This window comes from Struthio camelus, chromosome 1 (genome assembly GCF_040807025.1).
Source record: "Struthio camelus isolate bStrCam1 chromosome 1, bStrCam1.hap1, whole genome shotgun sequence".
In the NCBI taxonomy this organism is placed as follows: Eukaryota; Metazoa; Chordata; class Aves; order Struthioniformes; family Struthionidae; genus Struthio; species Struthio camelus.
The window spans coordinates 29,919,832-29,991,920 of record NC_090942.1 but is presented as its reverse complement, the minus strand read 5'-3'; the positions used below and the strand labels follow the sequence as shown (position 1 = coordinate 29,991,920).

The window sequence follows — 72,089 nt, the reverse complement described above, 5'->3', positions numbered from 1 at the left end:
CAAACCTAGGTTAATAGCTATCATGTCTCATGAAAAGGCAGCTATGGTACACCTACTGAGTTATAAACATTGTAGCCATGTGTGTGTGCAACTGGACGCACATGAATATTTATTTACAGTGCCTACTTTCTTCACTGCTTCCTCATCTTTTACTTACCTTGAAAACAATCAACTGAACTAAGAAAAGAGAGAGAGGAATTCTTACAAAACTCGTTGCATCCTACACCAGTTGTTAAAAACTAACCCCCAAATATAAATTACTGAATACTTTAACAGCATAGCATTGTTCACTGGCTTTTCACTTTGAACAGATAGTGTGATAAAGATGTGGCCTTTTTACATTTACATAGGGTTGGTGTTATTAGGAATATCCACATGAGAAAAGGTTACAGAAATGTTCCCTGTAAGAAGTTGAACCAGATAACATATATTGTCATATAGTGCACTTCCTGCTGTAGGTATCTGAGACATGTTTAGAAATGCTGATACTTTGATGAGGAGCTCAACTGCACAATATTCTCCCCACATTCTCCTCAGGAGTCTCAGTTCAAACTAACGTTCACTAACATAAGGATGCAATGTATATGTCAAGAGAAATAAACAGATATTAAACCAGAGATTCTTTTTCCTCAAGCTAAACATTGAAAACATATGCAACAAAAATGCTGGGAAAAGGTAGCAGTACCAACTTTATAGCAACAGTCACATTTCAGAGAAAGAAAAGCTTTTATCCACAGACCCCAGCATAAAATATTAATAGTTCCAGCTATATCACTTTATAGCTGAAAAAGAAATGTTGTTCATAAAAGAGTAATACCTTTGATTTAAAAAATTGTGCTGTTCAACAAGTAAATAACATTGCAATTAAAAATGTTTATCTGTTGACTAATAGAATATTAGAATAAGAATATTGGTGATATATGTTTAATGATTTCATAGAGGTGTGCGATCAGAGATTAACATAAGGCAGCCTAATATAAAATCGCAAAGGATTATTGTTGAGCTTACACATTGAGGCATTAAGTGACCTTATTTTTAATAACTTGATCAACCAAAAATGATCTTCCTGTTTTTCATGTGAGGAAAACTCTGGTTAAATATTGTGTTCATTTGTCCTCTTTTCCTAAAATAGCCTGGGAGGAACTGAGCAGTATTGTACATTCCCTCTATATATGTTGAAGGTCAGGCATTTTTGTTTCACACAGGGCATCTCTGCTTTACATTTCCTCACTCCTGTACAGCGTCCAGAAGAGGCAGTAGGCTGCTTTTGACAACATAAACCTCACTGTTAAGTATGAAAAGTGAGCTGGTTGTGGTCAAATGTGGGCAGCAAGCTGTCATTTAGAAAATAGTTCCCAGCTAATGGATAAAGTATTTTTAAGCATGCTGGAATGGTTCCACAGGCGAGCTGTTGCAAATGAATAGATCTTTTGTTGTGAGCCTTGATCTCCTCCCTCCTTCCTTCCTTCCTCCCCCCCTTTGTCAGGATGAGTCAATATCTTTCTAATTGGGTGTCCTTTCTGGACTTTTTTCCAGGTTTTAGGCATTAAGAAAGTTCAAATCCTTAAACATATAGCCTTGGTGCCCAGAAACCATTTTTTCTTTAACAGGTTTATTGCTTCAAGAGGTATTCATTTCAGAAGGCTCGACGGTATTGTTACGGGGTTTTTTGCTGCACACAGAAAATGTAAAAGGAACTCAGCTGTACTTCAGTGAAGCGGCATTACTATCCCAAGAACGAACAAACTGATTTGTTATGTCCTTAACAAGAAGCCAGTCGACTTCTAAATAGTGTTGTGGGATTGTTCTGAAACTGTGGCCCAGTGTGCTTTCAGAGATAACTATCCTGCTATCTCAGTGGTAGCTCTTATTTTGTCATCACATCCTTTCTAACTCTTTGAGGAGAGTGAAAGTGGGTAATGTGATCTTTGTCAATAATGCCACAGGTTAGATAGGCCAGACTTTAATACTGATAGTCAAACAAAACTGAAAATCTGGTAATGGTGCCTCCTAATGGATCCTTCTGACATCGTCCTGTTGAAAGTGATTGACAGGTATATTGGCTGATTTCCCAAACTCTTGTCTTGAGCTTTTTAACGAGTAATTACTGTTTGGAATTCATCAGTATCTTCCATCCAAGAATCTCAGGTAAAGGACTGTGGATATAACCTTCCTTGGAAGTAAATACTGCCAACCTTTTTTCACAGATAAGAAAAAGAAGGCATGCAAAGATTAAGTGTTTTGCTTGTAGATACAGCAAAAGTTTGTGGGAGATTTTAGAGGAGAACTGAGGCTTCCTGAAATTAAAAAAAGGCAATGGCAGTTGCAGAAGAATCTGTGTGTTTAAAAAAAATGCAGCTGGGGCTCAGAATTTGGATGCTCTGAGACTACAATCAGTGTGAGTCTTGAGCCCTTTTTAGAGGTTAAAAAAAAGGATGGAACCCCTCATCACACTAGGAATAGATTTTATCCATTGCTTTGTGAAGAACAGAATGTCATGATTGACATGTATAGACTATTCATACATAGGGGCAGTCTCTTGAATGGACAAAGTCCAATACCTGAGGTAAAGAAGCACCAGCTCATTACAGATTAGCATGAGATCTCATTGTGTGTAGATGTGGGGGGATTATTCCACACACTTATCACTGACTTCTTGCACTTTTCCATGAAATTTCTGTTGTTGACCACTCTCTGTGACAGAGCCTGCTCTAGGAGAGTTTCGGGAGTGCCTCAACATGGCAATTCTTTGGTTCCACCCTCTCATCACATAGGAATTATAGAGCATCTATAAGCAAAATTAAGTGAAAATCAGTGCCGGCATGCTACGCTGCATTTCTCTATGTTCCCGCCTCTTTCCTCTCTCCCTTCTGACGTTGCATAGGGTATCCCCTCTAGCAAACATAAATAGAAGTACTCATATATTTTACTATGCAGTAGTAGCTTATCTCCATTCTTTGCTAAGATGCTGTTAAAAAAGTATCTTAGATATGATCTAGCATTCTTATTAGATCTTTGATCTTATATTAGATATGTTCAGCCATTCAGATTGTAGGAACTTCCAGTTCCCACTACTTTTCTTCCCTTTTATTTCTGTAAATCATTGCTAGCAGCTATAAAGTGAGAAGGAAGAAAACTGAATCAGAAAATTGTTGGAGCAAATGAAGCCTTCTTTTCTTTTTCTCCATCACGGTCAGTAAGAAGGATAGATCCTTTATATTTTTTTCTTGGCTAACAGTTAAGGAAATTCCAACTTGCCACTGACAGCACTGTTAACTGCTTCCTGTGTCTTCTACGTGAACCAAGCCTGCCTGCCTGCCTGACTTTCAGGTATCTTCATTCCACCTTTCTTTTTCAATTCTACAAAATGAAAAGAGGATTGGATTTTATGTGACTGTAGATTGATGTATATGAGTTCAGAGAATAGGACAAAGGAGAACCAGGATCAGAAATTCCACCTGGAGTGCAAAAATTGGTTGCTACCACTTTGGATTCCACTAGATTATAGTCTAACATTCTTGACTTTACTATTCAGCTGTGGAAGATGTTATCTAATCTTAGCAAGAGTAGCAGTGGCACCTTCTACTTAAAAAAACAAAATAACCAGGTAAACACGGTTATTTTGTGTGTAGAAGACTATTGTATAGGATCTCTGGATGATTTAAGTCTCTTGATATTCACAGTCTAAATAAATATGGAGTAGTATCCCTGCGCTGGCCTTTTACTCTTGACTCACAGCATGACTAAAAAATAAAACAAAAGAAAAAGACCTTCAGATACAGCTTCATCTCCAAGCCGTTAGGCAGGCTTTCCACCAGAACCTCCCCTCTCCTAACCCCATATCGGCTTCTTCCTAAGGCATCACTCCTTACTTCTTTTATATTCTTGAAGATGTAAAAAAGACAGGCCTGTCTGACAGATGATCTTTGTAACCCATTTACAGTAGCAATATGAAAATAAGTCAAATCCTAACCCAAATCATGTATGTCCACACTTCAGTCTCACCTCTCAATTTCTACACAGGTAACGCCCTCATGCAATTATTTGTCTTTAGCCCTGCTCTTAGGCAGATGAATGTATTCCTTCTAAATTCTGTGTATGCTTTATGTGCCCTCACTCCTCATGTGACATGAGAGGGCTCTCAAGCTGCTGTTACGTTGTAGAGCTTTCAAACTTTCACCTATCAAGAAAAGTCTGTCTTCTTAATGTGGCTTGTCAAATGTGCTTCTCTTACTGGCTGATGGGGAAAATGTTCATGGGGCTGGAATATTCTACCAATACGTAGTTCTTGTACTTATCAAATGCCTCAGCTCCACTTCAGCATGTAATCACCCTCAAAGGCCATAAACTGCATCGCATACTCCCTCTGTGAACACTGTCTCTTAATCAAACTGGATTAGTAAGTTTAAGATACATTACCCACCTATATGTGAATTCTGGTGGGTCATGAGAATGATGAGCCAGCTGTACAGGAGAGGTAGAGAGCCATATGAGTTGTAAAGATTAAATTTATACAGGATGCAGAGAGTAAAAATACAGGATATTAGCAGAAAAGGCTATCAACAGGCTCATGCACATTCAAATTTGACTTTATATGCTTATTTACATGAAAGTGCTCACATTATTTCTTGTCTCTAATAGTGTCAAAGAAAAGTCTGGAACTTTTGAAGGGGCATTTTTCAATGCTATATGACACTAGCTACTGCCTATATTTTTACTTCAAGCCTGGAACTTCTCAGAAAGGGTTTTGTATCCCAAACCAGAGTTAAAGGCTTGTAAGAGGAAATCTTTATATATTGTTTTTATAGTTCTGTGAAGGAGCTTGCTAAAAAGATTACATTACTGCCATTTTTGAAGTTTAAAGGTATGTTTCAACTTCCGTATTGTTAAGCTACATTTGAAGAAAATAGCCCAAATAGGTCTTTATCCCAGGGGCTGTAAGCATTCTTGCCAATAGCTGTCCATAAATGTCTACTGTATACACCTTACCATAAACCATAATAGAAATTAAAGTTTTACTGCTTGCATCTCTCAGTGTACTAAAACTCAACTATGTGGGCCATCACAAAGTACAATATAAGCAAATCACCTCTGTGCTTGGCAGAACAGAGTGTGTGTGTTTGTGTTTTGAATCATAAAGTTGAAGGGCCTGTAATGAAAATATTTTATGGTAGGATCCTCTCAGTCCTAGTTCAAGAGCTTCAGACACAGGCAATGCTAGTTTAAATATAATACTGACTTGCTACAGTCTTGTGCTTGTTAACAACTAGAAATAAAAAAGCTGGATTTTGCTAAGTGATTGAAGGTGTAGCCTGTGTTTTGTGGAAGATAAGTAAGACATAATAAACGGAACAAGTTTAACTCTTCTGATTTTGCACAGAGTGACAGTAGTACAACTTTACCAATCTTAATGGAGCCATGTTCTCTTTAATTGTTTCATTCATACTGTCAATCCCCCAAACTGCATGTGGTGCACAGAAAACTGATTCTCTCTTGACAGTGATATTTTATGAGTTTGGCTTTGGATTAATAGATAGCCAAAGTGTTTTAAAACGCAACCAAAAACCAAAGACGAAACAGAAGACTTGAGTAGAAACAACCTAGCCATAAATTAATGAAATTAAATATTGCTTAGACATTAAAAAATAAATGTAGTATTGATTAATGCAGTGAGCAGCCCAGTTCTATCCCATTGCTTCCATGTTATTGCCACTTCAACCTGAGCGTGCAATTTTAACAGGTTACGATAGTTTCAGCATTTATCTTTGGAACTGTCACCTGTCATGCTTAATGAAACTAAGTAGCAACTGTATTTCTTTTAGTACATTAATATAATTAGGGTTTTTAAACCTACTTCAGGGTTAAAATAAATTACAGAGCTTCATTAACTATTGCATAATAAGAACTCCAGCTTTTCTGCTTTTTTCTTAAGTAGTGTAGGTTTGCCTCACTGTTACTTTGCCCCTTTTAGTAAATATTGATTAGGATTAAATGCTTTATGATATATCTTTTGCCATTTATGAGTTCTTGGCATCCACCTTCACAAATGAGGGTAAATGTACAATCCCATGGTCTACTGTAGCATATCCTTTTTGCATGCGCGTTCTGAGCATAGCTAACTATGGGTGTCTCGATAGATACCTAGATAAGCATGTATGTATACGTACAGAATTCTGTTACGCATTTCTCAAAACCTTCACTTTAATTTACCAGATTCCAAAACTGTGTATGTCTTTGCAAACTGCAGAGCAAATTAATACAATATTTTAGAGACTACTCTTTCCATGGGTAAAGAGTCTGATTTCATTTGCATCAGTGTAAAGCCAGTTAATCCACTGTTTTCAAGTTTACTCATTTACGTTGAGAAAATGAGAGCAAGTATGGTCTGCTTTATTTTAAAAAGTATTATACCGTCTCCTTTGTCTTGGGAACTTGTTGATACTATTCACCACTCTGCATACCATATCAAACCTCACAGAGGAGAGGAATTTAAAATGTTACTTTCATGGCAGGATGTTAGAAGCTGTGGATATGATGAGAGAGAGTACTTTTTTGGAATTTATAAAGGAAAAAATAGCACGACTTTCTGTTTTTGCTTACTCTCTTGTTTTGTCTTTCCAAGTACAGATTTATAAAAAGAAAATTTATGGTTGCTAAATTAGATGATTCTAAAGATCTAGTTTTTGTGTACTAATTCTTCGTACATGGCATTCAGCTTTAACAGCATCACTTATATAGGTCAATTTTTGTTTGTTTTCACAAAGTATTTAAGATGCTTTTTAAAGTATTTACAAGTGCTTGTCTATTTAATTCCAATGCGAAGGTTGGCAGAAGATCTTATTTATTGATACAGCACTTGACACATTTCTGGGTCAAAGTATCTTTCCTTGCTGCAAAATTTGACTGCTGTTTCAGTCAATGGCTTAAACTTGGGATTTGGTCAAAGCATTGTGTGTTTATTCTTGACCTAAGACCATGCTTTAGAACTCCAAGCCTCTGAAGACTAGCAGAGCTCTTATTAGTTTGAGTGCTCCATTACAGAAATTTCTAGATATAAACTGTATTTTTTCGTCAAGAAAATGAAACCTTAGTGATGTTACAGGGTTTTGAGAGAACATTTCAATAATACTTTTCTAAATTTTATATGACTCTTTATAGAAATATCCATAAGTGGTAATAAAAGAATGAAAGATACCATTCTGGTGAGAAGCATTTACTGTTTTATGGTGAATACAAGGGGGTGACCATAGAAGAAACAGTCCTGCTCACAACATGAGGACATTCTGATTTTGAGGTGAAGAAAAAATGGAGAAGGCTGGAAAGCCTCATGTCCCCTTTTCCAGTGACAAATAGCTGAGGAAAAATGGTAGTAGCTTTTCTGCAGAAAAATTTCCCTTGATTTACCTCTTAACTATATGTATAGTATAGACTCATCAAAACTACCAAAGCATAATATGTTCTTGTACCCAACACAATCTTCCATGTTTGTAAAATTAAATCAAAGACTACCTAGATACTGGGACAATGCTGTTGGTATATATCTTTAGCTTTGTTACCTGAGACTAACTGCTCATCCTGGAGTTGGTAGCTACCTTCAATTTTTGGGGGGCGGGTAATCCATTTAAAGAACTGCTTCCACAGCTGTAGAATTAGGAGGCAGTGACTATGCCATAAAAACAGTGCGGACCTTCAGTCCAGGTAGGCTTGGGTCAATCTGCAGAATTGCTGTTTGAATTTTAACTACATTTAATATTATACAAGTAAGCTCAGGTTCCTCTCCAGAAGTTAAGAAGATAAGTTTGAAAAGATTGAATTTCCTGAGTGTAGGTTAATCTTTTTACCTTTTACCCTAAAAAATAGGCATCAAATCCTCTTCAAGCCTACAATAAAAATGTGCCTGAAGGTTTTACTAATCTGTAAAGAGTAGTGGATCAAGCTCAGGACTGGTCTAACACTATTATATTTAAAATGCTGGGCTTTTTTCTTTTTTACTAAAATAATACAATTTGTAAAAATTAGGAAACTCATCAGTGATCCAAGACCGGAACATCAGAGATTCTGCAATGAAAGATACCATGATGTGGTTGCTTAAATCCTTCTTGACTGTAGATCCTGTTTATCAGAACCTTACTTTTATTATAATTGTAATAAATTGTATTAAATTCAAATGCAGACAATTTATGGAGAAGACCTAAAGCTCACTCTGAAAAAACAAAGTATTGTAATTTATTTTTGTTGATTATTGATGATGAAGGTAATATGCAAACCATTTGCATTTAAACCATAAAGAAGATCTGAGAAAGAGCAGCTAGTACATTAGAATTACAAAATAATTGCATATATACCGTCTTACTTTTATTTATAGCCATAAAAGAAAAAAAATAGCTCAGACTGCAAAATAACTGCTTGTATAAGTTTACATGAGCCTGTTTATAGCTCTTATAATGTAAAACAATGTTAAATAAAATTATACTTTAACATTATGACTTTTACAGCATTTTCATTAATACTTTACAATGGTTGAAATAAACCACTGAAAAAGAAAAAGAGAAATGGAGGAATTTGTACAATATAATAGCCTTCCTCACTAAAATATAATGTAACCATTTCTTTTAAAGGGAAAACATTAAAGGTCTGGTGATTTTACACACTCTCGCTCGCGCTCTCTCTCTCTCTCTAACTTTCATAAATAACAATATGACAGACATTAATGCGATCATTCAGTGGGCAGTATTACATCCCCTGTGATCCAAAAGTACCAGCTCTGTGGGAGAACTCTTTGAACCTAATTCGGGCGTTCTGACATTTAAATTTTTTTAGGTGAGGTGTTATTATATTCATCTGCATGTGCATAAATATTTTGTTCTTGTATGGTTGGCAGTTTATATTTGCTATTAATTACCCAAATGCCTGTTTGAACATATTGTGGAGCTAATATCTCTGAAGTAATTCTAGAACTATAAAATACTTTTTCAGTACTGCTTATTAAAGCAATACAACTGAACGTATTTTGAAACTAATGGTTAGCAATATGATCACAATGCAAACCTTGAAATGGTGTAGATTATTTCCTTTTGTGTCTTTCTAGTTATTTCAGCTAGCCCATAGACTGGACAAAGAGGAAAAAGCTAGGTCTTCTCTAGCTTTCCTTTTGCTTCCTGGGGAAAATCTTCCTCCAGTGAGCATAGGCACAGAATTATATCAGACTTGGATCCAAGATTTGCCTTACTTTTATCTATCTAAGCAAGAAACTGATGCAGAAGACTATTTTTCTTTAATTCCCTGGTTTAGACAAGTAATAATGCCTTTTTCCATCTTTTTTTACATGGGTTGCCAAGACGCTCATCTGTCAATATAGAAAAATAACTGCTTGTTTATCCAAATGAAGTTTTGAAATTATGTGTTTTTGTAATACAAAAGAATAATTTTGTCCAATCAAGAGAGCTGATTGTAATATCAGAAGAATTGCATGTTCCTTTCAGGAAACAAAACAAAACAAAACAAAACAAAACAAAACAAAGCAGGATAGCAAAAAAAATAATTTTACAACTGACTGAGGTTCATTCTTATATGTTTTCCTTTCTCTTCCTTTGTTTTTAAGAATTGTTCCAATGAAATCTATTTTACATGTGATATCTAAATAAGCATTACTGTTCCACTGCCTTTTTTATCCTATCTGTGAAAAAGGCTTGCTTTAGTATTTTTCATTTTAATATTTTTGGGAAGGATTGACTAGGTTTTCTTTTTATATGGCAATATTTTTATTTGTGTGGAATTCTAGATATGATATTTTTACAATGATCTTAACCTAGGCATTTATATAGGTGCCAAAATGAAAAATCAGGAACAAATATTTAGGTAATTAAAAAAAAAATCCTAATTATAATTATCATTAGACCAAATAGAGGAAAAAATGACCTCATTAAATATTTTACTGTAATAAAACTTCATAGAATAGTTCATAGAATTGTTGCAGTACTGGCTTTTTTTTTTCTTTATGAGTTGTACAGATATGGCAAGAAATGACCATGCAAGATGGCAAAGGTATAAGTGAGAAGGATGAATAAAAAGACTTCTGGTTTTATGTATAGTGACTACTTTTTATCAAAGATTTTACTGTTCATTCGGCATTATGAACTCATAATATGCAAATACATTCTGCTGTTAATACACATTCGCAGCATACAAGTTAGTGGTACCAGAGGAGCTGTTGCAAGATATGCTGTGAATATGTATTAGGAATAATATGCAATATGTAACTAAGAGCATTCTATATTATGGAACTATAATACAGAATGCACAATCTTTTTAATAGCCATTCATAGCATACCCTATGACAGCTCAAAAAGAAGCAATTGTACTGTGTACTACGAATTTGTAGTAAAGATAACACACCAACATATTTTTATTTTTGTGGAATTCCAGATATGGTTTTTTCACAAACCTCATTTGATATCAGCAGTTAGTTTGATATTGCTGAGAAATAGTAAGGTAAATTCCATGAATACTCACAGCACTTAAGAAAATGCATGAAATACTAATGTAGAATATTGCTAGCTCTACGTACTGTCCAAGCTGCAGAAGCAACAGGAGCCCTGTTAACTTGAAAAGCAATAGAAATATTTCTCTTAGTTTTTGTTTATTTACTATATGACTTCTGGGATTATTATAACTAAATGGATTAGGTAAATTAAGAAGTTATGCCATATTTACTAAGTATCTCTATAGTTCAGGTTACAGAAAGGCATTCAGTTAGTCACATTTTTTTATCAATACGCCCTTAAACTTCCTGTCCCTGACTAGAAAGATGCTGTTGCCCATCTGCTTGTCTTTGCTAACATGATCTTTAGTGACAAGACAAATTCCAAATAATCTTGAATGTATTAAAAAAATACTATATCCTTTGAAGTGTTAGAAACATTCACTTTTGTTGATTTTCGAGTTTTTTCTGAAATCTTAAATAAGTTTCTTTATTAACATTACATTGCAATGCAAACATCTTAATTACCCAAAAGAATATATGCAAATTAACTGTTGCAATCCAGAACACTTAGTTGCACTTGAATATTGAATAATTCTTCTTGACTTATTTGTAGGAATATAATGAATTACCAGTTGACATTTTGTTGTGATGAAATGTCAGTTTGCATGCCTCAATATATGATCTGTTACTTTTTCATGTGAGATCTATTACCTGCTTGAGTGAACTACTTGCTTGAGCTTGCTAAGGAATAGCTGAAACTACCATAAAACATGCCATGTGATGTGTTTTGCCCTAAGTAGGATAAAGCTTGTTGAGCAGAATTCTTCTTTCATGCAACTCCTTTGACTTCATCGGAGTTATATCACAGATAATTAAGCTCAGAATATTTTATTTTGCGTTACATCATAATTTACTGATTTTAATGAAACCTTTGCTGACAATATTAGAAAACAAAAGGTCCTGGAAATATTTTACCACAACAAAATAGCTTATTATAAACAAAAAAAGGAAATGGAGAAAAATACCTTTCCACATTTTAAATTTGTACTTACAGAGTTTAATTCTCTATTTCTAGTCTGAGCCCGCATAAAGCAGCCAATAAGCCTTATATTGTTCCCTTTCTCCACACTGTGGAATACATCCTGTGGCAGAAAAACATCACACCTGGACAAGATTCATTTATGGTATAAAGACTTCTTCTGTCTGCTTGGGCAATATACAAAATTACCTCTGATATAGCAGGAGAACATTATTTTCTGCTTCTGGAAGAAGTTAAATTTGTGTGTATTTTATTTCGTTTTAGGCATCCTACTGTTTGTTTGTCTCGATTTTTGTGCTCCTTGGAGGTGGATTTCCAGGGACTAAGAGGGATTCGTTGCCCTGTTAGCACCAGCTGGTGTCTAAGGCACTGTCAATCCCACAACACTCCAGCTGCTATGTTTTATAGCGTACAAATGCTAATCTACCTCACAGCTGCATCCAGCTCTGTTCTGGCATATGACAGTTTACATGGCTTTTAAACGGGATGTTCGGGAGAACGGTAATATACAAACTAGGCTATGAAAATCAAGAACCAAAAGTATTCAAATCCAAGCATGCCACTATCCTTCAAATTCCCCTTACTGTTCTTCTCACTGCTGAACTTCTCATATTGCACGTAATCCTTTTTTCACTCTAAATTAAAAAAAACAACTTACAAGCTTCAGCTGTAATACCATTATTTTATAATACAGCATAATTTGTTTTTAACCTCAATTCTCCTCCTTTATCCTTTTTATCCATAGCAGTTTTTCCATTTCAGTGTTGCTACCTTATTAAAATTTAGGGCAGAGATCCTGCCCTGATTCTATTCCTGAAAAGAGCTATGAAGTTTAGCGTGATAAACATATGTTAAAAATACATGTTACAAAATACATGTTCTTAGACATACCAGCAGGAGGACTTGAACTCACAGATACTAAAGCACAAGCAGTCAATCACAGAAAGGTTTACTAAATTTTTTTGTCCTTCTCTCAGACATAATGTAAGCTATGTAGAGTGTTGAGAAGGGTGTAAAATGTTTCCAGTTTCCACCGTTTCTGCTGACAGAAGGAAGTCAGCCTCAGTTTAAGAGTGGCCTTGAGGAGGGAAAGGAAACTTTAAGGACTAGAAGACTATTTGGGTAGCTACACTTGCACTGATCAATAGATTATAGGTTTTGATCACTTCACTCTGTAAGCAGCAAAATTTTTATTGAAATACAAATTATGCACTGGATGAGTATAAATTCTCTATAGTGTAATTGAGAAGAGTAATTAATTCTGCTCCACAACGTCCTTCAGAAGAAATTATCTGATATCCAAAAAAATTTAAAGACTAAAAGTTTGACTTGGAAAATTCAAGACAGGAATATAGCTCAAGTTTTTAATAATGTAAATAAATAACCATTGCAGGAGTTTATTTTGGGATATTGTGGATTTACTTTAAATCAACAACTTGTGTCTTTCCAAAATACTTTCTCAAGTTCAGTGACAACTCTTTTTTGGCTGGAGGCAATATTTATCTTAGGACTTGTGTAAGAGCTCAGATTAGAAACTGATGATGGCCCATTTTGTCCCAAAAACCAACAACCATTAAGAAATAATTCTGCAATTTGTCCACTTTTAACAGGAATCTGTTTTACAATAATTTTTAATAGGAAAAGAAACTTGGAGGAGGAGGCTTCTGGAAATCTTCTAGCTGCCTGCAACCTGTACTTGCTGCCTTTTACAAGTGTTCTGAGCTTCCCTTCACAACTATTTCACAACCTGCCATTCTGGTCTAGGAGAGCATACCTGAATTTTATGATCTGGTAATGAAATAATATATCGGAATACATATGTGCAACAGCCCATAACTAGGTTGCTGTAGCAAGATTCACCATACCTCACATGTGTAGCCTACTTGAAGGGCTCCTGATTGGAGTCTCAACTGCCCACTTCCTAAAAATTCCAATGATAACATTTTAGAAGGATAATTTTTTCTAAGGAAAAGAATAAAACAATTAGCTTACTTTAGATCAACTGCATATTTGTTAGAACTATATTGTACTATCAGGAAAGTGCTATATTGTTGGCTTATTTCGATGAACTTTGCTTATCGGTGGTATCTCATCAACAGCGACCACATACGGATCCATCAGTTCACAATAACTGCAGCTGTTGGTATTTAGTTTATTGCTTGTTACACAATATATTTAATATGTCATTTCAGTGAATTGTACTTTTTTGTATATCGAATTCTCTTAACTTATTTTGATTGATTTTGCTTAGGGTTATCTCAGACTGCATCAGCTGTGTGAGATACGGCAGTATCAGCTGAATCGACTGAAGATTTTCTTCCTTTTGTTTAGTTGTTTTAAAATATATGTAGGCTCCTAGCAGCTATACATTTGAAACTTGGCTGCGTGAGCTCATCCCATCATCTTTCTGAAGAAGATAAACTGAATTCCATGAAGTTTACTAAGTGTGTTTCACAGATAAGGCTAAAAAAAAAAAAAAAAAAAAAGCTGAAACTTATCTGCTTTGCATAGGCATTTATTATCCAATGAAACTTTTTGAAGACAGGGTGTGGTTGGCTAAATTATTGCTCCTCCCACTGTTCTCTGCTATGTTTCCCGTTTCAGAGGGAAAAACACAAGTTTGGAAGTTGAGGAGTATGAGTCATAACATCTCTGCTGCTACTGAGTCACTTGGGAGTCTTACTTAGGTAAGTCATTATACCTTATGTCTCAGTCGCTCTGTCCCCACAAGAGAGAAGAAAGGAGAAGTGGCACATGCTGGAACTACCAGAACCTTATGCAATGCTTTCTTAGATGAAAAGTGTAGCTACTAATATTACTGTATTATTATGCAATAGAATACATAATGTTGTGCACCAGAAATGGAATTTTTTACTTAGCTTTCCCACGCAGAGCATATTTTTTCCATTTTATCACAAAAAAGTATAAATAAAGATTATGTTGTACCAAAAAGCATCTAAGTTTATTGCAATACTTTTAAAATGATTGTATTTCTCAGAGGAAAACATACGCACCTTAAATAGGAGTGGGATGCAACTGATAAGAAATGCTATCTTTGTCACCAATAGTCACTAATAGTAAAGCTATACAATGGTGTAAAATTATTGATGACTTCTGAGTAAGGTGAGGCCCTAAAATGTATGGTGTCTCACACAGGAATGGTTCCTAGTTAGGGATTCACACTCCGTAACGGTTGGTTTGCAAACATGGCAGGGAAATACTAACCTTTCAGAGGGGCACTTCTAATACCTGAGCACATTCCTTTGCATTTATAGTATCAAAATCAATATCCATCAGTTATCTGCTCTTATGTTAGGACATAGATCGTTTATAACTTCATTGATTTTTTTCTGTTTAGTTTCAGTTTCTCACATCTGTTTCTCAGATGAGACATATGGTAATAAACATTGTGTTTGTAAATCTTACAGAAATTACAGTCTTTGTTAGAGAAATGTGATACGTTGTGACAGTGTGAGCTAGGCAAGGCGCTCAGTGTATGGAGACTCATGTGCACCTGAGGAACTGAAATACTCCATGGTGTGGGCAGGAACAGAGTTTAAGGCTGATGACCAAATCAATCCACGTAATAGGAAAGGTACTTCTTACCCAGACAAGCACAAATAAGCCTACTTCGCAGGTGCTAGTGGACGAAGTGGTTTGCTCTCTAGGGTTTTACTTTTGCAAAGTCTTTGTTCTCCCCTGCCGTGTTCTTTTGAGTATTTGTTGTGTGGATGCTTTAAAATCCTTTCTATGTACATGCGTGTATGTCGCTGCTTAGAAGGACAGGCGAGCACTACACGGTGCTGGAACTGCACGCGGGGCTGGGTGGGAGGCCGGGCGAGAGGCGTGCGCGGAGGCCCGCGCGGGCTCACGTGCCTGCTCAGCCCCGCGTGTGAGGTGCAACTGGTTGAAGGCGAACAACTTCTGAGCCAGCGGCCGCGCTAGTAAAAGTGTCCCTGCACCGCTGCCAGGCGCTACAGCTGCAAGCCCTGTCCAGGCATGAAAGCCTCCCTTTCAGATTTCTTTTTTTTTCTTTTCCTTCTTCCCTTCCTTCTGCTTGACGGCTTTCGGCCTCCTCGGGAATTTCCGCGGCGAGAGGCCCGGCTGGGGGCGAGGGGGGGCAGCGAGGCGCCCCCCGGGTCCCGGCCCGCTCTGCACAGCCACCGCCCCCGAGCCGCGGCTGCCGCCAGCCGCAGTGGGATGTTTCATTGTCCGGAAATGATGGAAAAGGAGTGACTGGGGCGGCGGGGTGCGCGCGCGCGCGAGTGTGAGTGAGTGTGTGCGCGGGGGGAGGCCGGCGCGGCGCGGCGCGGTGCGGTGCGGGGGCGGCGGCGGCTCGGGGAGCTGCTGCTGCGGTGGCGGCGGCGGCGGCGGCTCGGAGAGAGGGGCTGCGGTTGCCCCTGCCGGGCGCGCGGGGAGCCGCGCAGCGGAGCGCGGTGGCGGGCAGGGCGGGAGGAAATGCCGAGGTAAGCGCGCGGCTGCCGCAGCGGCTCGGCGCGGGGGGGCGGCGGGGCGGGTCCGGCCCGGCCCGGTCCAGCTGCCCCCGGCCCGGCGCGGCGCGGCGCGGAGCCGCCCCTTGCGGCGCGGGTGCTCGCTGCGGGGGGCAGGCGGCGCTCCCGCCGCCCAGCCGCAAAGTTGCCGCTGCTTTATGACTGCCCCTCCTCTGCTCCTCGCCCCCGAGCCGCGAGTTCTCTGCATAAAATACATTAAAAAGTCCTTTCATTTGTTTGTTCCTTCAGGGTCGCGTGTTAGTTTTGTTGGAGGGGGGTGCAGGCTCTTTATTACTCGGTGAGAGAGCTGGCAGATGTCCCAAGTGAGAGAACCTCTTCCTCCAGGGCCTGAAGGGCCAGAGCGGGCTCCGACTGAAAACAGCTCTTTACTCTCAGTCCCTCGAGGTAAGCTGCTTTAAAGTTTCTCTGTAATTGTTGCGCCTTTTATTTGAATGATGCATTTACTGATTTGTTTTGTGGGTTTTCACCCCTCTCTTCTTTCCCCGCCCCCACCCCCCCTTTAGTGTGACTCTGTAACACATTCACTTCCACATCTTTATCGTTTTAACCAGAATTTCTTATGTACAGCAGACAAGAAGGGGGGAAAAAAGCAAAAGATGCGCTGATGTCTGCACCAGTTTTCACTACCTGAAAAACTGGAGTCATTCAGAGGCAGATGATGTTTCTTAAAAAGTGCCTGTTTTGTTTCTCAGCTTTGTGTTTGGGTTTAGAAGCTCTTCCCTGTAAAGCTTCTCTCCTTCTGTTTCTTACAGTAAATTGAGAAATGTAGATCCAGCAGCAGGAGTGTTGTTCAGGTTGGAGATCACCTTGCTTTTTTTTTTTTTTCTTCTTAGGGTACTCTGTGATGCTGCAGCTAAAACTATTTTCTGCGAGTATTAGCTTGCTTTATATCTGTTGTTCAAAAGGTCTTTTAAAAGTGCAGCCATCCTGCTGAGAAATTCTTTAAGTTATGTCTTATTTGGAGTTGCACAAAATACATTATATTTTACATATTTGCTTATATTATCAGGATGTCCTGATCACTGTTATGCAGATAAGTTTAACAAGGTGTATAGTAGGTTATTCTCAAAATAGAGAATTACATTTGTCTACTGAACATAGTTCTGGTCTGTGAAGATGAGAGGTTTTCTTTTCTCTGCAGCTACAGTTTTGTTGTCAAGAATTCTGACAGTGATATAAAAATTCTCTGTAGAACAGACAAATGAAACGGCTCAGAAATTTTGACTTTATACGTAACTGGTTATCTGGAGCAGAGCCTGGTAACGCAGTTGTCCAACTGTAGGTTAAAGATGACGTCTCTGCTTTGGTAACTTGGGAAGTCAATAGCTGTGTGAAATCAGAGTTGAAGACTCATTTCAGAAACCAGAAAGTAAGAAATGTTTTGGCAGGGAGACATATTAAACGTTGGCTTATACTTATCTTATTGTGTTTTTTTTTTTTTTTTTGTCCTAGAGCATGACTCATAACTTCTAAACAGTAAAAATAATTAAAAAGAGATTAGATACAGAAGATCAAGTATGCACTATTGAACTCTTATAATCATGTTTTTGCCAGAAAAGTCAGTATCTATAATACATGGTTATTTTCAACATGTGTTCTTATCTATCATGGGATCAAGTGGCCACATTGGTTAAATTTTGCATGTAGGCCAGACATCAAAATTATTGAATTTGTAAGTCAGAGAGCTAACTAGCCTAGCCTGGAAAGTAGTCTTTTTTACAGTACCGCTTTGAAATAAGTTTTTACTACGAAAATAAGTCACGTATGATTCCATGTTGTAAATACATGCTATCCTTTTTAAGGAAGGGAACGCTGATCTGTTCACAGAAAAGTTATGTGCAGAAAATCTGGATGACAATTACAGTTCACTGCTGTTGAGGTGAAGGATTACAGAGTTACTTTTTCACGGATCAGTAAGATACAAACAAGGGTAATGTATTGATTCGGCTTTGCTCACTAGCCACACCTTTTGAGGCACTTAAGCACTTGCTCAGCTTTAAAGTATATGTATAGTTCACAGAGAGAGGCGGCCTTTCTTTACTGAATTCAGCATTCAAATACATAGTTTTTGTTCTAGTGAACTTAGATCTAAGGATAACTGTGGATATTTGTTGCTTTTTTCTAGCCTAAGTCTGTTGGGGAAATGGGGGTGGAAAGAGGAAGAGGTGAGTTCATAACATTTCCAGTCTGTATTCCAGCATTTCTGTTGTCAGCTTTGCAGTGTGTGGTTACAGAGTAAGGTAGCCCAGATATGCCAGGACTGAAGACCTAAGAAAATACATCTGGGACTTTAAACACCCCCCTTCCCTCCGGCCATTAATTCCTTGTGATGCTGTAAGTTACTGTATGTTATCAGGGTGAATAACTGAGACCCTAAAGTACCAGGGTAGCACTGAGCTCTAAGGCCTTGGGTGCATACATAGGAATTAGGCAGGTATTTTTAAGACCTGGCCTGAAGTCCGTAGATGGGAAGTTGTGAAAAAATAACTATGAGCAGATGTTACACGCTTTAGAGCAAAACGTGTTTTTACGCACAAATCAACAAAACCCTCTAAACCTGTTACATTTTATAGGACATTCAAAACTACACTGACTTGTCTACAGTTTGTAGATACTTTGAAAGCTTTGGTTGAAATTCTTATTTCTGGAAATAGGCTAAAGGTATTTGGAGAATCTGAACTAAATGTAAATAATTGTTATCTTACTTAGAAGCATTTCTTCATATTTAAGTGATGATGTCATATGTGTACAATGAATTACTTAATTCTGTGTCCACCTAGGAACAAAGCTTCCTTGATCAGAAATAACTAGCTTGTGTTGTTTGCATAATAAAGTATAACACACCTTCCAGTGAGAAAGAAGTTTTGATCAGTAACAACATATTTTAACATGCTTTCTCTATTTGTTGAACTAGTATAGATACCTTATTTCCTGTGAACAAACTTCTGCTTTTATCTTCTGTAGTTCTGTGAGACATTATCAAAAAATCCAAATATTCAAGGTACTCCCTTTGCTTGGTATCTTATGCATTCGGATACTGAAGCCTAGTTCTTCTCTTCCATAAAAGGCAAAGAGATTTCAGTTCAATTTTAAATATTTAACAAATAGCTGTCCCACAACCTAAGGAAAAACAAGCAAAAATAAAGTTTAGGCAGATTTCAGGGATACACATAAGTTGTGAATTGAGAGATGGTTTGGTCTACAAATGTGGGATGCCCTGCCTTTGCGATTTAAATGAATTTTTTATATTACTTTAAACAACATGCTCTCTGAACATTTCCCCAGTCACTGTTCTTCCTTGTTAGCTCACTTCTGAATTAATGCATAAATATTTGCGTGAGATAATTGGAACTCGCCTCTCCACAACTGGTGTACTACAAGAAATAGCAAATGTTACAGTGAATGATAGCAAACGATAGTATCTTTTCTTGTAGCAACAGCAGTACTCAATTTCAGTCTTTAAACCTTTACCTGTGCTAATGGAATCTGCTGTTCTCGGGTGCAGGCTACAGGATGAAAGGTTTAACCTAATTTCTGTACATGTTCAGTTCATTTTTTGCCACATCCTTCCAAAGGCCTAACTCTGCCTCTGCTTAGCAACTATTTGTTCCAGATTCTGTTCATACTGTCTCTCTTCCCCTATAGCTGCACAGGCCTTTGAATCAAATTATGACTACTTCTATTTGTAAGCTTTGCAACGTAGTCAGAGTGAATAGTGTCACATCTATCCTGAAACCACTTTAATTTGGCTCTTATGAAGTGTTTTCTGCATTGGTAGGTGCCAAAAATAATGTCCCTAAACAAGGAATCTGACAATTTGTGACCATGAGCCTCTTTGTTTTTAAGTAGAATGTTTTAGATGTTAATAGTCATGACCACATGGTTTACTGCTGGTACCTATGGGTAGACCTTTTCTGTAAAATCTTCTGCAATTGAATGAACCAGTTAAAGGAAGAGATTAATCCTGCAAACATGGATCCATGTTTAAGAATCAGGCCACATTTTAGAAAAATTGGGAGTATCATCTAACACGTATTTAGAATGTTTTTACCATTGCTCATTATAAGCTAAAAGTAACCTAGAAAAACAACTAGTGAAAAGTACTTAACTTTCTCAATTTAGAAAGAAAATAAATAAAATAAAGAAAGAAAAGTCTCGCTTTTCATTATGAAAGCGAGACTGATAATTGCGCTTCCATCTAACAGCTTTCTAGTAATTAATTATATGATGGAAATCCACTCAAATATGTTTTTGTGGGGTTGGGAGAGAAGATGGAGAGGTCTAGTAAAAATACTTGGAGTCAAATTGTGTAAGTGACCCTTCTCTCCGGTACAAAGCATGTCACTGTTGCTGGATGGAGATGTGATTTTGATTTAGCGTCTGAAGAAACAATATTCAGCAATTAATACCTCCATTCAGGAAAGTACAAAAAGCACGTGCTCCTCTTCAAGGATGTGATGTAAGTCCCTTGATGTTTTATGTGCTTAAGTGTTTTCATGAATGGGGATACTAAAGGAACTTTCTAACTAGATTAGATACGGATGAAGAAGCCTTACTGAAGGAAATGTCTGGAAATTCTTAAGGTGACAGCTATTACTGTCACTGTAATAGCTGCACTTTACCAGCAATGCCTTGGTGTTATGAGTAATGGAATTTTTTTTAACAGTTAACCAATACACTCAAATAGTTCAGACTTACCAAGTACCTCCTCTCTATTTGTGATTCCACTTATGATTTGACAGGAGTTTAGTGAATCTGTGTTCATTTGTTTTACGCTTATCTGTCACTACTAAAGCATTTATTGAACGTTACTGACTAAAATACCCACAACTTTCGTGTCTAACTCTAGTTTGTCATAAAAATGCACTTCTGCTTTCAGTTTCATGTAGTTCCGGTAAAGTGATTCATCTCCACATGGGTGTGAGACATTTATGTTTCAGAGTAGAGTGTAAAGGTCTTGCATCAAATTTGAATTATTTTTGCCCCATCTCATTGGTTAATTTTATATCACAGTTATTCTTCTCAGATTCCATTCCAGACTTTCACAAGTTAGACTTCTCTTTGTTTTAAGCTGTCAGTTTTTTTCCTAATAAGTAGCATCCAAAGGTGAGTGTGTCTACAGTAATGTTTTCATTTGGATCAGCAATGCAGAATGCCCTCTCCCTCCCACCCCCTTACTGTGCTTTGGTTTGCATTGTGGAATGATCCAAAATTGTTACCTTGCTTGTACCTGGAAAATTCTGTGTAAGAGCTTTCCAAGAAGTTCAGCTGAATTAGTCTAATTTTAAGAGACTGATTTCTTCAGTGGCATTTTGTGAGGCATTGAAGGTTGTAAGGAGACATTAAAGTGAAAGCCACGAAATGACATAAAAGCAAATTAGATAGTTTAGTTTCAAAACAATCAAGCATACAAATGGAAGCCTCCAACTCAGATTTGTAGATTTATTGATATTAGTTTCACTTATGTTATAGAACCAGTCATTTATGAAATGAGAGCACTTCAGCCAATCATGAACTGGGGTAAGCATTCTGTTATACAAATAGCACAGTTGAACTTACTTGTTAGAATGCATAAAAATTTTAGGCATTTCATGGAATAACTGATGCGACTGTTAATAGTTGCATTGTGAAACCTGGTATTATGAATGTTGCATTGCATTATTACTGTGAAAAGTGGAATTTTCTGTGGGAGATAGTATCCTCAGCTATTTCTTGCCAACCAGTATATAATGAATGAAGGAAGTGTTAAAAATTCAGTGTAAGCTACTTGCTCTTCAATCCCTCTCAACTGCTGTAAGCTTGAGGCAGAGAACCCTTTTGTTACCCTTCCTTTTGCGAACTTTCTTAAAACTTTTTTGTTCCTCATAAACCTTCTTTTTGGTGTTTTTTCAACTTTTATAATTTCTCTTTGCTTTGAAGGATAAAATTCCGATTGTGATAGCTTATGGCTTAGCGCCATGTATGTTGAAATCTGCACCTGCCTCTTCGGAGATAACCACTGAGGAAGTTGGAGGATTCATATCTAGGCCCCAGCAGCTCTGCCAAATTTAGGTGCTTGAGTACTGCTGTTTTACCATGCTACTGTCATTCCTCTGCCCTTAGATGGTGCTACTATTGAACTGTTCCAGTTGCTGCATTTTTTGTGGCCAATGGCTTTTGGGTCCTCCGTTGTCCTAGTCCTTTGTGCTTGTCTGCCTTCTTGAGGAGGATAGTTCACTTCAAGGTGCCCAGCAGTTGCTTTTGCTTTATTTTCTATTTGATGTTTTCCATCACATTGAATGAAAAATGAATGTGTCATAGTATCAAAACCTTTTGTTGTTGCAGTAGCAGGTTTTTTAAAGTCATTGTGGATCATCTAGTGTCCGTGTGTCAATATACAAATGCTGAACCTGTGTCTCAAGTCCGGTTTCTCATGCTGCAATACTTAAAATTGACTGAAGAGAAGGCTGAATCAATACAGTCTCGTATGCCATCTAATGAATAGAATCAGCTGCCCATGATGGTCTGAGGATGTCTAACCTGCTTATGTCAGCCTTTGCTTCTGTTCAGGGACTGAATACTATGTAATTACTGTAAATACTATGTAATATAGCATTAAGGTACAATGCTATATTAGATAGACTGGTCTTGCAGTAGCCATGTTTGAAATAGAGCTGTAAGACCCGTTTCTTCGTGGGTGGGGGGAACAGCTGGAGTATGAATGTACAAATGGACAAGCATGTGAAAAAGAAAAGGGGATTATTTGTCAAAGGATTGAACTCTTTGAGGTGTGTCTTCTCAATGTACATCCATTACCTATTTATTTTGTATTGTCTTTCAGAGTTTTGCATATTAATGGAAAGTCCACTCAATATGCTCTGTATTATCATAGACAGAGATGAAATAAATATAGCTTTGAAAAGTGGAGTATTTCATTGGGAACCTCTTTAAACCTTAACAATTCTTTAGAAATTTAAGAGATTTTAGTTTGACCTGTGTACCAGTACTTTATAAAAGCAGAGAAGATAGGAGTGGAAGAGAGATTGCATTGTATACCCTTCTTGCCCAATTATACATAAGTCTTTTTTGACAATCCAGACTATTTGTCAAATTTTGCTTTTGATAAGGCTATTACAATAGTTATCTTTCTGGTGAGCTGGACTGCTGCCAGTATGCTGTTGCTGGAGTCTTGTAAAATGTATTTGTCATGAGGGAAAGAAATATATGTAATCAGAGGCACGTGCTACAAACCAAAATAGGAGTTAAGAATCAATGTTACCATTAGGTCAACTCTGAAAACAAATAGTGGTGCTGTGACATATGCGTACTGCTGTGTAGTTTTGTAAATAAATATAAAAAGATTATGGTAGAATAAAGAATGTCCTATAAAAGAGATTGATTTTTTTTTTTATACTTTAAAATAACAGTCCCAAATAACCAAAGATTAGGAGTTCACTTAGTTCACTTATTTCATTAAACAGTCAATTTGAGAAGTGATTAACAATTTTAGTTTTTTTACTAAACAGCTTTACAGTTGACTGTAATATAGACATGATTTAGGTTGTTAACCATCTCAATTCTGTATTTTGCCTGCATGTTGTCTCTCTTCCTTATTTAAATCTTAAACTTGCATTAATCTCTACATAAGTAGAGTTTGTGCCCATGCTGACCTGCAAGATAAAACACTGTGTGGGATTACCATTTATTTTTGAAGTGGTGCATAGCCAATTAGGTTGCTGATCTGGAGACTGAAAAGTGGTACACATGAATAGTACCAAGCACCAAGAGAAGAGGACTATGTTGCTTTTGTGACATGACCTAAAGTAGCTTACAATGGTTCTGAAGAGGGACTGGATTTCTACCTCAACATATGTTGTTATTAATAGCAAAGATGTTAGATTTTTGGAAAGAAGCGGCACTGGATAAAAGGTGTTCATTAATGTAGTGTCAGACATTCCTGCTTGAGTATTTAGCAGCCAGACTCAGAAGATAACGGTTCTTTTCTTTCCATTATTTAAACTGCTAGGAAGAGCATACCTTTTGCGTATTGGCTGCCACTTTTGCAGATTAATCACATGAGAGAGGAAGGATGTACTAAAGAAAACAGAAGCTACCAAACCAGGAAAGATCACACAAAATTTCTTAAGGTTAAGCTTGAATAAAACAGGGAAGTGTTACAAATTTCTTCAGAAATGCAGTGGAAACAGGACATACCCATTTTATGGCCAGATCCTGCCATTACTACTTGTGTCAGCTGTAAGCTTTTTTTGAAACTACTCTGCAACAAGAACAGCACATCAGAGAAGATTAAAGCCTTTGTGTGGATTCTTATTGGTCTTGTAATTTTTAAACATATTATTTTTCATAAACTACTCTTATAACTGTTTTTATGCACCTAACCAAAAGAATGGTATCAACAAAACAGAGACTTTTTTAACTAAGAAGTGTTCTTGAGGCTGTTTGTTTTCATGTGTGATTGGTTGGTATGTTGTAGTTGTACTTTCAGAATAAAAAAATTGAGATGCTGTGATCTCATCATCAATTGTTTATTTTAAGGGAATAAAGGAAGAATTTCCTTTGTACTAAAACTGAGGCTTAGTGTATATTCATGAAACAATAAATAATCAGGATACCATGTTTTATGTTCTTTGTTCTGATGCATTTTTTAAATAATGTGGATATATGGAAAAAATGCCAATAGACATAAGATCTGCTCCTTATAAAGTTCCGTATTACAGTATCTGCCATTAAATTAGTTTTTCTAGTGGGTAAGCGTCAAGGGTGTAGTGAGAGATCAAATAAACTGTTAACGTCACTGGTGTAGGCTTTTGTTTTGGACATTGATGGAGAAATCTTGAAATTAATTCAATAGATCAGAGACCAGATATTAGGTTTATGTTAAGTGTAGTACATTTCCTATTGATTGTTTTGATAGAAGATTGTTTTGGTGTTCAATAGCCACGTTGTTTCTCTTTTTAATAGTGCACCTTCCCTTTTTGTTGTCAACTGTTGATATTGTTTATATGGTTTTGACAAGTTATTTACCATATCCAGCTGGAATAATAGAAGTAAATGTGAGAAAATACACATACAACTTGTTAAGCAAAAAACAATACTGAACAGAAAACGAGGAGAGGAAAAACTAGAGAAAACTAAGTAGCTATAAACAGTACTTAATTGCATTCTGCACATCTTCCAATTTATTAGGTAAAAATGTAATCTAGAACACTGAGTGGCCAATAGTATTAACACTAATCTTTCTTTACAGTTATTCGTTGTTTGCTACACCAAATAGTAGGGCTCTGCAAAGTTGTATCCTGTAAAAGACAATTGCGTAGAGTGGCTCTCCAGTTTTGTACTGTACAGTTCAGGGTTGATATCATTGCAATCTTAATGTTGTTATTGCAGCGAAGTAATTTAAGAGTAAAATCTTTTAAAATAGTTCATTTAGGCTTAACTCAATAGAGAAGAGACACGTCCCGTGCTTGGACTTCTTTTATACTAGCTCTCTCCAGGATGCTACTTATTTTCATTCAGTCTATTTCAGGGCACTTTTGAAACGCGTTTGCACCTAATTCCTAACTGCACAGACAAAATCATCACACTTCAATATAGTTGTATTTGTGGCTGCTAGATATCTGGTAGAAATAATTAGTGATTGACGTAGGGGCCATAGGGGTTGGAAAATCTGTTTGTTTTTTTTTTCTTTTTGGCTAGGATGAGAATCTAGGTGAGATCAAATCTAACGAGAAAGATGCAAAACTCATTGAAGTCAGTGTATGTCGTTCTGATTACTTCAGGAATTTAACGCCAATCTGAGTGAAACAGTTTATCTCAGAATTGGCTTGAGGAAATACTGACCAATTTGTTGAAGAAATGGGGAAGTGAGGGAGAGTTGAGAGAAAAGTACCATGTAGGTAGCTAGGCCAGACATTTCAGAGGTGGAAATTAATAGGAGAGCAGCAATGCTTGAAGGCACATGCTGCTACTATACATACAATATGGCATGCATTATTTTGAGTGATGTTCAATGGCTCAGTTTAATAGGGTGGATAACAAAGGCAGAAAGTTAGGATTTAAAATCAAACTGCTGTTGGTTACATAAAGAAACTAACCTTTAATATGCAACAGTAACAGTGATTTCTCTGTGTTTCAAGTTTGGAATCATTGCTATAGCTGTGAATATGTGATAATATGTATATTGTGATAAGTGGTTTAAAAACATGTTCTAGTTTAAAAGAAGTAAACAGAGCTAACAAACTTTTCAACAATTGCTCATTTACTGTAGATATTTACAGTTGTAAATATTAAATGTCGTACCTACACTCCAAAAATACTTCAGTCTAAAAATATTTATTATCTTACAGATTCCCTCAAATGTGAGATATAAGCTGTTAATCATTGACAGTGAATAATGAACAAAGTAATGCCAGATTTGGAAATGTTTTCTCTAAATGCTAGCAGGAAAATCCTGTAGCAATCAAGAACAGAAAGATTTGTGCATATTCCTCATTAAAACAATAACGAAAGTGAAAGCTGTTGCTGATCATCTTGGTTTGAGAAAATACAGGTCTGCCTATGTTAACTGGAGAAACCATCAAAACAACAGGATCCGCTATCTTGTGAAATAATCTTAAGAATCCCTCAGAGAACTTTACTGTGTGAAGTTCCGTGCATCTTACATATACCTGGAGGGAGCGGATCATTTTTTTCTTTCGTCATAGGCTATGAGTTGACTTTTATTCAAGAATGGCTTTTAAGAGGCTTGGTGGAAAAAATAGGAATTTATATCATAATAAAAGTTTTTGTACTAGTCAGATTTGAAGTTTAAACAATATCTTTAATCAAAAGTTGAATTGTAAATAAAAAAAAACAGACTTGTGGAATTTCTGTGGCTTTTATATGCCAGAGACGCATCTACATGGGCAAAAAATAGTGGTTTTTGTGTGTCAAAAAGATTCAAAATTTTATATGAAAATGCTGTGAAAAAATAAACATAAACGGATCCAAATGGAACTTGTCATTATGAAAGTTACTGATTATTATTTTGCATGAATAAACATATAAGCACTAAAGACTTTCTTAAAAATTATTTTGATTAGGAGGAGAAAACAATTTTAAATTTGACTTTATTATGAGTTATTTCTAAGGAAAGTTTATGCGTTGTTAATAGGAGTTATAATTTACGTTCTCTAGTTTTTAACTTTAAAAGATGAGTTTTGCTCACATTAAGGACAAATAATCAGAAACTAATATCTTAAAATTTCTTTTGACTTAGAAAAATCCGACCAAGAAAATACTGCTGAAGGAGATAAAGACATAATACAGCCTTCCAATAACCAAAGTATACAACCAGAGATACAGGAGCAGGCTGTCTGGGGAAATCACACTGATGGTGACCTCATCAGAAGTAAGTATTTCCAGAACAGATTGCTGCCCTTTAGGCTTGCTTTAGTATTGTACCAGGATACTGCCTGTTGACTCAATAAAACGCACATCAAATGCATTGTGTTGCAACTATGATGCATGTCTACAGAATTTCTTTGCCGGAATGACTCATACTATCAGCATGTATCAGCAAAGAGTCGAAACAAAGGTGTAATATGAGCGTCTTCTGCTGCAGCATGCTCGAGAACTCTAAAGCATTTACCCTTTAAAGCCTTAAGGTTATATTCTTTCCTTATTGTTCATAATGGCTTAAGGCAGAAGGCTGATGAACCGTAGTGTGCTGCTTGTGCTAAGTATCATCATCTTAGATTTTTGAGGTTATACATTTAAGTGACAGAGTAAAGTATGTTGAGAACAGTTTCTTCCAGATACACTGAGCGCTGATGAGGTACAAGTTGGTAAGGAGTTCCTAGTCCCAAAGTAGCATAAGTGCTGGAAGGCCTACGTACGAAAATATAGTCCTTTCACATATAAAATTAGAAGAATGCTGTAAGACACAGTTTTAACCGAAAGTGCTATGGAATTATGTTTTTTAAATTAGTTTTGACAAGTCCACAATCCTGGTTTATGTTTTGGATCTTTTAAAATGTAAAAAATGTATGTAAGGTTATTCCCATTTTTCTCTTGAATTGAAGAACTTATGGTGCCCAAAAGATTGTCCACAATTGCAGTCTCCTAAGGCTAAAATATTTCTGTTAACTGTGAGAGCTAATGCTACTGTAGCATTCTGTGACTATTTGAATGTTAGATGCTCAAGGGAGGGGCAGCATGAGAAACTGTTTGCTAATTATAGGGTGTATTCAGAAAGCAAATGGACTAAACACTAAGTGGTGCTTCAGCTTTCCCTCTGAGATCCTTGTCTGACCGTGCACTCCAGGGTCAGGTTTTCTTTACCCTGCACATCTACTGTACCATACACAGCAGGCTAAATTCATATCTCTGAGCCTGCTGTTGTCATAGTTGGTTATTCTCTCTGGAGTTACATGTTTTTTTGTTTTGTTTTGTTTTTAACTATCTATGTGATTGCCTTCTCCTGAGCTTTGTGTGAGCATTTTAATAGTTCTTTTCAAATCTTAGTTAATTCTTTTTTTTCTAAATAATAAATCCCAGTAAATACTTTCTTATATCCTTAATGCATTGTATAGTTAGTCTAGATCCTTTACAGTAGAACTTGAATTTAGCATAAGCATCTGACAATTTAAAAATAATTCTTAATGTGCTATAAAAGGGGAGAATTGTCCTGAACAGTTTGAGAGTTTACTTGCTCCTAATTGTCCGTGGCATGCCAAACGAGCTGTCTGTGCTTCTTTTGAGAAAACTGGAAAGTGAGCATGGCATCTGCTGCTTTTGGAGTGGCCTTTTTCTTATTCATTCTTCCTAGAGGCTTCCTCATTCCTAGACCTCTGGGAAAGCAGAATTATTTGTTAGCAGTTTTGCAGAGGGCCCGAACTATGGTGGAAATGACAGAATATAATAGGGTGGTGCTGTGGTTCTTCTAACCTGTTCACTGCAAGGACATACTCTAGCAGCTGCACTGAGGAAGTGGGAGAAGAGGTAAATTTTTCAATGTGTGGTAGAAGTTGCAGTAGATTTTGCAAATTCCTAGTAGTACAGGAAGTGTGAAGTGGCATGACAGTTATATGCAGTTGTATGTCTCTGTGAGGGGAAGATTATCTATCTTTGAATTAAAAAAGTGATAGGAAAAAGGGATATGATAAAAATCTGAGGTAGATTGTAGTGCTTCACTGAATAAACGTGCTGCCGTGGAAGTCTGCAGCAGTCTTACCCTTCGCTCTGTTGAGAGCAGGCTTAGGTGGAAGCTGGGATAGTGGCTTTATTATGACATATGTTTGATAGCTGCTGTGATGCAGACATCTCTTTGTTTCTATTTCATGGTTTCTTTTTTACCTTTAATGTTCCTATTGCCAAACAAAATCTTCCAGAAGGAAGAAATGAAATTGATAAAATTAATGCAGCTTATATTTTTGTCAGCTGTGGCCATAAGTAAAGAAATGCTTTTAAAACCGAGGATCAGTGTTTGGCTCAATTACAGATAACTCCTGCAATATGTAAAAGTTTGAATAATAGAACAAGTAGAACGAAGAGAAGCTTGTTTATATCAAAGGTTGTTTAGGTATTTCATCTTAAATAACAAGTACTGCAAGTCAGAATGACAGTGATTCAACCAAATCTATTACCCCACTGGACCAAAGTTCACGGAATACTGCATATTAAAAGAAGCCTGAGATTAGAAGTAAACAGTGTTTTGATTATTCAGGTTTATTCTAAAACTGTTTCTTTAAATTGCTTTAGACAGGGTACACTTTAATTTTCACAAATATTGACATCTATTTACCGTGGTCCTAATGATTCAATTTCTTTTTTTTCCCCATTCGGATTGCTTTGCACCCCCACAGTTGATGCATAGTCCATTTGTGCTAGTCTTAGCTTTCGCTTAAATGTTTCCAGCTGTTAATTTCCTAGGTTTTCCTTGTTTGCAGCTGTTTTACCCTGCTGTTATAAGGAAGTAAATTAATCAGTCAGTTTTATTGGCACACCAACAACGAAGTGCAGTGTTAGAAGCTATGTAATGACTTCATTATGTATGATTTCTCATTTGCACTTGTAAACTCAGTTTACCAGGCAACATCAATAAACTAAAATGCTGCACCCATTTTCCACAGTAAGACATTTTCAGTTCACCTTTACCTTGCAATCGCTTTCTGAAGCCCCCTTTTTTAATCTCTAGATGAGGAGGTTTCCCCCAGATTTATACTTTGGTGCATCCTTCTCCCCAGAATGAAAACTTTCATAATATCCCAGGAAAATGGCTAATCTTATGGGAAGCTCTTGCCAAGGAATTAACTGGTTCTGAAAAGAGCTTGAGAGCCATGGAAGATGAGGAGGTGAATATTAACTTTCAGAGCAGCGTTGTGCCTGAAAAGGTTATTGTAATATTTGGACGTATAAACAGGGGAGAGCAAATAAGAGGAAAATGGTTGCATTACCTTTCTGTATTAACTGTTAATGCACTTGCGTCACTGTTACTGGAATAACGTGTTCAGCTGGAGAACAGTCAGGGATGAACCACAAATATCTCAGGAATCATTGGAGTATTTGAAAACATGTCTTATTATGAAAAACTCATGCAGTTCAATCTGTTTAGTGTTAACAAGGAGGAGGTTAAAGAGTGGCTTGCTTAGGCCCTAAGAAGCACGATACCATGAGGAACAGAAATTTGATAATTCTTCACTGTAGTGAACAAAGGGAGAACTTACAGCTAATGTCTGGAAGCTCTAGCTAACATAATTAGAATAGAAATAAGATGTACGTTTTTAGTAGCAAGAGTATTTGAGAACATGAAGAACTGCCAAATATTTGGTTTCTATGTGTGATAATGAGCCTTTCCTTTTCAGAAGGTTACCATAGCTATCCAGGTTCTTGTATTTTAGCGCCTGAATAAGGGACATCCTCTTTTCTCAACAGCTGGGATAACCTTAGGTTTTTTACCTCAAGTATTTTCCAAGGCAATATTGAGACCTATTCCTTTCCCCTCACAGACATGCACAACTCCTTTGCATTTTATTTCAGTCTGTAGAGGTACAGGTTTTAAAAAGAGCTTAACCTTAGAATAGCTTCATTTGTTTTTCCTTCTTCTTGCAGAAGTGCATTTTAAATACCTGCAAGCACCTTCTCCTTATTTTCACTGTATGAACTGGTAGCCTGTAATGGAGACGTTCTGCTTCTGTTGTCACTCACCTTTGGCAAGTGAGGAAGAGTGAGTGTTAAAACATAAAGCAGGATAACCTATGGCTATGCTTCATTCCTGCAAAGTTAAAGGAGTTTCTGCTGTTCCATGTTACCACAATGTCCTGTTTTGTTCTTTGGGAAAGCTTTTTGTTTGTTTGTTTATTTTTTTTTTAAGATGAAGTGGCTGTGAAGATGGATTTCAGAATTTTAGGCTGAAGTTTTGCATAGAGTTATCATTAGTATGTTTTGTTATGTAGGGGAAGGAATGTTTAGGAGGCGGAAGAAAATGCCAGTATTTAATATCCAAAAGGATTTAATATCCTTTCTGGTTCTCAAGCAGGACCTTAGCTTTGTGATATTTAAGAAAACAAAAAACATCTACCATAGATTCAAATTGTCATGAATAATTGATTAATAATAATCCAATTCTCAAGATTAAATACGTAAAATATGCCCACGTTTTACAGATGGAAAGGTCATTGCTATCCATCATTTTCTAGCTTCAATTGCCTTTCTCCTCCATGAAACACCCTCCTGATAAGACTGTTCTTCAGAGAAAGGGATGCTTCATTTTACTCTGCATAATTAAAGAATTATGTTTGTTGTTGTACCCCTGTTTTATTTAGTAAATGTACTTTTTTTACTTTTTGTTATAGTGAGATACAAAATTAGATACTTTTTATCTTTTGTTTTATATATTTTCATGTTAATATTTTTACTTTACACGGCTGTTTAATCACAATGTTGTCTGGAGAGTCCCTTTTCTTATTGGCTGAGCAGCGGGGTTTTTTCCGTACTTTAAATGATGCAATTTGGGTTTGGGACGTTTTTTGCTACTAGCAAGAAGTTGTTAGAATTGTGTTTTTGTTTGGTCTAATCCAGAATATCTTTTACTGGATACCATATAGTGCACATTAATCTTACATACATTGTGAATTTAGATGTTTTCATTTTATTTAAAAAATAATGTGAGTACCAGCGATAACTTAAATGGGTCTTTGCAAAGTTAGAAAGTATGACACCTACAGTCTTCTTTCAGTGTAACTCAGTGTGGGCATAGAAATCTTGAAGAATTGATTAATGCAAATTATTCAAAATATCTTGCTGAGTCGAAAGGTGTTTTATTTTACTTACAGCAGTGATGGCATAATGTTCCAATACACCCACTCCATCTCTCTGTGACAAAAAGTGTGGACCTATGAATGAACAACACTTACTCAGTTCAATCCTTAAACATTGAAATACAGGAATGGAGTATTTGGTATTTAGATCCATCTTTAAAGAAGATGAGACTTTGAGGAATTTAGCCAATAGAAATAATAATGGAGCTGTGAAGGAGCTCCCAAAAAACTCCTTCCCCAGGGAGACTTTCTAATCCTTTCTCCAGTAGACAAGTATCTTCTATTTCTCCCATTAACATGGGTGATCTCTTACTATTCCAGTTCTGAAAGTCACTGCAAAACTCCTCCTATACATACTGATTGCCCTGATGTTTTTTTTAACCTTTCCACAACCAGTTGCAAGAATCCTGACAAAGCAGGATTACAAATACAAATTCAAAAATGTATTTTTGAAAACAGTATTTAAAAAGACTGTGCATCAGCTAGTTCTTTTAGCATAACACAGGAGGTAAAATCAGTTTTCAGCCACTAAGTAGTAAAATACGGCTTTGATATTCAAACTGGAAGAAAGCTAGATAGTAAGTTGTACAGCATATGCTCCAGAAAGCATTCGTGCCACCCAAAATAAAGTGTCTCGTGAAAGTAGTTGTGAAAATTAAGCCCTTTAATAATGTTTTTGAACTTAGTCAATTTGAAAGCAGACCATTGTGTTTTGCATCAGAACTAGATTCCTAGTAGGGCCTGGGAAAGCCCCTTGAATCTAATCCTACTGAAGATACATCAGTTGCAATAAGCTGGTAAAAACAAGAGAGAAAACATAAGCCAATACTATCAGGATACCAAGAGAACAACTATTTTCAGCGTTCCAAATAAAGTAAGCGGAGTTTGGATCTGGTCCATGCAGATATGCAACTGGATCTCATGTTCACTACTGTTCACCTGAGTCTTGGTGAGTCTCTGGGGTTATTCTGAGTCTTCTCCCCCCACTTTTTAATGGACAATGAAGAAGCGCTGTTCCTAGTGTTTAGTTGGAAGACTTTTGCAGAAGGATAGGTCTTTTCTTGCTCTTGAAAGTGTACCCATCTTCTCACCATTTTGATTTCTCATAAGAATTCCTAGGATCAAAATCTCTCAGCTGAGAAGATCTTACATACAGAGAATTTCACACTTCCTTGTTTCACAGCCATAGCTTTTTCATTTAACCCTGTCCTGAGCAGAGGGACTTTTTATCAGATAGCCAAACCCTTACAATTACAGTCTTTAAAGCTTAAGACTGGGTCTTCAGTATTCACATAAGTCTATGGAATGAATGGGATCATAGAGTCACACAGTAGTTGGACCTGGACGGCACCTCGTCTGGTCCAACTCCCTGCTCACGTAGGGTCAGCTAGAGTTGGCTGCCCAGGTCTACGTCCAGTTGGTTTTGACTGTCTCGGAGACTGGAAACTCCACAGTCTCTCTGGGCAACCTATTCTAGTATTCAACCACCCTCACAGTGAAAAAGTGTTTTTTTACATCTGGGTGGAGTTTCCTATGTTAGTTTGTGCTCGTGCCTCTCAAATGCCTTTGAGTGCCATTGATGTGCTGTTAGTAGTCCCTTACTTAGAGAGTTACTGTGAAATTAATATTTTTATTTTCTATGGAATATCTCACCTTCAACCCTAGGAAGAATATTCTGAAGTGATGTTAATGATGGATTGCAGTGGCTGTCAGGTGGGAGGAATTTGCAAACTGTATGGCCAACTCTATGTGAGAAAAGAAACTTCTTGCTTTTGTTGTTACATTTACAGAACAGTAGTTAAACATCAGTGAGAACTTTAAACTGCACCAGATGACCATAAGATAGTTGCATGTATTCTGCGTATCACCTGTAGCCAGAATTAGCTGGAGCCTTTCATTTACTGTTTTACCATTCTTCTGCCTCTCAGAACATCATCTAAATTTATGGTATGAAGCGGGGGAAGTATAGACAGCAGTAATCATCAGTACCAGACAAAGGTGATATTCTTCGAGTAATGTAAAGATTACTGTGCTTGCTGTGTTTGAGCCTGAAGTAAATTGTAGCTAAATTTTAGAATATTTTCCTTTGTTGTATTTGTACTGTCTCAGAATTAATGTGCGGTTATGGCTAGATGGGAAAGAATATTTATATTAGTTTTGAGTATAAGGAAAGCCATACAATATATCTGCCATGGTTCCTTAAAGAGGAAGAGGAATAAAACTCTGACTATATTCTATGTAAAATATTATACTACAAAGCCAATGAGTCAGTGTGGTTTCAGTCAGCTATTTTCAGTAATAACGGTATTCAGTTGGCTATTTTTAGCAAAGAAAACACCAAATTACAAACTGTATGAAAGTATCGTCATGCAAGTTGTACTTTTAGGAACCTGTTTTTTATGGCAAAAAAAAGTCTTGAACTTAAATCATGGCAAAAATTCTGTTAGTCTTTCTCTTTTTAATTTCTCTTTTATTTTTGCTGCCTTGTGTAAGGAGAAATTGGAGCAAGTTTGTACAGTTAGAGTGGTAATGCATACTATTTGTATGTCAAAATGGCCCTGGTGGGATGCACCCACGAGTGCTGAGGGAGATGGCAGACGTTATTGCTAGGCTGCTCTCCATCATCTTTGAAAGGTCCTTGAGATCAGGAGAGGTGCCTGAGGACCGGAATGAACAAATGTCACGCCAGTCTTCAAAAGAAGGGGCAAGAAGGAGGAGCCAGGGAACTACAGGCCTGTCAGCCTCACCTCCGTCCCTGGAAAGGTGATGGAACAGCTCCTCCTGGAGGTCTTCACTAAGCATCTGGAGGACAAGAAGGTGATCAGGAGTAGTCAGCATGGATTCACCAAAGGGAAATCATGCTTGACCCATCTGATAGCCTTCTCTGCTGGAATGACTGGCTGGGTAGATGAGGGGAGAGCAGTGGATGTTGTCTCCCTGGACTTCAGCAAGGCTTTTGACACTGTCTCCCATCACATCCTCCTAGGGAAACTCAGGAAGTGCAGGCTGGATGAGTGGACAGTGAGGTGGATTGAGAACTGGCTGGATGGCCGAGCTCAGAGGGTTGCGATCAGTAGTGGCGCAGAGTCTAGTTGGAGGCCTGTAGCTAGTGGTGTCCCCCAGGGGTCAGTCCTGGGTCCAGTCTTGTTCAATGTACTCATCAATGACCTGGAGGAAGGCACAGAGTGCACCCTCAGCAAGTTTGCTGATGATACTAAACTGGGGGGAGTGGCTGACACACCGGAAGACTGTGCTGCCATTCAGGGGGACCTGGACAGGCTGGAGAGCTGGGCGGAGAGGAACTTCCTGAAGTTCAACAAAGGCAAGTGCAGGGTCCTGCACCTGGGGAGGAATAAACCCATGCAGCAGTACAGGCTGGGGGCTGACCTGCTCTGGGAAAGCAGCTCTGCCAAGAAGGACCTGGGAGTGCTGGTGGACAACCCGTTGACCATGAGGCAGCAATGTGCCCTTGTGGCCAAGAAGGCCAGTGGTATCCTGGGGTGCTTTAGGAAGAGTGTCAAGGGAGGTGATGCTGCCCCTCTCCTCAGCCCTGGGGAGGCCTCACCTGGAGTACTGTGTACTGGAGTACTTCTGGGCTCTCCAGTACAAGAGACATGGCGCTACTGGAGAGTCCAGCGGAGGGCTGCTAAGATGATTAAAGGACTGGAGCATCTCTCATGCTGAGAGGAAAGGCTGAGAGAGCTGGGATTGTTCAGTCTGGAGAAGAGAAGACTGAGAGGGGCTCTCATCAATGTGTACAAGTATCTGAAGAGGGGTGTCAAGAGGATGAGGCCAGACTCTTCTCCATGGTGCCCAGCGACAGGACAAGAGGCAACGGGCACAAACTGAACCACAGGAAGTTCCATCTAAACCTGAGAAAAAACTTCTTTCCTGTGAGGGTGACAGAGCCCTGGAACAGGTTGCCCAGAGAGGTAGTGGAGTCTCCTTCGCTGGAGACATTCCAAACCCGTCTGGATGTGATCCTGGGCAATATGCTCTAGGTGACCCTGCTTGAGCAGAGGGGTTGGACCAGTTGATGTGCAGAGGTCCTTTCCAACGTCAACCACTCTGTGATTCAGTGAAGATTAAATTAATTCTTGAAATTCGGAGAGCCAAAATAGGTTCTTTTGAATTTTTTACCTACTGATAAAAAAGGAAATATTTGAGGGACTTAAGTCCACATCAGAAGGCTTATCAAAGTAATTACTGTTAAGATATTTTTCTTCTTTAAATAGCTATCCAGAGGAAAGAAGGGTTGGAAAACTACTTATTTCTTCTGTGTTCTGGTATTATTTGCAGTGTGAAAGTACCCACAAACACCTTTCCTTGCCCTTTTCAGAAATAATTCCAGGGAAAAACAGGGGCCTGTGACCTATTTGAGTGTTGTTGTTGTTGTTGCTTTTTAATTTCTTCATGATCCAAACCCCAAGGATCCCTTTTAAAAACATGCAAATGTCAAATAGCTGTGGTCACTCAGGCTATTTCTAGTATCAGTCTTGTTAACTCGTGTATTGATGAGGTAGGCCTGCAGAAATGAATCTTGATTGGAGAGAATGATGCTTAGAAATATTTGCCACTGTTAACTATTCTTAAATGTATTCTTTTAACGTGTAAGAAATGTATTTTTGTATGGAAACTGCTCATGAAATTTATGTTGATGAAGTATAAACCAATATCATTCTAACAAAATGATTTTCAAATTCTAAGTTTTCTGTCGGAAAACGTGAAAATTAGAGACTTAAACTTTATATTAAAACCTACACCCCTCAAATTCTATGCAGTACCTTGTGATTATAATGTTCTTTCTTTTAATCTGAAGCTGTTGGTATTATGGCACCTTTTAAAAGAAAATTATAAGATTTAGTAATGTTAATATTAATTACAGTGGAAATTTCAAGTAAGAGAGTATTTTCTGGTGCAGAGGTTCCTCAAGTTTAAGGGAGTTTTATTGATTTATTAGACTTAAGGTTGTATAATGTTTGCATAAAATGTTATAAAGTTTGCTTTTGACACAAGTCAAGTAGAGCAGACTGTTAGGCAAGCCTTTCAAATATGTGATCTATGAGTCAAAGCTGGCCTTTGGGGCAAGGTTTTGCCCCCTAGAGACAACACATGCCATTTGTCCATTCCACAGCTGAGGAGGGGCAAGTCTGCCTCCAAGTCTGGGTCATTAGGAAACAGAGCAAGCTCTTTCAGCGGGGAAGTCACTGAACCGCTTAGAGGACGTATGCCTTGTCCTAATGAAGAAGAGAGGCAGGAAAAGCACATATTTTAACTGCATTCTGTAAGTTGCAAGTTAAAATAAAATTCATACTTTGGGAGAAAAACAGTGAGAGATTCTTACACCGACTAAAATTTCCCACGAAAGCGTACCAAAGATGAATGAATGATCTTGTCGATCTGTACAATTCAGAAATAGAGGAAATTAGTGGACAGTAGGCCTTTTGCTTGAATTTCAAAATGAAGGAAACCTCTAAGTCATGGTGAGAGGATTGGGGATCAGCGTACCTGAAACTACTTGAATGATCAAACTGAGTTTTTTGTAGCAGTCATATAACAAATACCCACATGGTAAGGCAGGATATAGAGTTAAGTCTGGATAATGCATGTGTAGTTTTCCTATATGCAATTTAGTAATGCATACCAGCTCATTTAACAATTTAGTGTTTCTTAGCTATTCACTTTGTAACTGATCTTCCTATAAAATATTTTTCTACCTAAATACTGTGTATGAATGTGTGTATTTTTAAAGCATTGTAACAAAGACAAACTCAAGCCAAAACTGCTCCATGGGCTGACCCGTCCCTATTACAGTTACTGTCTCTAGCCCATTTTTCTGTTCTATTTGCGTAATTTTCTTCATCCCCCATCTCCTCTTTTTTTTTTTTTTCGATTTGACAGTTCTTTTCCTTGTTTCCCTACTTCTTTCTCTATTGTGATTGCATAATTGTAAGCAGTGACAGGAAGGCTGTGCTTAGAGGGTGGCTGGAAATTCTTTTAAAGTGCCTCAGTATGAAGGCCTGTTCAGTTTGTTACCATCGACATTTAATCTATTTTGTAAGTAGCAATGAACTTTCCTATTAGAATGATTGATTTGACTATAGGGGAATTAATAGTAAATTAAAAATTATGAAAAGCTATTATGCATTCCAGTAGAAAAACTGTTAAATACTACAACACGTTATGAAAGCCATCTTCTGGAGTCATGTGATTATGTGGGATATAAATTTTCGTAAAAGAAACAACAAAATAACTTGGTCTCGGTGTTTGTAACTACAGACAAAAGATTAAAGAGTCAAAATTGAGAATGCTGATGCAAAGAACTGACTTAAAATGATTCATGCTTTTTGAGTAATTTGGGTTGGCAGTACTGCACTATACATAAACCAGGAATTTTGTCTAAATTAGCATAACAGAAATTACATATAAGGTGGAAAAGACAGGTTTCCATTGTGAGCTGCTGATTCCAGCAGCCTAAGAGAATAGTATGGCACAATAAAGTTAAGCTAGTTATGCTGAAGGAAGAGTAAAAAAATAAGGATGCTGAAATTAATTCCAAATGGCAGGACTGTGGCAGCAGTGCAAATAAAATGGCAGATGGCATGAAGCTTTAGTAAAGTGGATAAGGAAGTATCAAAAATGGTGCAGTTCTTTTCTTGAGTTCCGTCCTTTTGGGACTTAGGTGGTTTCCTAAGAGTTTTTTTGTCTGGGGCCAAGAAATGTGAGAAGGGAGGCCGAGATGTTCCCTAAGGACAAAACAGCTGCAGAGCACAAAGGGATGGAGGCAGCATGTTGGCATGCTGATCAGTTGCCTCGTTGTGCTGCTGTTACTGATGATGACATGAATGCTTTTGTTGGGCTGACAGCATTTATAACTGGCGAAGGAAGGTTGTTTGCATGTGATGTAGTTGCTGTCTTTGCTTTGAGACAAGTGTTGCCTGGGCACTTTTAAACCTCCTGGGTAAGTGGGGATTGCTGCTTCAGCTGTGACTTTATAGAGCTCCTAAATTGGCAGAGGACAAAAAATGAGTGTAACTGTAAACTTTAATGCTTTCACTTAAAATGGTATTTCTTCCCTGTGAATTCCTTCAGCTTACTTGCAAAACCTTAAAAGCAAGAGTTTTTAAGTGGAAAAACTGACACTTTTCAGTATGGTGAACAGTGCTGATAAAACAGAGATTTCACTGCTATATCTGCACTCCATTTTAATAAAATAATTGTGGTTAGTGTGCAGAACAATCTTTATTCCCCTCAGATAACGGGAAATGTCTAAACCTAAATAAAATACAAAGCAGAGGCTATCGGAAAAAGGTCCGTGTTGCACTAAGCACTTGAAACCAATTCAAAGGACAAACATCATCCAAATTTAAATGTTACTTAGAAATATTTTTGAACAATAGGTGAACTAAATAAGCTTCATGGGCCAAATTATGTAGTTTTATAGCTTAAAAGAAGTATTTCTGATTTAGGGTGAAATGAATCCATATGTAATTTTGAATGCTTTTAAAGATGCTGAAATAAGAATAGTCCATTTCTGTATGTTAGAGACAAAAGGCAGTATTCTGCTGCTATTCAGTATATTCTGCACGATAAGGACTTGCAGGTGCTACTGGACTGATTGAAAGAGTGTGAGCATAATAATTTCATGGAGATTTATGTCTTATTTCACAAACAGAGAGGAGAATCAGAATTTCGGCTCATTTATGGGGAGGAAAAAAAAAGTTGTGTAGATAATTTCATCCTGTTAAGACAGTTTACCTATTCCTTCAGATACTTTAGTATTTTTCCCCTTTTCATTAGAGCATTTGTTTCTCTGGATTTTTTGTGGTTGTTACTGTTGATCGCTGATGTGATACTGTAATTTTCTGGCAGCCAAAATTTGTAACTGTGTGGCTCAGATATCAGGGTTTTCATGTGAATTGTTTGAGCAGCTTATGCTTTACTTCCTTTCAGGAAACTAAGTGCATCAATTTTACAGGAAGTTTGATCTTCACCAGACATGGTCAGCAATCTGGCTTTTGCACTCTTTTAAGGGGTGTGTGCATGACCACCAGGCAAAAACTCATTTACACTTTTTTTATATCAACTTCATATAATGGATATAGTGTATGAAAGTCTTACCAGGATGGTTTTCTAAGTGAGTCAGAAAGAGGACTTCCTATATCATTTTAGTATAATACGGTAAATAAGAAGTAAGTAAAAAAAAAAAAAAAAAAAAAAAAAAAAAAGCATTTTCTTTTGTGCCAAATATTTGTGACAATGATCATGTTGCAAGCACATTCAGCTTTGAACTGAACACACACAAATCTCTTAGTTAATAAAGTTTTACTTTCTGAAGCATAGCATTGCCTTTGCCTTCGGCATTTGAAACATTCCTGTTTAGCTGTGTCAGTGTAAAACAGTCAAACTGACTGGGAGGGGGGAAAAAAAGCAGTTAACACTGATGCAGTCTTTACTTCATGGCTGCTTGCAGTTTTGATATCTAGTTTGGTGCGTGAGGGAGAAGGCAAAGAAAACTCAGACATCTCAAGGAATCTGATAGGAGGACTTCTCTGTGTATATTCTCATGAATCAGTTTTGTACAGGTTATGCATAAAAACGTTTTGGGTGCGGTTGTGTCATTTCTCTTTGAGGCACACTAAAATGATTGGTTCAAAATAAGCAAATAGAGCTGTCATTTCTGGATCATCTCAATGCCAAGCTAGTGCACGCTTGTGATAAAAGCTAGTTTTGATTGTGTTAGCTCTACCTAGATTTTGTGTGTCCAGATCCTTTAGCACGCTGAAATTCCTGGAGTGCTTTGTGACAGGGAAACTCTTCTCAACCTCCTCTCATGTATCTCAGCTACAGGAGACAGGTGAAGGGGATCCCATGCAGATCTCCAGGGCAGGGCTTGCTGTGAGGGGATTCCTGTCACTGGAGGACGTTAGTAGCCTATCAGTGTGGAGGCAGAGAATAAACCTTCTCAGTGCGCTTAATGTTGTCCATGCAGATACATGTTGCTTCTCTCTCTCCTTGATTTTACAGAGTTAGGAGATAGATGGACACCTGCTTCACTGTCTACTATGTTTGCACTTCTTTTTTCTTCCACTGACAGTCACTCTACTAACTACCTGGTATGCAGGAAAGACAAATAATAGATTATTAGGTGTTGTGCAACTCAAATCCTTCCCCTGTTTTGTGACACAGAATTTCCATTTTCAGTCATTCCACTGTTGGTGAGTGTGGCTAATTTTTGGCCTGGGCTTCTGGAGCCTCTCTGACCCTGAGCAGGAGGGGAAGTATTGTATTAACTCTAGATCAGTGTGCTGTGAAAAGTGTAATCAGTTTATCTATATTTTATTTCATTGCTTATTCACTACTGATTTATCATTTAATTCTTTACTTAGATGCAAAATTATAGCAAATACTTAAGCTACAGTGAGATTTCACTTGTTTTGAATTTTATTTCTTCTTCTCTGCCCTCACAAACTAAGATGGTGTAGCTCGTTACGTATTTTCTCCTTTTCTATCTCCTTCCCCTCCAGTGCTGTCTTCTTCTGGGTGGATGCTATCTGCTGTTTTTTTTTTTTTCCTTTTGATATTTTTGTTCCACTATTGCTTTAACAGCAAAAAAAATCCCAAGTTTTAGTCTGTTCCTTGTGGTTACTATCCATTTGCTCCTCCTATTGTTCCATTTTCCGTGCAGCTGTGCTTTACCTCTTTTTTCCTGTTGTTCTCTGGTACTTGATAACAGCTGATGCCAAACTTCATATCAGCTCTAGCTTTCTAGAAAGAATAGCAGAGAGAAAAAAATGCAGCAAGGGTGCAGAAAAACTCAGATACCTATGTATGTCCTACTATTTTTCTACTGATCTTCTGTTTGTTTTTCTGCTATCTGTTGATACTGTACTTTCTTTGCAGCTGTCCTTTACTTCTATTTCTTTCTGCATTGTTAAGTTTTGCTAATGATAGCAGTGGATAATACTTAATATTGTTGAGATGACAGGAGATCATAAGAACAGTGGGTCAGATTTTTTCTTGAGGTGTAACACTTTTCAAAGTCCTCTGAAATTCTGTCACTTGTGTAGAGTGGAGGAGTAGAAATCCAGGGAGCAGTGAATTTTAAGGAAAGTGATCATTTTGGGCATTTGCCTTTATGTTCTTTTTAAAACCAAGTACAGTGACTTTCTGTAATCATGTCATCTGAAAACACAGTATATAGAATCAGTGGAGAATAAAGCTTTGAATGTTTTTTGGGGTTAATGGATAGGCTGCGAAGCCAGGACAGCTGTTTGCCTGGCTTCGCTGTCCTCTGTCACTTTCTTGCAGAGAATGAAACAGTGTTTGTCAGTTCATTGTTTCCAGGTTGTTGGGGTTTTGGGAAAGGGAGAAGGAGACGCTGTAGCCAGAGGAACTGGCTATGAACTTGCACAGGTTATGAGTGTTAATGACGCTCAGCGCTCCATTCTGTTGGGTTGAGGTTATCGCTCCTGTTGTGCTGCCTATGAGGCAGTACCCAGCAAGGGGTATCCTGTCGTTTCTAGCTTCTCTTTGATGCTTATTATCTGATTTGGGAACAAATAACACAATGGGAGAGGCAACAGAACTGTACTAAATATTTGATTTAATGTCTTAGTTTCATGGGACACCAGTGTATCCTTATGCAGTGGTGTATAACCGTATGTTGTAATATGTACTCATTGTATAACTGCTGTAATTGTAACACCAACAGCTTGGATTACTTTTTTGTGTCTAGTGGTTAATTAACCTTCCTTTTAAAATTAGAACTCCAGAAGCAAAGCATTCTGTTTCTTAGTGAAATGGGATCGTATTGATTTTGCATCCCTGTATATTTTTGAGGGCAATCTTCACATTTATTAAGTTATCAATTATTTGTGTTTCAGAAATAGATCACTTATCAGCACTTCAGAAATAAAAAAAAAAAATTCTAATTCTCTTGCTCTTAATTTGTGCATTACTTTGTTCTCATATCCAATTTCTACAAGCCTGTATGCATTATAAAGCAAGATTTAACAAACAAGTATCAAGTTAGATCACTGTGCTTCTTAAAAATAGTAAGTAATTTTTGTGGAAAATATAGGAAGAAACAGCTATGTATTTCACATCAAATACTGTTTAAGGAAAAAAAAACCCACCATCGATTAATATGTAAAATATTATAAATATGAACATTGAATGCTGGAATGGTGACTGTCAATTAATCTGGCATTGCGTATCTCTATGCAATGTTTGTTGCTGTTGTAAGTACTTGTAACACTGCCAAATATAAGAGCAAATACACTGCAGTTCTTCTCCAGTCCTCTAGCAGAACGTATGGAGAAAAAATTAGGTAGATTAAATTTATAAGTGGAAAGCTTCCAGTCAAATTCCCCACCTCAATACACAGCTTTATAGAGAAATTCATTTCCAGGGATTCTGAGTGCCCACTACCTGCAATGTCCTTTTTCTGTGTATGGGGTCTCCTCTTGGATTTTTCATGACAACCTATAGCTGTTTTCAAGAGTGAAAAAACTGTGTTACAATAATAACCTCACTGAAGTTTATTTTGATGTTGCTTAACATCCATTGTGAAATATTTGTATGTGAGTCATCTTTATTTCTAACTTCATTGTGTTCTAGCACGAATTTCCAAGTCACCTGCGAAGTTTATCACGGATGCCAATATACATATAGTGTCAATCTCACAAAAAATATTGCTAATGATAGCAAGATATAGAAGGATGATTTTCTCACAATCTAATGGTAATTAGAAGACAAAACGATATTTAAATTTTGAGATAACTATTAGAAGTTCAAAGAAGTTAAATGTAGTTAAAAGAAGGTAAGGCTTTACTTAATTCAGCAATGATTAAGAAATTGCTGTTGCTATCATTAAAAAAAAAAAAAAAAGGCATTTTTCATTTTGGAAAAACACTTCAAGAAGGAGGATTTGTAAATGGAGCAATTCACTTTACGTTTTCAGTGAGACTGTGAGAATGCCTATCAAGGTGGTAAACTTACGGCTACCAGTCCTTTTCATGCTTCTGTGTGCTTCTTTTTGGGTATGTCAAAGATATCTTTATGCAATGTCTTCAGCCATTCAAACAATGTGGAAGGTCCTGCAGTGCTTCCAGAGCAGAAGAAGAAACTGCAGGTGTCTTTGCACAGATTTAGGAGTTTTCTTGGCACCTTCTTGTGTACTTGTGTTACCTTCTCAACCCATAAACACACGTGCATGTGCATTTGCTATTCTAGTCACCCTTTCACAGACTGAGACCTGATGGGATGAAATGTGTTTTTCCTTTGTCCCTCCAGCCCCATTTCTGTTGTGCTTGGTGTTCCATGGAGTATTTTCAGATAGATTTTAACAAACCGTTCTCAGTGTGGGTCTTGTAAAACTTGTACCAGCAATTTTACTACAGTGTTTTCATTACAAAGGACATCCAGTTTCATAATAATATATTGTATTCATTTTGAAGATGTCCTCGTGTCTTACAAGAAGCAGTTCTAAAAAGGTAGTTGATGCTGTTAGTTGGTACTTTGTTTTCCTTGTAAAGTCAGCATGGTATAAAAAATTCAGTGTGAAAAATTGATTTTGAAAGATAGATTGTACCTTGATGGTACCTTGTTATTTAGCTAATGTATGCTTTCTGTGATATGGAAGCTGCAGTATATGCTATTTATGTCCTAGAAAATATTCAAAAATAATTGCTGACAAAAGCCACTTCACAGGTTGACTCAGAGGTACATCCTGTAATCTGAATGTTAATATTCTGGATAGCTAAGCAGAGAAGACTATTGATGTAGTTTGAAGATTCACGTAGAGACTAGTGCAGATTTTAGTTAAAGCAGTGGAGAGGGAGACATATTGAGATATTTGAGTTGTCCCAGCGTCACTGAAATTTTATGCTTATAGGGCATACAGATGCCTACGATTTGTAATATTTTTTGAGAAGGTAAGATTTTTTTGGCTGCAATCAGTTTGAAATGTTGCCTTTTATACCTCAGGAATTATATCTTTTCCAGAAGCAATTTGGAATTACCCTAATTTTACTCTAGAACGCAGTCAGCTCCTGGTTTTACTCTATAGTCCATAACTATCCGTCATGTGTTTTATTTTTCCCCTCAAGCTTAGGTTTGTGTTATGAAGAAGTACTGATAAAAAACAGAGGCCTGATTCTTACCGACATACATGCGGTCTCTTCAGTGTAATCCATGCAGAATGAGTAGGAACAGTCACCATTGAGATTAAACGATTTCCAGAACTCAGATTAGCATGTAGAGCTGTGCTTTCAGCATTAATAGACCAAAGCAGAACCTTTCTATTTTCTAAAAACAGTTCATCTTCTTATTGTAATTAAAAATACTTTGGGAGGTAGAGAAGTGTCAAGGATAATTTGAACTAAAATGATATTTAATATTTTCTCAATATTTGAAAATGCCAAAGATTATACTTTTTTTTACATTTTGAAGTTGTGTATTTTTATTCCTCCCTGGCCCATCTGCAAAAATGTTGCTTCTATGGTATGTTCTGATGTGCTATCATAAACTAAGAAAAACAATATTCTTACCTCTCTGGGTATGTACTCAGATGACTGACTGACACTATAGCCTGCAAAATATTTTTTTCTGTCGGTGGCATTGGCCTGCATAGTAAACGCCGTGGACGTTTGTATTAGCAACCCTGGAGTAGCTCTTGAAATGTGAGGCTACTAATTAGCTGTCTCAGTTTTTTTCTTCTTCCTGATGTTTTCTTTTGACTCACTTTGACTCTGAAGAGTCTGTATTCTTTGTGTATGTTTGTTTTTGTGTTTTGTCCAAAATCCCTAATGATATCTTACGATGTCCTGTTTCGGTTGAAAGAGTTTCTTTCTGTTTACATACTTTTTCCTGTTAAATGCATACATCAGGATTTTTCTCATAAGAATAGTTTGCAGAGGTGTAAACAAAGTATTATCAGTGTGCATATATATGTGCATATTTATTTTCACTATGCTATGCATTTCACAGTGTAAATGAGAATGTGCATAGTTACTGCATCCAAACCCATGAAAATCATAGTAAGTGTTTAGTACTTGAATATTTATTCACTAGCTAGTAACCTCACAATTAAATTATTATATAAAGTCAGTTAAATAACAGCAGAAGTTACTGTATTAAGACCCACGTTGCAAGGAAACCAATGGCAAGGAAGCAGTGAAATACACTAATAGATTATATGCTATAGCAATATATTGCCTTTTTTATTGCTTTTCCACAGGCAGCAGATTCATGTATAGTTATTACTAGCTACATTATCTGCTAGTTTTCTATCAGAAAGATTCACTCTATTGAATCATTAATCCAGTATTTATCATTCTTATTGAAAATCCACTAGTGTTAGCACTGTATAAAATATTGACTAAAATCTACTGGTTTTGCTAAAGATTAAAAACATATTAACCTAAAAGGAACAGTATTTCTTAGGACATTTGAAACTATTCATTGTGGATGTTTAAAATGACAATATTTCTATGCTGTGTGAGGAATGATTTTTTTTTTTTTTTTTCAATCTTTAACATATAGTAAGTGACCAGTGCAATCCTGATTTAAAGATGCTGAATGTTCATACAACTCACATTTGAAATTTTGATGTGTGTTGCATTAGTTACTGAATATCAAGAATAAAATTTTTGCTCATACATAGAGTGTAAAATGGGATCTTTTGTAGCAGCACATGGCCTGTTTAGAATGATATAACAGGCGCTGAATGTTCACATATCAAACAAAATGCCATCTTTCTGTAGAAAAGAGGTGTCAAAAAGTTTCTTTGTACCTTTAACGCATGTGATTATGTAGTACAAAATGCAGAGTTTGTAAAATTTCTTGAATATACAGGCAAAAAATGAATAATTCAAAACAACTCATAAGTTCTACATTCTATTGTATCTTTTATAACGCAGGCAGAAGATAGCATTGTGCTCCCAGTAGAGCTGAATTTGCACAAGTTACACCTCTGAAAATGCCAGATGGTCTATGGTCTACTTTTGAGAGCTGTCACATATGTAAAGATTTGAAAAAAGAAAGACAGCTGAATGAGAGCAGTGGATCATTAAAGAGAGAGTGAGAGTCCCTGGGTATCACTGTGTTTTAAGAAGCATTGTGTCGTTCCCCATATTACACTTTTTTTTTTTTTTTTTAAGATATACACAACCTTTAAAAAATAAGGTAAAAATATTTCTGTTTTAAACGGAGCGGTTGTGGCTTACTGTTGGAGCTGTCACTTGCTTTTGTTCTTTATGCTAGAATGCAGTCATATGGTTCCTAATTGGTTTCAAGTGTGTTTTAACCATAAGATTCAAGTCTCCCTAGTGCAAAATTATCAATAAAGTTAAAATAAATTTAAATTGAGATAACTAATACATTTGGGGTTTTATTCCATTTTGATTTGACCTGTGCATCACATGTGAATACTGTAAAGCCAGTCAGCTAAAAAGTTGTGTGTTAATGCTAAAAGACTGAAGTAAGAGTGCTTTGGGAACAGGATTATTAAAAAAAGAAAAAGAAACCTTAGTAAAAGTAATTATAAAAGTTAAAACGAGTAACTATTTGTTTAGAGTCCCCAAGATTTAACCAGTCCTCCACAATTTGACAGAAATGAACATAATTTTGAAGTTTGAAGATTGGATAATTTGTCAAGTTACTGTATTGTAATAAAGCACCAAACATATACAAACAGTTGCAAGCTGCCACCACCAATTTAGCTGGCTTGGAAAAGGTCATATCTGTCAGTTTTAGAAACTGTGTGTCTAGACATACAGAATTTTTAGTATAGTCTATTACTTTCATTTATTGAGGAAGGTTAACCGCTCCCAAGTAATTCTAGGTTATTGGTGGAACTGTAATACAGCTCAGTTTGGAATCTTAGGCGGGACAACGTGAGGAAAGCATCCTTTTGTGGAGCATAAAAAAACCCATTTCTTAAGAATTACAAGATAAAGCAAATAAAGCTGGGGAGTTATGGATATGAACACTGAATTTTAGGGAGTAAAATTTTTGACTGCTGATGACTTTATTTTTTATCATAATTAATATTTTTGACTGCCGAGCATTTTAAAAATACCTTTTGATTAGAAAACAAAATATTTATATATAAATATCTATCTATCTATCTATCTATATCTGTCTGTATAAATATCTATTTTATATATAAGCATCTATTTGATTAGATAACACAATCTGCGTTATACATGCATGGAAAGATGCCCTGTGCAAATGGCTCCTGTTAGTAGACTTTTATGGTGCCTGTTCCTGTTTCAGGTAGGAACAAACTCCCCCAGAACTTTTTTCAGGGCTTTTATGGTAGTCTGCAAATGTTAGTGGAATATATGATACAGACTGAATTCCGGAGTCAAGTAAATACCTTTGCTTATGTTTCAGTTCATATATTTGGCAAGCACTAATGCAAGATTGAAAGGAGCAACAGATTCGGTATTGCCATCTAAAACTTTATGGGCAACAGATTATCAGGTATCAGGACAGTTCTGTGCTCCTGCTGTGTTGGCCTGGAAATTAATGAGCAGTTACTGCTGGCAGTGGAAAGGAATCATCTTTGTCTTTTCTGTAAAATTGTTAGGGAGGTTAATATCACAAATATTGTTGCATTAAGAAAGGGCTGGGTGAAATTTTCACTTTTGTAAAGTAGGTAAAATTAGGGTTACTCTGACCTAGATAAATATGTAGGCACTCTAGGTATCTTCTTAAAATCTTAACTGCAGTGACTCAGAAAATTCAATGACAAGAAAAATTAACCCCATTAATTTTTTTCAGTATTTAAACTCTTGTCTGGTGCTATCTTAAATGAAAAATCTCTCACTTTTTCTGTGAATATGGGCTTAGTTGAGAACTTATTTGAAATTTAATCTGGACAAGATTATGATAGTTGGAGGAAGCAGTCTGAAGATGGTATGCGTCAGTGTCTTTGATAAAAGGAAAGTGTTGCAGCTTTGTTAGCCAAATTCAGAAGTGAAGAGTCTTTTTAGAGACCATATCGGTCTCAGTGTTCTGGTAGTATTTGTCCAAATGTTTGGTCACCTGTACCTGAAGTGATTAGCGTAGCTATTTGTTTTGAAGGAAACTAACTATAATTGTTTATATATTTGGTTATCTTGGTTCTAGGTATAATGTTTTGATCTACATAGGAAGCTATACTGTGAAGCCACCTGAAAACTGATATGAGTCATCTGAAAAGAGAGTGAGCTGCAGTCCTGAGCACTGTTTCCCTTTACTACAGATGCTCTCTAATCTCTCTTCAGCTCAGAGTTCAATAAAATATAGGCTTTTTCCTTTGCATTAAATGTAGAAATAGTTGAATATTGTACTGTGTGAAGACCTCTCTAAGTCTAAGCATGATACCGTGGTGTTTTGATTAGTGATTGGACTTTTTGACTATGAAATCTTGTTACTATGTGTATAGTTCAATTAGTTTTAGACCTAAGTCTGCATTTGTTTAAAACATGAATCCTGAACTGGAAACCAGTCTTTTTAGTACAAAGCATTACATAAAAAGCTATATCTTTTTTCTTCTTTAGTTATAGACTGGAAAATGCATAGAAGATATTTTTCCCATGTTGTTAAAAATACTCTCCTTTCTGATATGGTAACACAGCAAAGAATGATCAAGTTTCATGCCATCTCATTAGAATGAATTCATAACGAGTACTCTTTGAGTCTTAGCCAGGCCATTGCAAATTCCTAGCTTGACAGGTTTTATAATTTTTCCTTGGACCGTTTCAGTTTGTAGTCATTAAAAACCCTGACTGGTCCATTATGGTCATTTTTCAAATTGTGCTTGTGAATTGAGAAATATGGTAGGGGATTGTGGGCTGCCATACGTAACAGTTTATAATATTCCAATAGGTATTGGAATATATGTTCCTGCTGTTTATTGGAACGTCTCCTCCACTTCCTGAAGACTTTGACTGTTTTTTTTCTTCCCAGAAATCCATGATCCTTATGAGTTTGAGACCAAAATGTTGTTAGCTACCTCAATAGTAATGTTCTTCTCTAGCAGCTTGGTCTCTGCGGGCTGTGTCCCCCCTCACCACATCGTCGTGGAGGTTACTTTCTCAAGCGTGCAGGCTGGCCTGCCTGTGATTTCACTTCTCTTTCTGCAGCTTGCGTCTTCTCTTCCCCCTATTCTGTCATGTTTCTCCCACTCTTCATTTGTGTCCCTTTAGCCCAAGTTTATCTCAGTTTTACTTCTTTTTCTCCCATTCCTGAGTTTTCTTTCTTCAAGTTGCTTGTCTTACTCTCTCCATCTAATTCACAGAGAATTATGAACTATTTGTCTCCATGCCTAATGAGGATTTCAGGCCTCACATAGATGTGAGGCACTTCCTGAATATCTAATTATCATCATTTTTAATCCAGGAGTATTCTTTTTTTTTTTTTTTCTTATTTTGGTAGGAGGATCTTAACTTTTCAGTCCATCCTCTGGTCACTGAATAAGCATAATGAAAGTTACCTTCCCAGTCTAGCCTTAATATGTTCAGCCATCAATTTACAATTTAAATTAACCCTTTCTTTCTCTTTCATTTTAAGCACAACCTCAACGTTTGCCTCAGCCGAATATTTCAGCCCTGGAAAGGGGTGAGGAAGAAAGCGGCAAAATACAAAATGGTCATGCGGGTCTGAGCAATGGAAGTGGAATTCACAATGGGGTCAAGCATATATCAGCAGACAACAGAAAACTTTCAGCTCCTGTTTCAGAAAAAATGCACAGAAAAATTCAGTCCACCTTGTCTGTCAACAGTGACAGCAGCAAGAAGAGTAAAATAAGCTCTGCGTTTTCTCAGAAGCCAGGTACTTCACCTGAAGGTAAGCAGAAATTCTTACTTTAAAAAAAAAAAAAAAAAAAAAAAAGCAAACTAAATAAAGACTACCCAAACCCCCATTCTCACTAATAATTGCACAATGAACAGAAAGTAATTGAAGAGCGTGACTCGTACTCCAGAAGCAAATAGAAATCATTATGATAAAACATAAGTTGCTTCCCCAAAGGAGAATATTAAGTATTTGAAGGAAAATGAAGCAGTGGGAGATTTCTTACTTTCAAATGTTTGGCTACCATAGTGTGATAATGTCTTAGTCACCCTTAACTGACAGAAACTCCTGTCAGCACCATCACAGATATACCAGAAATAATGTTAAAGCACTTATTCAAAAGATAGTAATTACTTAATTCCACTAATGGCAGTTTCTGTGAGGATGGAGTTTGCTTTTGAAAGTGTTCTATTAGCAAATGCTCTGAGTAACCATGATATCTGGCCACTGAATAATAAAATTTGGACCTGTGCTTTAGTGATGAGTATGCCTTATGTTAGGCTGTAAATAATTTGCATGAAAAAGCTTCATAATCCCTGTGCACAACTTAAATAAGCGAAAGTAAATATTTTTCCTTACATTTTAGCTGTGTGTATTTTCATTGCTTGCAATTACTCTAATGGTCCCTGAGTTTCTGAGCCTGTTCTCAATCTACTGCCTTCCCATTAGCACTAATATACCTGAAGGCTTTGCTGCTGCCCATAACAACAAGGGTGCAGAAGCTCTCTAAATTTTATTGGTTTGAGGCAGGCTTTTATTTCAGCCTGTAGATAAGATGCATAGACGAGACTGGTTAAAAAACTCTGGGTACACTGGTAAAGACACAGGTTCCTGGAGAAATAGGAGATTGTACTGTTCGGTGACATGCAGAAGATTCTCAGCATAAATGAAAGCAAAAGGATCAGAAGCACTGTATAGCAGGCCTCATTCAAGCACTGGGATGTCAGTCGCGTGACTTCTCTTGACTTGAACTACTTCAATCAGACCTATTGAGTGAATCTGCATAATAGTATCAGGAACAGCTTCATTCATACTGTACCAAGTGCTGGTCCTCCTTGCTGAGGCTTATTTTCATATGCATCTTCAACAACCTACTGTTGTTTTTCTGTTGTGCTTTCAGTCCTCTAAAACTTCTTTCCAAATTCAGAATTTATACTTTACTATATCTCCTTATCACTTTCTATTATGTGAAATCCACTTCACCCTTGACCCTGGTATTTTTTCTTAGTTCCTTTCTACAATATTGAAAAACTGTTAACCAAGAGAACTAGAGCTGTTTATATGACTGATATAAAGTGCAGGCCTCTGAATTCAAGAAAATCAGCCTCTGAAAAACAAATTCTAGAGTTCTAAAGAGACAATGCCTGTCTTGTTCCTGCCTCATTCAATTTTTTATGGTAAACTCTACCTTTTTTCTTCTAAAATTGTATCAGAATAAGTTCAGTCAGTTTTTTTTAACGACCTTCCCAATGATTGTGTCAAATGGTTGAATAACTGGAGGAAAAGATACCTAAGATACCTTGAGATTTAGCTGTAAATTCTAATTTCTGATTTTTAGTATCCAAAACATGAGTGTGAGTGTTAGTTGCATGAATTTGCAAATTGCATTTTTTTATATACAATCAGAAGTGTGGATGTTTTTAAAGATATAACTGATTACAGTATAGATTTCTACATTGTTTTCAAGCTACCTCATATACATACTTTCAAAGTACAGAAATACAGGATAATCCTTGCTGTCACATGTAGTCTCTTGACTCATCTAGTACCTAAGGTTAAATATATTCAGCATTACACAACTAATCTTTTAATGTTCTCCTTTTGAACGTGGGAACTTAAATGTGTTCTGAATAGCATGGCCCATGCTGCTAAAGTCTGCTGCTTTAAGTTTTCTGTTACTAGTCTGAGTGAAGCACAAGTTTTATTGTGTAGTGATTATAAAGTGTATCTGGGGTATTGTGATGTGCCTACAAAAGAATACTTGTTTAAAAAAATCTTTTATTTTTGCAATTTTATTTTGCTTTACAGTTCTCTGGCGGACTTTTATATTTGCGTTCATACATCTGCATCTACTCATGAACAAACATTCTTTCAGCTTCTTCAGCTTGTCAGTAATTCACTCTGTGGGGGCTTCATTGGGGAACTGTAGGTTAATAGTCATATATGTATCAAGCTATGACCTTCCACAAAATACCAATATACCCTTGGTTTGTTCTATTATCACTGAATTGTTTGATAAGATGCGCTGGTAGAGACCCTAGCAATGGTCAGTTGACATATAAAATACGAAGGACAGATCACTGTTTATAGAAAGATAATTTATCCATCATTTAAAAATACTTGTGTTTATATACTTAGGGCAATGTTAACTCCTTTATGACTACTACAAGGCTATCCTTGGAAAAAACTTACTATAATTAGGCAGGTTATCTATTCAAAGGATTTTCGTTCCATTTAAATGAATAAATATCCTTGAATACCTCTAACTATACAAAACCAGAAAATGACACTAGTAAGTTCTGTACCTGAGGATTGTATAGACATCCATCCAAAATATTATACAAACGTTATTTTGAACTGAACCTCTACAGCTTCTTTATATCATGATTCATATCTTCCTGGGCACAGAGGTATTTTTGTGAACAGTTCTCTCTTACTTCTTGTTATCAAATAACTTTTCCGTAGAAACTATTGAAAAGGTCTACAGAAAGATGAAGGGGACTATTTGTAATTATTTATAAATGTTGTTTGTCTGCTTGCCTTTGCTTTAACTTGTACCGTGTTAACCTCACAAGGCACTAGTTACTGCTGAAGAACTTCTGGGCTTGATTTTATCTGCAGGTTGTTTATTTGTGTTTGCCTTTATGCACACCTGTAGTAATATAGGTGTAAGTAATATAACTTGTATGTGATTTTGTATGTAAACTTATACAGAGAGAGACAAATTAAATTAATTTTTGCATTGTGAATATTGAATAATCATCTGAAGTTAACTCAGCTCCTTTAATTTGCTGTAGTGCCCAGATAATTTCAGTAGAAAGAAACATATGTAAACTTGCATGCTCTCAGATGTTCCAGTTCAGTATAATGCAAAAATTTTGTGATTCCTTATGGGTGATTTTGGAATCTATATTGTTCATAGCTTTTTTTTTTTTCTTTCTTTTTTTTTTTTTTTTGGTCTGTTCTGTCTCCTACTTTGAGTGCTGCTGCTGTGTTGCTGATCAGGAGAAGAACTGGTTTTGTTATGTGAAACAAAGTGGCCAGAGAAAAGAAATTAAGTATATTCTCAGAAGTGCTTCTTTCCAGAACTTAAAAGTCTGTATTTCAGACTAATATAGTTATTTAGCCTGGAAAGAATGGTATCCCACATGAATGAAAAGGACATCAGAATGGGTGTGTAAGATGCAGAAATGAGAACATCTGAGGACAAACATGACTTGAGAACAGATAGCCAGGGGGAAAAAAAGGGGAAATAGTTGCAAGGATAGAGTCAGGAATATCAAAAAAGGATTGATGATGAGGAGAAACTTGGAAAGAAATGAAAGTGAGTAGGAGGCCCAGAGGGTTTCTGTAGTAAAGGAAAATATACACAAGAACTTTTGGACGATAATCCAGATGAAGTACAGACCGAGAGGAATGCAAAGATAAATTGTGTGTGCAGTAGTTTTCAAAAGATACATATCTTCTTATGACACTGCACTGAAGAAGATATGCTTTTACAGCAGTTAAGTGAGATATCTGGTTATCAAGTTGAGTTTAGACCATAGGAAAGAGAAAGTATTTTCCTCGTGTTCTTCCTCCCTCCCAAAAGCTTCATTTTTGTTATTTCTTCTTAAAATACAAGATGTGAATATTTTTGTAGCACCACACCTATTTGTAATGCTAAATAAGTCAATCTGGTCATGTCTGGTAGTTATTTTGGCCTGGAAAGTAGTATCTATTGACAGAACAGAAAACCTGGTAATGCTTTGAAGCAGGGTAGAGTCAAGAAAGATCCAAGCTTGCCGCCTATCCTGTGCGTGAGAGTATTTGGGCATTTATTTAAAAAATTAGCAAATGCTGCATGCTATTCATGTACTGCAGACTTCAGCATATACAGTGGAAAGCTGAAGTCCAATGTTAATTTGCCTAGCGGGTCACACCTTTTCTTGTTGCTGTTGTTCTTCAAAGTACTAGACAGCCCTAACGCAAGTATTAAAAAAAAAAAAAGAAAAAAAAGAAAAAAAAAAAAAAAGAAAGAGAGACCCCCAAAAGAAATTCAAAACTTTTTTATTTATTGTTCCAGCTCCAAATTCCATTTGTACTGTAGATTGTGAGCTTTAGGAATTACAGTTATGCTGAAAGTGTTTAAAATGCATCAGACCTTTTGGTAGTAGCAATAGTGGAGAACTTTTAATATCTGCCTTCTTAAATTATCATGTATACTTACGGAGTCATGTCAGAAATCCAGAAATCCACTGTTTAGAAACACTTTCACATCCAATGAGGCTTAGAAGGGTGTAAGTTCACTCACGAGTTATGTTCTTACTCTACATCTATTATTAATCCATATTGTCCCTGAAGAAAACTTACTCTGCTCCATATTTTATACTGGAAAAACAAAGGAATTATGAAATAGTAACATTGTCATTCTTAAAAAAAAAAACAAAAAAACCCACTCATTTTTAAACACTGCCAGTGCAGATTTTTTTTATTCAAAAAAATATTAATAAGATTTAAAATGATTTATGTCAGGTGTCACAAATCTTCCAAAACTGGTCTGTAGAACACTGGCATAGTGGTCTGAATCGTCACTCCCTTGCTCCTGTTATGTGTAATGCAGAGGAAACACCTCAGAAACATGAAAAAGCAATCACAAATGAATAAAAAGATGGCAGTCTAGGTGCTACATTCAGAAGTTTTTTTTTTTTTGTTTGTTTTTTTTTTTACCCATAGACAAGGAAGAGGAGAAAGTGGTACACGTCCAAAGCAACCAAAAGTAGAAAGGAAGTCTAAAGGAGATAGCAATGACAGCTCTGGGCAGTAAATCTAGATTTTAGGAAGTGAGAAAAACCAGCTAGCTGAGTACATATATATGTGTGTCAGAATAGTAGAATATGAGTAATAATGACATATACAGGGTTGAAGGAAGAAGAGGAAGAAGAAACTGGGCAGCAGAAGGGATGGAGCAGGAGCTGAATTAATGGAAGGGGAGACAAAATGAAGTAGACACTAATTATTTTGTAAAAAACAAAAAATGTTTTCCTACCAAAACCAATATTTTCCTCTATTTTCACAGTGTTATTACGGAAATTTAAAGAATTTTTCCTGTAAGGGAAAATGACTGGCGCAGTGACAGCGGTTTTAACTGCCTTTTATGATGAAAAACTAAGTTTGGGCATTTTGCCTTTGTACATTCAGCTTGGTGTTTTTCCTTATGAAGCTTCATTGTATGCATTTTTTTAATCAAAGTGATTATTTACGAAAATGAATGGTGAAGAGAGGGAATACAGGCTTTGATTCAGTATTGAAATGGAGCTTTCAGTCGTGGTTAAGTTGCTGTGACCTCACAAGTTACTATATTTGCCTGGGTAGTTACCACACATCAGTTAACTTGCATGATAATTTGAGCTTAGGGCAGTACTTCACGTACGCAAAAGGCTGAGAGCGTACATGTGTGCAACTACTGTATTCATCTGGTAGCTGTAGCTTGTTAAACTGCGGAGTGTGGATCATGAGTCTGACTCCTTTATGTATGGTGAGACCTTTACTTCATTCCTCCTCAGGCTCTCTAAACTGGATTGAATGACGCTAGGGGGTACCACAAGCTGTGAAAAACTTGGATCTGGTGTGTGTGGGAACTTCCAAGTATGGGCACTGTAAGACATTTCCAAGGATGTTTTTTCAAGATAGGTCGCAGACCTAACCAAGCTAGATGAAGGAATGAGGTAGATGAAGAAAGCCTACAGTGCGTGGGTGAGGTTCTGGGGAACGACAGAGGCGAGGGAGGCCTGTCGCCAGATTTAACTCACTGCTGGTGCTTTTACAGGAGCAAGGCCTGAAGCTTTTTTTCGACCTTCTGGATTGTGTAGCGTGTGCTACTGACATTATCTCTGAGAGGCAGTGCAGAAGTTTCACCCAACATGTATTTTTTTAAAAATCAGATGTTTAAAATGCAGTGTTTCAAGATTCATTTGAATCAGCCTTTTTTTTTCTTTTTTTTTTTTTTTGGGGGGGGGGGGGATATAAAGAACTTTGTCATCTTGTTCTAGAGGTTGAATCCAGGCATAGAGGTGGTGGACAGCTGTTTGGCTCTTGCTGCTGACTACATTAATCTGTTAGCGTATTCCAAGTAATATTGATGTCGTAACTGAAGTGAGAACAAATCCATCAAATAACCTTTGTGTTGAACCAAGGTCTTAAGAAGCAATATATATATGCTTATGTGCATATATATGAAAAGTAGAGAGTATTTCTCTTAGCAGTGTAACTGACCTCTGCTTGAAGTACCAAAGAATCTTATTTGGATTTACAACTGAAAAATAGTTTTCAGTCAACTTTTACTTTACATTTGGGGTATATGATTTTTGCATAGGATATGCAGTAATGAGCAATGGGAATGAAAGCTGCAGACTCTGAGGAAGCCTTAGGTATTTTAAATTGACATTTTTCTTAGTATTTCTGTATGTTTAAAACAGGATCATTTTTCTCCTCAGGTTATATGTGTATTAAGAGTTTAGAATACAGGAGTTGATGAAAATTTCCTTTTGTTTTACAATGTAATTTGCCTGTTCAGGCACCCTTTTAATTTTCTGGATCGAGAGAAATGATGCTTTTCAATTTTAAAATGTTTGAATATCCTGTATCTTATGATTTGTAATTTTATCTAAATGTAGCTCTGTTATCTGGAGGATAACCACAGTACATGTGACATGCCGGCTTATTCTTTCTGGATTTCATATTTCTACTCCCGATTTTTGCTGAGCATAGTGACTTCTCTAAGGGGGATGAGTTGCAGAGAGGCTGCACACAAATTACTGCAGGAAATCGTGGAGTGGCTGCCTGCCTGCTGCAGCTCTGTAGGTTTGCACCGCACCTCTAAGTAATATATACTTTTTAGAAACTTCTGCTCAGCTGGCTTGTCTTCAACTGGTGCCCTGTTTGTGCTGAGCGCCGTCTCCGGGCTGGCTCCTGCTGTCTGCAGGGGGCCTGTCGTGCCTGCTGAGGCTTCTGTTCATCGCTCCGCATGGGCCCGGAGTAAACCCCTGCTGCGGACCTCGACTGCCACTTTGATTGCGGTTTTGCCCTTTTTGATTCTTGCTGTGAGACAGCAGAGTGCCTGGAGATTTGTTTGGAGTTGTCTGAACTCTGTGAATATAGTTAGTAAAAAGCTGACCAAGGTCAGCGTTCTGTAAGTGGGCTTATTTACCATTATAGACATGAAAACCTTTTATCATATGTGACCTGCCTGCCTGGCATTGGGTCAGTTTGTGACAGGTTAGTGTCAAATATTACAAAAGCAGCACAGATCAGCCTGCATGTGTGTTTTCTGTACTTTTTACAGTTTAACTTTTGCTGATCTTGTACAGTTTAGGTGGTCAGATGGTGGTTCTCTTAAAATCTGTTTCGTAAGTAGAGCTGCACATTCTTATAAAAATAAAGAGGAGGCAATAGAAGGGAAGTTGAACTAAAAGAAATATATATATTTCTGAATTTAAAATCAATTAGACATGAGAGTAATGCCTGTGTGCAAAGGTATTAGAAATAAAAAATCCTGAGCAAGTGCAGATGTTTCAAGACATTTTCGTGTATAAAAATTAAATTCATGCTGTTGAATTGTTATATTCTTTTCCTTTAATGAGCGTTGCTGTTATAACTGAAAGGCGATATAATGTGAGACCCTTTGGGCTTTGAATAACAGTGGATAAACAGTTTTAAGGGATTTCAAGCTACTACTTGGGTGTTGTCTGAGGTACCATTTATAACCCAGTTAAAGTAGATGTTACATGTACCTTTTACACTCCTTGGTACACTCTCCTATGAAGAAAGACTGCAAGAGCGGGGCCTGTTCAGCCTGGAGAAGAGAAGACTGAGAGGCGATCTCATCAACGTGTACAAGTATCTGAAGGGGGAGTGTCGGGAGGATGAGGCCAGCCTCTTCTCCGTGGTGCCCAGCGACAGGACAAGAGGCAACGGGCACAAACTGAACCACAGGAAGTTCCATCTAAACCTGAGAAAAAACTTCTTCACTGTGAGGGTGACAGAGCCCTGGAACAGGTTGCCCAGAGAGGTGGTGGAGTCTCCTTCGCTGGAGACATTCCAAACCCGTCTGGATGTGATCCTGGGCAATATGCTCTAGAGGACCCTGCTTGAGCAGGGAGGTTGGACTAGATGATCTCCAGAGGTCCCTTCCAACCTCAACCATTCTGTGATTTTGTGAAATCAGCACAAAGTAGCTGAATGTGTACATATGATCTAAGCAGCAAAACCTGGATGCATTTGTTAGATTCCTGTTTGCTTTGGCATTGTCTAATAGTTTTCAGAAAGTTCCCTAACAGATCATTAACTTTTGGGGAAGTTTCAAAGGACTAAAGAAACAGCTTTACTTATAACTAGTATTTAAAAATGCTAAATGGGGTTACCCTTTTAACTTCAGGGTGAAAAGTCTAACTTTCGTCCTAGGCAAAGCAAAAGAATAATTGAAGATGAGCTTGCATGTCTGAAAGCTTCTCTCTTTTTTTTTCTCTGACTATAAGTTGAAATCACAAATGCAACTGATTAAAGAAGTAGTGCAGACATGCTCCTTTGTTTTATATATACAAAATACTTCTCTGTAAAGTGTAACTGATCACATTTTCATTCTTGTATTGAAAGTATCAAAAAGCAGTGGAAATTTGAGGATTTCTACTCTACACTTTCCAGTCTAAGGAAAGGAACCGCAAAGATGAAGGCTTATCTTCCTTAATGATGGGCTTTTGTAATGAGACATGGGATAATTTCTTCACTTTATGTGAAAATACTCACATGGAAACTTACTTAAACCTCAAAAAACTTGGAAGATAACTGTTTATCCACAGTAATGTATCATTAATATCAAGGCAGACAAGAGCTTTGTTCTTGATAAAGGACACCCCTAATCCGTAACTACCTTAGAATATCTAGTGGGAAATGACGAATTGTTGCTGTAGCCTCTCTTCGGATGACTTAGTGTATTTAGGAAATCTTTAATTCAGGCTAAAAAAAAAAAAAGTAGTAGTAAATAAATAGATACTTTTAAGCTAGCCTCTGTTTAATGTAAATACAGGTACTATGTTGTAACTGATAGTGCCATATCATTTCACCAGCAAAAAAGACTAGAATGTCTCCAGTTTCAAAAAAAATGCTCTCAGAAATTAAGATCACTGAATTTACTTTTTTTCCCCATATCTATCCCAAATACATAAATTTAAGTTTAGTTCCAGTTGGATTAACGTGTTCCACTACTCACTCATCTGCAAAATCTATGAGGTTTTTAATGTAGTAAAGTCAAAGAGTGTAGTTAACTCCACTGAAAACTAGGTTGGCAATTTTTAAAATATACACCTTATTCTTAATATGTTAAAATCATTTTGAAAAATAAAATAATCAATCTCTTTGATCTTGGAATGAGGGAAGTATTATTAGGAAGTAGAATATATTTTAGTGGTCTCCAACATGATACTGAAAAACCTGACATTATCTCTTGGAGTCGGTTTTATGTGGTAACTTCTTCATGGCTGGATTTCACTGAACATGAAACCCTAAAACAGCAACCAAAGGAAGTGCTTTTTAGCTGTATACGTTTGACCTCAGAATTGAAGTTTAGGGTATGAATATGGGTACTAGAGAAGGATGTGTGAGTTTTCTTTAGCATGTTGATTTGCTATAACACTTTAAGGTTTCTTACTGCCGTTACAGAAACCACTGTTGCTATATCTTTTACTTTTCCTTATAATCTGTAGATAAGAAGTTAAGGAGTAATACATGGAGAAAATTATTCTTCAGCACGTTTATTTTGTCCAGTATTCCAGATCTTCAGAATCATCATTCTGAGTGCAGCAGGTTAGGTAGGGGTAGGTAACAGCACACTTTCTGTGCATTGAATAATTTCTGCCTGACTGACTACTAAAAGCCAATAAAATGGGGAGGGGGGGAAGCATGATTATTTTAGTTGTGTCCCTGAAATACGGATCAGAGAGTTTGCATTCATTGCCATTGAATGAGTCACTGAAAGAATGAAGAGAGCAGTAAAGGGTATCTCAACTTCATGTAAAGTGTTTGTGTATGTTAAGTAAAATTCATGGGGAAAAAAATGTTAGGTAAAGATTTTCTCAGTGGAAAATGAGTTTTTGCAATACAGGCAGAAGGAAATCAGAATAAACTGTAGGTAGATAAATCCTTTCAGTATTTCAGTCAGGGAAAAGGAGATGGAAAAGATAGAACCTCCAAGTATCGACTTAGTGTAAAAGTTTGTAGATTTGGGGGAAAAGTTTTTGGTGGGACCAGAACGTACTTTGAGTGCAGTGCCTTTCATTTAACCTATAAATTGTGTCTCTTGCCCATCAATAAATGTTATAATGTTATAATTTCTGTGAGTGTTTATTTCACTCCCTTGTAACTTTACATATCCCTGCATGAGACAGTCAGGATTTTCTTATTTTCACTAGTGATAGTTATAAAGATTTTTTTATGCTGGTTTGTTTAAGACGACAGTAGACATAGAACAAAATTGTTTACAATTTTTATTTGTTTGTTTGTTTTTTAGCATCTTTCAGCAACTTCTTTTAAAGATGCAAAATAGTAAAAAAACTCAGTGTCTGAAATATGAAGGCTTCTTAGATACAACTCTTAGCTTCTTTATCTTTTTTCTTCATATTAAAGGGAAATCTGAAAGGAGATTGTACCTGAACAAATTTAGCACCATCTCTATGACAACCAGCTAATTAATTGCTGTCGGTCTGGCTTTGGTCCTCTTCAGTGAACTGATACTCCCTAGCTTTATTTCACATATCTTCTGGGCTTTCGATGAAGGTCATTTATATAGCTACAGTTCTTGGTCACAAGAAGCTGTCTTTTAACACAGGCAACTACTTTCTTTAAAAACAGCTCAATCTTACCTGTGTTTTTCTCTTACAGTTTTGCTTCCTGCCCAGTGATACGGAGTTTCTGAGGGTTATTTTTTCTTGATTTTCCTGATGTTTCCTTTTTTTTTTTTTTTTTCCTTTTGGGCGTATGTGTTCGTTACGTATATGATAACTGTGACCACCACATTGCAATAAGATATTCCCAAGCTGAGTCTGACTTTAACTAGCATGGTAACTAGGAGAAATCCATCTGCAGCATTATGGACCTTAGTGTGGGCTAAGAGCTCAAGTAGTTACTTTACTTCCTGGGACAAATTTTGCGAGCGGTGTTGGACCATGTGCTTCTGTCATGGCATTGCTGTGGGTATCCGTGCTTGCTAGTGTCAAGTCAGCGCTAAGGCTACCCTACTGTGCAGTCAGAAGTTCTACAGCGCTAGAGGTACTTTGAGTCAACCAAGATACTTGCCAAGCTTACTCCATCAATTTTAATATAATAACTGTGTTTGGGAGGCTTGGTGATTTTATTACTATTGTAATAGTTGCAAGCTTTCCTTTACAGTAATGGTATCCAGCCTGTGAATTGTAAGAACATAACATTGGTGCTTGATCAATTGAGAGGTCCATGTAGCTCAATATCCTGCCTCATAGTGGGCTGTTATAGCAGGTACTTAAGGGTGTAGGGACAGGGAAAGGATGTGATGAGGCAGAGTCACATCCCAGAACCCCATTCCAGGGAATGTTCGCTGCAGATGATTTTCTCAACTTTCGACAATTCGTAGCCAAAAGAATTCATGTTTTGCAAGCAGTAAAAACAAGAGTGGAAGCTGAAGCTAAGAAGTAGTCTCTATTCTGAAGATTTCTTTCATTTTTAGGTTTTAATTTTCTTTCTTGACTGTTCAAGTAGTGAACAGAGTATATGTTCTCACAAATTAAATATACTGTATATTTATTTTGTGCTTACTATGTGTGGACACTGAAAGCAGGTGAATATAGCTTTCACTCCTGCAATTTTCTTTTCATGGGATGATGTTTAGTTCTGGTGTTTCTTTTCCTAACATATCATGTGGACATGTTAATTGTTTGAGGTTGTTTGATGTATTTACTGTTTGTGTACCTTTTTTTGTTGTTGACAGTTTGTTGCATGCCTCCTCAATTATTTAATGTAATTTAGTAATTCTTATGACAGATGAAATCAAGTGTAGGTATAAACTCTACTGAAGCTTGAAGTAATGCATAAAAAGGATTATCGAGACATTTGTGTGGAAAAGCAATAAAAAAATAGACAATTCAATTGAATATTTCATATATTGTTGAAAGTACAGAAATACATGTAACATGCTGTTATGCTGTTTTTAAGGTGTGCATAATACCATAAAAAAAGCAAAAGTGTTGTGCTGTGGCAACTCCCTTGTTTTTCTTCACAACCATTAAGCCAACAAAACAGATTTGAAAAGGCAAGATGCACGGGGAGGGGCTGGAAATCATTTTAGATAGTTTTGTTCATTAGCTGGAACTTTGTTTCTCTTACGGGCGTGCTGGAGAGGGTTATGACTGAAGATAAAAATGTTGATGTTGTACTTAATACATTGTAGACTGGAGAAATGCATATAAGTGGACGTTTAGTATTGGGAGTAGCATGTGGTCAAGAGTGATGAAAGAAAACTTGCACCAAAGCTGATACTGAGCTGGAGACAAGTTAGGCTGAACTTTGTTCCATTAAGGGAGCCTGAAGATGAGACACACGGTCCCTCTGGTGTCAGATAACATCTACTGGAATCATTGTATTTCATATACTTCTTATTTCACATTGTGATATATTTCTAGTTAGAATGACATAATAATTTTTTTCTTTTTTCTTTCCTTTTTTTTCTTTGTTAATATGTGACATCCTGCTGATCTGGTACGTATGAAGATTGCTGTGTTCACTGTATCCTGGCTTGCTTGTTCTGTGAATTTCTCACCCTCTGTAATATTGTTCTGGGACAAGCATCCTGTGGCATCTGCACATCGGAGGCCTGCTGCTGTTGCTGCGGAGATGAGATGGGGGATGACTGTAACTGCCCATGTGATATGGACTGTGGCATAATGGACGCATGTTGTGAATCTTCAGATTGTTTGGAGATCTGCATGGAATGCTGTGGGATTTGCTTCCCATCATGAAATATTTATCCCATTTTATTTTATTCTGTTAAAAACTGGAGAGCTTTTCTTTAAATCCATCTGAAGAAAGATAAGATAATATTCTCACACAACCAACTGGTATTGCACTGTTAGTTCCTATATATAATTTTTTTTTTTTTATTAAGCAATCCCTGAAACCGGTATTCTAACACAATTTGTATAGTTTTGTATGTGAAACTCAGGCTACGTTCCAGCTTCCTTTTGGCTTTGGAAATGGGAGAATTTACTGGAACTGAATTATAGGCCTGATACTGCAGGTTGTACGAAGGCAAAATTGCCATTTGAATTTAGTGACAGGTTTTGGTCAGAGAAAAGACTGCAGGGCAAAGCCTTAAGTGTTTGCCTTTACCTACTTTAATGGTTAAGCGTTTGAGTGCCTCCATACATAACATACCCTTAGAGGAGTTCTTGCAAGCAAAATGTCTTTATTTCAATCTCTGTAGCTTGAATGTAACCTTGTTCTTTAATTTTAAACTTAATTTAAAAGTCTGCAGCAGGAATCTACAGCTGGTTTTGCTACAGAGGTTACATCAGAAATTTTTCTTTTATTTCCTGTTTCCCATAATTTTGAGAGAGGTTCCTGGTATTTTCCATGGTTTATAACTGATAGTGGGTGCAGATTTGGCTAACTAAAGGCAATCTGAGTTTTGCCGCCTATTACCAAGGCTTCACTGAGACAAGGCAGAATAGAGAACTTACATTTTGCCTCAGTATTACTTGAAATGTTTATTTTTATGAAGAGACTTTAGAAGTCTGGGTGGACATAAAATACATCCTTGCATTTGGACTACCAAATCCTTCAAAATTTGGCTATAAAAGGGAAATTATCAAAAATTAACTCAAGATTCTAAGCCTGTGTATTAGTACCCTGTCCATTTTTTGTGGCTTTGCAACCACTGTCACCTAACTTAATATTTTGTTCTTTACCATGTGAGAAAGATCCATAGAGGATATAAACAGGATATAACGACCACATTAAATTAACTAGTCAAGGAATTCTGTCATCAAATGCAGAGAGTAAATGTAAAAATGTTTATTCAAAAGCACTTCTTTTAGGTGCTGTTTTTAAATAATTCTTTTTAAAAGGATTCAGTCGGCAATTTTTTCCCTATTTATTCCCATTACAGATTTTCTCAGAAAGCTTTTTTTTTGTCATTGTAATTGGAAGATGGATTTGGTCCAACACACAGAGATTTATGGCATTCCCAGATTTAGGGAAAAATGGTACCCACTTTCTTTACCATTTTCTAATTTCTCCCCTCCATCTCTGTAGCTCATTAACTTTCCTGTGTAAAACACCTGTATGCCGTGATCTCACATAAACTTAAGCTTTGCTATCTACACTCCAGATTTCCTATTTATAGGTAGTTGGATCTAGTAAATGTAGGCCTTGTTACAAGACTCATTGATAGCTAACGTGATGTCCCTATTAAGTGAATTGACTGTAAAGGTCTCTTTCCACTGTAGTGAATTCAGTTTATATAAATGTGACAAACTAAAGATCACAGGAATGTGAAGCTAAGTCAACATATTGTCTGTTATTAACCAAAAGCTTCTTCCTACGAACACTGACTAGTAGTGCTAACTACTGCAAGTTACCACTGAAGGTAAAATAGCTGTATCCTCGACTATGCTAGGGAGCTGGGAGGTGGTACATTTTGCATTAGCATCTGCAGTATTGTGGTATACTCTAATGCGATGCAGATTTACTCAGAGGGCGTCTTGTCTGTTTTTTTTATGGTTACTACAAGACATGATTCTTATCATGTCCCCCACCCCCCCCCAACAACATACTGGGCCAGATTCAGATCTCTCAGTTGCATAAGCTAAGTGCATTTCCATTAATGTCAGAATTTTCCATTGGTTTAGCTTGAGTTAGAGAGCACAAAGATATTATGGTAATAGGCACACTAATAAGGAATGATATAGTTAAATTGATAAATTCACTGAGCTCAGAATCAGGCCCATGGGGCTCAATTATGACTCCTAAAAGTCTGAACCACACTGGGAAGGGGGAAGAGTGCATTGGTTGAGTGGCAGTGCCTGGAGGCATTTTGCCTTTGTAAGGCATAATGCCTCTGGGGAAATTGGGGGCATCAGAGTGAGCACTGGGACTTGACGCACCTTGGAGGAAGTGTAGTCAGTGCTTTGCCCAGTGTAGGTCTACGAATGATGCAGTGGTGGTGAGGACACACTCTCCGGGGCTAGGTAGCCCTGTTAGCTCTCCTTCCTGGTGTCCGTCTTGCCGCAGAGAAGACTTACGGCTGTGTCCTGTTCCAGCTGTGCTTTTGGGGGTTGAGGAAAAGGACTTCCTGTCTCTCGTCCTTCTAGGACATCTGTGCCTGAGCAGTTCCAGTTTTGTATTTGGAAAACTGCACATTTGTCTTTCAAGCTTTTAGTGAATAGTGGGTGTTAGTAAAGATTGCTCTTACCACAAGACAATAGAGTATAAAAAAAGAAAATGTCAATCTAGGCAGTCATTTTTCTTTGTAAAAAGTTTGTTTATACAGTTTAGTATACAAAAACCATTGTATCTACTTACAGGAACCCATTTTTTTATTGAAATTGTGAAAACCAGGGAAATGTATTTACTATTAAACATTTCTTTCCAGTACTGTTAAACTAAACACAAGAAGAGCTCTGTTTCTGCATATATACATATGTACACAGACTCGCACACACACAACATATATTATTCCTTTTCCCAATTCATTTGTGAGATACTAGGAAGTGAAGATACTGTGTTTATTAACCCTTATAGTAATTAGAAGTATCAAATTATTACAGACTTAATTACAAAAAAGTTAATTGTGTGATTTGTTTGACATTTAAATATAATCTGCTACTATTTGTCATAGAAATATTAGCACTTTTGTAAAATGTATCTTTGTAGCAGAGACTATTAGTATATAGTTTAAGGAGTTCTTTTCTATATTTATATTCATAAATCCTGTTTTGTAATGTTCACTCTATAGGCAGTCTTATAAGCACCTTGTGTAATTAAAACAAGCAGAATTAGAAAGAGTCAAATGTGAAAATATAGTTTAAATAAAATTAAAAAATGAGAACTTGTCTATTTTATAAAAGTTCTTGTGAACTTGTACAGTGTTTCAGTATGTAGTTTTGCAAACTGGTCCATTAAAAAATGGTAACTTGCTATTTGTATTTTATGTTAACTAGATGTGCTATTCTCAAACACTATTTTGAAATAAAGATCTTTATTTTGAAACTTTGGTATTTCTGCTTCTTCTAGTCCCCTGTTATTGTTTTGATTCATGATTCTGTGTCTTATTTGTGTTTTTCTGTTATTACATTTATCAAAGGCTTTGGCCTTTGGGTGATTAGCAGAGAGAGGGTGAGCCGATATAGGTGAGTTGTCTTATGGGTATAGCTGTACCACCTCAGTCATTGAAAGTTGTGCTAGCATGAATATCCACCATGTGTGTGGACCAACAGTAGTAAGTTCATTATTAACAGGGAAAATTCATTCCATAGTGTAGTTCTGTTATTTAAACAGAATTCCAGTAATGATGAATTTTGATCAAAATGAAAGTTACTTTAATGCACCTGCCTGCAGTGGTCTTCAATTTACAAAAAAACCAAGCTGAACATAGAGTGTAGATAGTTTATAGTATTGCAGTAAACAGATAAAGGTGTAGTGGGTTTTAATGGCCTATGAAACTGAAGGCTTATACGCAGTACCATTTTTTCATGGGGGGGGTATGTTTTTAAAGGCAGTTTGTTTAAACACAGATGCAGTACATCTGTGATTTAAGCAAAGATTTTTTTTCACATTGGCTTAAGCTGAGTTTGAACAAGCTTGTATCTAAAACTGCAGGAACTGCATGCTTCCTATTTTGGCACTACTTTTCCTATGTCTATTTAAAAATTTCTAAACATTTTACCATACCTGTGTATACATGGGCCTTTAGAGGATCTAAAATAATTCTGGTAATTAAAATCTTAGAGTTATACAGGTAACAGGCAGGTTTAAACTAACAAAATTTTGTGCTTGAGGTTGTGTACCATGAAGTCTTCTTGCCTTTGGGACTGTATGCTAAAATTCTACTAGAAAATTGTTCACGTCAGAGAACGAATAAACTCGTAGACGAACAGCACCGTTTGAGACTTACTGTAGGTATCCTAACCAGCATGCAAAATACGTCAGGAAAAAAGTGGCTTCCGTAAAGATGGATCATGATCAGCGTTTTGGGAGCTTTTGGCTTGAATAGCAACTGTATTTTACCTACAGTACCCATGTTAAGAACTATTTGTTAAGTTTAGTGAATCATGGCTTTTATAAAATAATCTTCTATAGGAACAGCTTTTCTGAGCTGTTAGCTCATTTTATTACAATGTTCTTAATGATTGCAGTAGTTGATGTGTGTTCTCAGAGAGCAATGCCGATTGTATTGATGCATTTCCACAGTAAAGCTCCTTGTGGCAGCAACTCTGTATCTTTCTTAAAGACAAGAGATAAATCTGAAATCTTATTTTAGCCCAGAAATGTTTCCGTATTTGGGAAGTGCCTCTCTGGTATCTCCTCCCTCCCTCTGTGTGTGTGTGTGTGTGTGTGTGTGAGCATGTGAGTGTGTATACCATCTGTTGAAAGACTTCAGGTAGTGTTGAAGATGACAATAGTAGCTTTAGAGTCCCACAGGAATTATATTTTTTTCTTTTAACCTTCTAAAAGTTCTGCCAGTTCTTCTCACTTCCAAAGAGAGCAAGGGAATCTTAGCTCAAGTTTGGCATTAGGAAATTGGAAAAAGTTCAATAAAAGTAATACCTTGCACCCACTTCCAAGATGCGCTTTTTCACTGTGCTGAACCTACTTGAATATGAAGTTGATTACTTGGCACAAAATTCAACCTCTTGATCTAGCAGCTTCTTCATAAGCATTTTTTCTTATGGTATATACTAGTGATTTGGTGCTAGTGACGTAAAAGGATGGTCTTTCTCTCCTTTATAAATCTTTGATATGAGGGGCTATTACTACTACAGTTGGAAAGAGATAAATTTCTCTAATCATTCTGCAGGACAGGCAGATGTTGAATTTGATTAGGTAATATTAATCTCTATATGGTTTTTAGTATATCAGTTCATGTCGCTTACAAATAATTCAGTAGAACTCTAAATACAGTCCACTTTGCCTCCTTTATGTATACACATTATAACAGTTGTTAGTACAGTACACTCAATACTCATAAAATACTGATGTCAGATGAAGGGTGTGTACTACCTGTTATACTTTTAATAGTATCTTACTAATTTTTATTCTGATATGCATATGATATTTTAACTGCTGAAATACTCCACTATAATTGAGGCTTTTTATATGATCTCAGTAGGGTATGTAATTGTGCCCAAGCGTTATACAATTCCTCTTCAATCAGTAGTGTAGGCTTCTGCAATTTGCCTCGTCTCCAGTTTGCACAAAGTGACCACAGTGTGATTATGCTGCATTCCAGCTTTTGTGTGTTTCACACTACAGTCATTTTCCGCATTGACTGCCTTTGTTTATGTAACTTTATCTGTGTTTTTTTTCTTTGCTTTTCAAAGAAGAGAACAGCAGTGGCTGTTATTACAGAGGTCTAGGGCCCTGCCCAAATGTATGTCCTGTTGTAAGTTATTTCTTCATCTTTTCTATGTGTGTTCACTACTGTATGCAACTGCTAGTCAAATAGGCTTGTGAAAGTGATATGTTTGAGACTTTGGAATGTAAAGAAGTAACTGTAACTCAACAGTATTTTACTTTTGAAATATATAAAGTTCAAAATGTATTGATTCTTTAGAATGCATGCAGAAGACATTTTGAAGGATTGGAGGCTCTGAACTTGTGCACTTCAATTACTTTATGCGTTTATGTAAAATTGCAAGAGTAGCTAGCACTCTTACTATAGTAGAACAGCCTCTGAATGTGGAGTAATATAGTTGAAATCAATGATATTTCCCATGGAGTAATGTTGTACTTGTTCACAGATGTACAGTAAGAGTCTAGGGAATCTGTGCTCTAGGTCCAAGTCTACACAGTGGGGCAAAACGATCTTTTAAGATTTTTCACTATGCTACTATAGTTTCGATACAAAATAGAGAAACCCATCTTTATGCATCATAATTTTTTTATAAAACAGAACTTCTAACTTCTGTAGTGTTTCTGCGACTTTGTCTCATCACTACAGGGTAGATAATGATGTTGACTCTTTTATAAAGCACATATTCTGTGTTTACACAAATCTTGCGTTTATCAAGAATAGGCCAGTCTTACTTATTGAAATAAAGAACTGAAATTTCTCCTAGTTGAGATGGACCTTATCATAAAGTCTTGCAAACTAGGAATCTTTGATATAGTTTTCCTCACAAACTGAGATCAGTGCATTATTCTAAAATTAGCAGATTGTACAGTGGAATATTTTATGCTAGCTTTTGGATTCTGCACTGCTTTCAGGTACTGAAGACTAATAAGAGTAAGCTTGCAAACAGAGAGGTATTAAACAACATGGGTTTGCTTTCCTCCCTAGGAAATGTAACTCCATTTGTCTGTTTCTTGATGTGATGAAGAGACACCTTGGTTACATGTTTAATGTAGACTAACAGCAGTGGCTTAGAATCCACAATATTGTCAAGGTCGTTGTGGGTAGGATGTGAAGGATAAAGAGAAACACTATGCAAGGATTCCACTACTGTTGAGGACTGCTGTCTCTGCATCAGTAATTTACTTTGCAACTACCCAGCTTTCATGGGGTTAAGTTAAAGAAAATTAAGGTGTCCGTGACAGAAATTTCATATTCAATCTTGTTTCTTCAAAAAGAATAATTACACATATTTACGCAATTACATTGTAGTAAACTATTATGCCAACTTAACTGTTGCACTTATTCTAGTAAAAGTACATTAAACAGCAATCCAAAAGCAATTTAGCTGCTGAAGGCATTATTTTCTATCTAATTATTCACAAATTAATGAATAAAATTGAATTCCAATCACTGAAAAAATGAAGCAATGGTGAGAATCAGAACTACAGATTATTTAAAGCTATGCAATGCATAACAGAATTAAAGCTTTCTTTTATTCAAATTCAATGCTTAAAAAAGAACAAATCCATCATCTTGAAATTTGACTTGTAGCTTGACATTAAAAATAATATGAGTAGAATTTTCAGTGGGGTAAGCACAAAACTAGTTCAAGTAGTGTCACTCTCAATTAATGTACTCAGGTGGTGTGCCCATTAAAATTCCCACTTGTGGGTTCAGCTATCTATGCAAATGGGGTCATTACCTGGAGAATTTAATTGGGTATGACACTGGGAGTAGGAATTTTCCTTTCAAAATAAACCTACTTGCACACATTTTCACTAGAAATGTGATTGTTACGTGTACTTCATATTGTTTGGCTCTATAAATATTTACCAAAATTGAGAATGTCTTCACTTATTTATTTTTTTACAGGTGATTCATAAATGATCAAAATGATTTTTAACTTGTTCCATGTATTGCATATGCAAGTCTTGTTACAAAACACCTTTGGTGAAAATGTATTATTTTTGTTTTGAAATTATATTTTTACATGTTTCGTATCCTTTTAAAGGAACTAGTTTTGTGCTTTAAAGAACTGTAATATTTTTATATACACATGTAGGAAAACAGTATATAA

At 36.8% G+C, this 72,089-nt stretch overlaps 1 protein-coding gene across 7 annotated transcripts; it reads left to right on the top strand.

Moving 5' to 3' along the window:
* Positions 1-14,123: 14,123 nt before the first annotated feature.
* Positions 14,124-67,668, top strand: MDFIC (MyoD family inhibitor domain containing). 7 transcript variants are annotated; one of them, XM_068932883.1, is made up of 6 exons: positions 14,124-14,209; positions 16,262-16,417; positions 21,506-21,553; positions 27,291-27,422; positions 50,896-51,171; positions 64,171-67,668. In XM_068932883.1, the coding sequence occupies exons 2-6, from the start codon at positions 16,327-16,329 to the stop codon at positions 64,416-64,418; spliced, it is 795 nt and encodes a 264-aa protein (XP_068788984.1). In that variant the 5' UTR covers positions 14,124-14,209; positions 16,262-16,326; the 3' UTR covers positions 64,419-67,668. The 7 variants fall into 7 exon arrangements, with proteins under 7 accessions (XP_068788984.1, XP_068788989.1, XP_068788974.1 ...); XM_068932888.1 differs by lacking the exon at positions 14,124-14,209 and adding an exon at positions 15,383-15,519; XM_068932873.1 differs by lacking the exon at positions 14,124-14,209 and adding an exon at positions 15,642-15,789.
* The last annotated feature ends 4,421 nt before the right edge of the window (positions 67,669-72,089 follow it).

Coding starts and splice junctions, on each gene's coding strand:
- MDFIC (XM_068932883.1), top strand. CDS start 16,327: ATGTCCCAAGTGAGAGAACCTCTTCCTCCAGGGCCTGAAGGGCCAGAG. Junction 27,423..50,895: donor TGATGGTGACCTCATCAGAA/GTAAGTATTTCC, acceptor TTTCATTTTAAG/CACAACCTCAACGTTTGCCT. Junction 51,172..64,170: donor GCCAGGTACTTCACCTGAAG/GTAAGCAGAAAT, acceptor GTACGTATGAAG/ATTGCTGTGTTCACTGTATC.